The sequence below is a fragment of the Chiloscyllium plagiosum genome, unplaced genomic scaffold (genome assembly GCF_037043375.1).
Source record: "Chiloscyllium plagiosum isolate Xiang-an unplaced genomic scaffold, Cpla_swu_hap1 HiC_scaffold_22, whole genome shotgun sequence".
Classification (NCBI taxonomy): Eukaryota; Metazoa; Chordata; class Chondrichthyes; order Orectolobiformes; family Hemiscylliidae; genus Chiloscyllium; species Chiloscyllium plagiosum.
Window position 1 is genome coordinate 32,406,239 of NW_028270160.1, and position 72,089 is coordinate 32,478,327.

The following is a 72,089-nucleotide window of genomic DNA, read 5'->3' on the forward strand; positions in this document are numbered from 1 at the left end:
CTGATGTAGGACTAGTGCAGGTGGAATATTTTTGGAGTGTAAAGCCCCTTGGAAGTTCAAAGAGGCAAAATAGGATTGATAGTGTGGGAGGATGGAAAAGGGACAAGGAAGAGAGGGAATGGAAAGAAAGAGAGTGTCAAAAGGGATATTAAGTGGCAGAGTGGCAACATGGGTGAACGAAGTTAAGTGAGTGAGTGCGACTTTCCCTCTTTCTCCCTCTCAAACCTCCTATCCACAAAGCCAGCTGCGAAAGCCCACTTTCTTGTGAATTCTCCCCGAAGCCAGCTTGGAGAGTGCCCCTTCAAAGGCAACCAAAGGTCTGCTTTAGTTACACTTAACTCCTCAGCTCTGTCATCCAATCACCTTCTCCTCCACCCCACCCTTTTTCCTGGTGATCATAAATTAGGGCTGCCTCTTTTTCTCTCTCATGATCTGCTGCTTAATCAAAAATGCCAAAATAGACTTTATGATTAAACCTTACTGCTTGGCACGTTTTAATAGTCATTTCGATTAATTACTCATTAAAAAAGCCAAAAGCGACAAATTGATCATTTAAATGAGACAGTTCATGTTTACCATTGTGGAAACCCTTATTTTTCTGAAATTTGCACATGCCCCGCCAAGTAAAGAATAATTAAAATATGGCTCCCATGCAAAAAGATAGGGTAACCCTGTTGTAGAGAGAGTCAAATATTCCAGCAATAATTTTGTTTTTAGTGTTGTTGAAGGATGGTTACTCCACACTGTTCACTTCTCACTACAATCAATGCTCACTGTAGCAAACAAGTAAATATTCCTCATCATTTTACTCTGAAGTCTTGTCTCAGGAATGAACCAGCTGCATGATTGGCAAATGGAGGATTTGATCACATTCTCCAGTCAACAGTCTTTGATTTGTTTCTATAGCCTATAATCTCCTCAATGTCAGAGCTTGCTCTGTAGTTATTTCTTATGTTGGTAAGCTCACTTGATCATTATTTCTCTTTGTAGTTTTCCCTTTTATCATTGTGAGCACTAGTATTGATGAAATATTTGAACTGGACAAATCTTCTTTTGTTAGCAGGTTTTTTTATAATCCAAGCTAAGACATTTGCCTTTGTCCTTGCAAGCATCATTCTTATTGAAATGATGGTGCAGTTTCTGCCTGCTTTACTATTATGCAGTCCTGTATGTGTTCAATTTTATAAAGATGTAATGTCATGCTTATTTTCCCTTTTCTCCATTTCAGTCAGTTAGCATTGTTTTCTAAATGTCTAGCTTTTTCTCCATGTGGATGTGAAAATGCCTACAATTCCTCAGCCACATATATCTTCTCACTCACAGAATAACTGTGGTTCAATGGCAACACTCTTACATCTGAAGCAGAGGCTAGTGAAAATAAGCGTCACCACATAATCTTGCACTGGTTGAAATCTTCTCCTCCCCTCCAGAGTCCCAATGGTAAGATCAGGCATACGTGACACTTCCACTTAGAAGCAGAGCAATGACCATGGATAATAAATTGTGGCCAGTCAATTAGTAATGCAGAGAAGAGGACCCTGGCCAATCACGCAGTGAGGTCGGGAGGATTTTCCCAGCCCTTTCATTACCTCACAGGGTCAAAGGTCCAAGATTCTGGATTTACTTCTACTCTTTTTTTTATCCAGAAGATATTTGTGATAAATTTTGTGATCTTTGGAACTCCTTTCACCCATTCCCACTTTAAGATCAGTCACTCATTGTACGCTTGGAAAATCTGCCATTACCCTCAACATGGCATCCATCATTCTCAATCTTCCATCTGCCAAAAACTCACTGGCTGTTACCGTCAACTTTCAGGACTTCACCATTGATCTTTCTGTATAACTCTTGATCTCTCCACAATTATACTTCATCTAAGATCATTAGGCATTTTCCTTGCTATGTAGTGAAGCTTCCTCTGTTTGTTGTCCTGAGCCTTTGTAGGACTGCAACCTCCATCCCTCAATTACTCATGTCCCACTCACTTTCACAGCCTCCACCTTCCTTCCCACCATTAGTCCTGCCTGTTCTCCTTTTATACAGTCATCACGTAATCTCAGTGCATCAATGTCTCCTTTCCCCACTGTGTGCCTCATCGCCTTGCTTCTGGGAGATTCTCAATCATTGTGTTAGATACAGTCAATGCTGCTTGTCAGAAGTGCTGATTTTCAGTGAGCCATTAAACTAAGGCTCCATTCCTACTGAGGTGAACAGTAAAGATCCTATGGTACGATTCAAGGAATGGTAATGAAGTTACCCCATTGTTATAGAGTCATAGAGGTTTACAACACAGAAACAGATCCTTCAATCCAACTCATCCATGCTGACCAGATATCCTAAATTAATCTTGTCCCATTTGCCAGCATTTGGCCCATATCCCTCCAAACCCTTCCTATCCATGTACCTATCCAGATACCTTTTAACTGTTGTAATTGTAATTCATTCCTTTATTTATCAATGTTCAGTAACAGCAGCATGTATTGTCTAGATGATGCACTGCCGCAAGTCACTAAATCTTCCAAAACCACGACCACTTCCTTTCCTTTATTCATTCATGGGACAAGGGTGTTGCTGACGGAGCCAGCATTTATTATCCATCCCTGGATGCCCTTGAAGCAGAGGAGTTGAACTGTCTTCTCAAAACCACTGCAGTCCACGTGCTATAGGTAAATCCACAATGCCATTAGGAGAGAGCTCCAGGACTTTTAACCCAGTGACACTGAAGGAATGGTAACATCTTTCCAAGTCAGAATGACGCATGGTTCGAAGGGGACCATGCGTCACTGTCCTTGAGCTTCTATTTCACATTACATTGACTTCAATTTATTCATCTGTATCATTCTTATTAGTTAACACTTAGATAAAGAGCTAAATGGACTGGCCTGCCTCATGGTTGGTACACAATGATATGTGCAGAAGAGTTTCTTTACTGTAGAAGCAACAAGGTTCTGTTTTTGTGGTCACTATTGAATATCTACATTAGTCCTCCAGGGTCAGAGGGCGAAACAAGAACAAAGTGCCAAATGAACGTTCAATTACACAAAGCCTTTAAATGCAAATGTTCGTGGACTGGACAGCATAAGATTAAAAAAAATGGTTAAATGTCTTCTCTAAACTGGTGGATTGACTTTTTTTGTCTGCATCTAAAACCTCTCATATGTAAAATAAGGCACACTACAGAACGTATTTTTATATATTAAAATATCTTGTTTTAATTTATCTATTGTATTATCGTTTAAGACATAGATTAAAGTTTTGAGTTGAAAGCTTCAGCTTCTCACAGATCTTGAAACTCCTACATATCTGTGTTTTGCAATGATTTCCTGTAGCTTATAGCACTTTTATTCTTCCAATAACTTTCTATCAAGTACATTTGAAGACAATTTAATAATTGGGCGCAAATTTCACAAGTCTTTATAAGGTAAATATACAGATGGGCTAAAGATCTATAGTCATTTCAAAAGAGATCAACACAAACTATAGCAGGAATCTGTCAGCAACACACACACACACTCACACACACAGAATTACACCTTGAAAATCCACTGTCTCCATCATTGGTGCACCCACAGTAGAGGAGCACATCATGTACAAGATGCTACAGCAACTCAACAAGACACTTTTCATTGTGCCTTACAGCTGTGTCATATCTATTATAGCATCAAGGGCAGCATTAACAACTACTTGCAAGTTCCTGTCCGCCATGGGAGACTGATTAGCAAGGTTAGATCTCATGGAATACAGGGAGAACTAGCCATTTGGACACAGAACTGGGTCAAAGGTAGAAGACAGAGGGTGGTAGTGGAGGATTGTTTTTCAGACTGGAGGCCTGTGACCAGTAGAGTACCACAAGGATCGGTGCTGGGCCCTCCACTTTTTGTCATTTACATAAATGATTTGGATGCGAGCATAAGAGGTACAGTTGGTAAGTTTGCAGATGACACCAAAATTGGAGGTGTAGTGGACAGGGGTTACCTCAGATTACAACAGGATCTGGACCAGATGGGCCAATGAGCTGAGAAGTGGCAGATGGAGTTTAATTCAGATAAATGTGAGGTGCTGCATTTTGAGAAAGCAAATCTTAGCAGGACTTATACACTTAATGGTAAGGTCCTAGGGAGTGTTGCTGAACAAAGAGACCTTGGAGTGCAGGTTCATAGCTCCTTGAAAGTGGAGTCGCAGGTCGATAGGATAGTGAAAAGGCATTTGGTATGCTTTCCTTTATTGAGTACAGGGGTTGGGAGGTCATGTTGCGGCTGTACAGGGCATTGGTTAGGCCACTGTTGGAATATTGCATGCAATTCTGGTCTCCTTTCTATCAGAAAGATATTGTGAAACTTAAAAGGGTTCAGAAACGATTTACAAGGATGTTGTCAGGGTTAGAGGATCTGAGCTACATGGAGAGGCTGAACAGGCTGGGACTGTTTTCCCTGGAGCGTCGGAGGCTGAGGGGTGACCTTATAGAGGTTTACAAAATTATGAGGGGCATGGATAGAGTAAATAGACAAAGTCTTTTCCCTGGGGTCAGGGAGTCCAGAACTAGAGGGCATAGGTTTAGGGTGAGAGGGAAAAGATATAAAAGAGACCTAAGGGGCAACTTTTTCATGCAGAGGGTGGTACGTGTATGGAATGAGCTGCCAGAGGATGTGGGGAGGCTGGTATAATTGCAACATTTAAGAGGCATTTGGATGGTTATATGAATAGGTCGGGTTTGGAGGGATATGGGCCGGGTGCTGGCAGGTGGGACTATATTGAGTTGGGCTATCTGGTTGGCATGGACGGGTTGGACCGAAGGGTTTGTTTCCATGCTGTACATCTCTATGACTCTCTATGACTCACACATCATTCTGAACTTGAAATTATATCAAAACTGGAATTGCTGGTGAAACTCAGCAAGTCTGGCTGAATCCATGGGAAGAAAGCAAAGTTAGTTCATCAGTTCTGCTAAAAAGTTACCGGACTTGAAATGTTAACTCTGCTTTCTTCCCACAGGTACCTGTTGAATTTTGCCAGCAATTTCTGTTTTTATTTGAGATCAATAGCATCTGCAATAGTTTGTTTTATTTATTAAATCGGTTTATTTTCAGTTGGGTCAAAATACTCTCTTACAGTAGGTGTCTCTGTATCCTCTGGATGCAGTGGCTCAAGTAGCAAGGTCACTACAATCTTCTGAAGCGCAATCGGATAAAGCAATAATAGAAATTAGAAGATAGGAGTGGAAGGAGGCCATTCGGCCCTTCAGGAGCCTGCTCCACCATTCATCATGGTCATGGCCAATTGGCCAACTCAATAGCCTAATCGTGTTTTTTCCCCATAACCTTTGGTCCAGTTTTTCCCAAGTGTTATATCTAGCCACCCCTTGAAACATTCCATTTTTATCATCAACTACTACTTGTGGTGATGAATTCCATAGGCCCACCACTCTTTAGGTGAAGAAATGTCTCCTCATCTCCTTCCTAAATGATCTAATTTGAATCCTCAGGCTGTGACCCCTGGTCTGGACGCACCATCAGGAACATCCTCCCTGCATTTACCCTGTCCAATCCTGTCATAATTTTATAAGCCCTTATGAGATCCCCTCCCCCTCACTTGTCTGGACTCAAGTAAAAACAAGGTAAAAACAAGGACTGCAGATTTTGGAAACCCAAGTCTAGATTAGAGTGGTGCTGGAAAAGCACAGCAGGTCAGGCAGCATCTGAGGAGCAGGAAAATCGACGTTTCGGAGAAAAGCCCTTCATCAGCAATAGAGGCAAGGTGTCTGCAGAGTGGAGAGATAAATGAGAGGGCGTGGGGGTGGGGAGAAAGTAGCATGAAGTAAAATAGGTGAATGGGGGTGGGGATGGAGGTGATAGGTCAGAGAGTAGGGTGGGGGAAGGTGGCAAAGAGTACAATGGGTGAGTGGGGGTGGGGATGAAGGTGATAGGTCAGAAAGGAGGGTGGAGTGGATAGGTGGAAAGGAAGATAGGCAGGTAGGACAGGTCATGAGGGCAGTGCTGAGCTGGAATACTGGAGCTGGGGTGAGGTGGGGGAAGGGGAGATAAGGAAACTGGTGAAATCCACATTGATGCCATGGGGTTGAAGTGTTCCGAGGCGGAAGATGAGGCATTCTTTCTCCAGCCATCGGGTGGTGAGGGAGCAGCGGTGGAGGAGGCCCAGGACCTCGATGCCCTCGGTTGAGTGGGAGGGGGAGTTGAAATGTTGGGCCACAGGGCGGTGGGGTTGATTGGTGCGGGTGTCCCGGAGATGTCCCCTAAAGCGCTCTGCTAGGAGGCATCCAGTCTCCCCAATGTAGAGGAGACTGCATCGGGAGCAATGGATACAATAAATAATATTGGTGGATGTGCAGGTAAAACCTTAATGGATGTGGAAGGTTCCTTTGGGGCCTTGGATGGAGGTGAGGGAGGAGGTGTGGGTGCAGGTTTTACAATTCCTGCGGTGGCAGGGGAAGGTGCCAGGAGGGGAGTGTGGGTTGTTGGAGGGCGTGGACCTGACCAAGTAGTCACGGAGGGAACGGTCTTTGTGGAAAGCGAAAATGGATGGGGAGGGAAATTTTTCTCTGGTGGTAGGGTCCATTTGGAGGTGGTGGAAATGTCGTCAGATGATGTGGTTTATGCGAAGGTTGGTAGAGTGGAAGGTGAGCACTAGGGGGGTTCTGTCCTTGTTATGGTTGGAGGGGTGTGGTTTGAGGGGTGGGGTCTGATGTGGATGAGTTGCTTTGGAGGGCATCTTTAACAATGTGGGAAGGGAAATTGCGATCTCTAAAGAAGGAGGCCATCTGGTGTGTTCTGTGGTGGAACTGGTCCTTCTGGGAGCAGATACGGCGGAGATGGAGGAATTGGGAATACGGGATGGCATTTTTGCAAGAGGTAGGGTGGGAAGAGGTATAATCCAGGTAGCTGTGGGAGTCGGTGGGTTTGTAAAAAATGTCAGTGTCAAGTCTGTCGTCATTAAAGGAGATGGAGAGGTCGAGGAAGGGGAGGGAGGTGTCAGAGATGGTCCAGTTGAATTTAAGGTCGGGGTGGAGTGTGTTGGTGAAGTTGATGAATTGCTCAATCTCCTCGCGGGACCATGAGGTGGCGCCAATGCAGTCATCAATGTAGCGGAGGAAGAGGTGGGGAGTGGTGCCGGTGTAACTACGGAAGATGGACTGTACTGAGCTATCACCCCCATCCCCACCCCCATTCACCTATTGTACTCTATGCTACTTTCTCCCTATTCCCACCCCCAACCCCCTCTCATTTATCTCTCCACTCTGCAGGCACCCTGACTCTATTCCTGATGAAGGGCTTTTGCCCGAAACGTCAATTTTCCTCGGATGCTGCCTGACCTCAAGTGAAAACAATCCTAACCTAGTCAACCTCTCCTCATACGTCAGTCCCACCATCCTGGAATCAGCCTGGTAAACCTTCACCACATTCCCTTGGGAGCAAGAGCATCCTTCCTCAGAAAAGGAGACCAAAACTGCACACAATACTCTAGGTGTGGCCTCACCAAAGCCCTGTATAACTGCAACAACTCATCCCTGCTCCTGTACTTGAAACCTTTCACAATGAAGGCCTATACACCATTTGCTTTCTTTACTGCCTGCTGCAGCTGCATACCTCCAACGAGTGGTGCACAAAGACACTCAGGTCCCACTGAACACTCCCCTCTCCCAATTTATAGCCATTCAGGTAGTAATATGCCTTCTAGGTTTTGCTTCCAAAGTGAATAACCTTGCTTTATCCATAAGCTCCAGCTTTGCCTGCACGTCATAAGCAAATAAAAATTAACAATTAATCAGTTACTTTTCCATTCAGGTCATGACTTTTTATAATGTTAACTTTGTTACAGCACTCAAATGAGATACCCTTCTAAAGAAGGTGTCTCATCAGCTTATAAAGATTGGGATCCTAATCTATCAATCGGACTCCACTGAAATTTTATCCCGGACTTGAGTAGTAAAGATACAGACTCTTTCCTACTGACTTGATCTGCAGCTGATCAGCAGATTGAAGAGACCTTGGCAGTATGTCCCTTTTGGACTTCAAGAGGGATCGGGTAGCCTGGATCCAACAAGGAAAGGCACAGCCATTCCTGTCCACAATATCCCACCTCCCTCTTTCAAACCCCTCTCGACATTCCCTTCTCACTGAAGCCAGGAGATGACTCTTGATGGGAAACAAACTATCTGTTAAAATTTTGCCCCTCAAGTCAAAGATGATTCTTTTTGGAGAGGTATCTCATAGAGCCATCAGTATAACAAGCTGCTCGGCAGTCCTGGCTTCCATTTCATATAGAGTCGATCTACCTTATAGTGCAACCTACAAATCAACATGTGGGCAGACAAATGGAAAGATATCAGATGGCATGTCAAGGCATCAAGCTAAGGCTCACAAGATGCACACCAAAATAGTGCACCGCACAAAGAGATGGATGCTAAAGTTCTATTTCAATGAAAAGCTAAACCACAATGCTCAGATAAATGGTGCAGACAACAGCAAAACAACAGTGACCCATAATGCAAAATACAAATTAATCAAGCAGCTAAGGATATCAGATCAACACATTAGAATGCAAAATAAAGAAAACAAAAACGCCAAAACAACCAAATCCAAGTACCTCCAGCAGAGACACATTAAAAATGTTTTCTGCAGCAGGCTTATTGGATCAGCTGGTGTTTTCCAGCCTTTCAATTTGCTATGTTGGGCTAGATAAATAAGTAACTAGTCACATCTATCAATTGCAGGTGTGAAAACAATCCTAACCTAGTCAACCTCTCCTCATACGTCAGTCCCACCATCCTGGAATCAGCCTGGTAAACCTTCACCACATTCCCTTGAGATATCATGCACTAATACCATAGAGCACCAAATTCAGCACATACGAAGAGAAAAATGGACAAAAATACAAACTTCTCAAAACAATGAAAACTACACAAACGCAAATCACAAAATAAAGAAAACTTGCTATGTGATACACCCTAATAATTTTACAGGAAGAGAAGACTGACTGTTATGTAGACCTGTTCATATTAAATATTACTTTTAAAATCATTAACTAGAAACAATCATCTTGTTGAATGGCAGAGCAGGCTTGAGGGGCTGAATGGCCTATTCCTGCTTTGATTTCTTATACCATTAAATTGCCAGCTGTGGACCAAAGTCTATGGATGCTCACAGTGAGGCCAGATAGTCATCGACAGTGAGCTCTTATCTGTCTCTGTTTCTCCTTAAGCCTGAATTTGGCTCAGATTAATGTCCTCTGATTTGCAATTTGCACTTTTGCATGTTGGTTCAGCTGTGTTTTTGCATATGCATTTCAAATGTCATGCTTGCTTTTTACATTTTTTAATGTTCTACCAGGTTGTGTTTCAGCACAATAAAACCAATCCCTTACATGCTTAACCCAAGAAAGCTTGCCTGGCTAATTTCTGCATGTAACTACGTATATACACACAGAATTGGTAAATTGAATTGAATTTTGAATTGAATTTATTGTCACGTGTACCAAAGCACAGTGAAAAGCTTTGTGAGATACATCCCTTTTAAATTCAAAATTCTGTGACAATCAAGCCAGGAGCAGGAAAAGAAGGCAATCAATCCATTCTTTCTTACCTGTTATAACACTTGCATTTATGTAGCAAATTTTACAATCACATTAATTCCAATGCATTTTTACCACAGACCTCACACCTTGATGCATTGTCGAAGCTGAGATGGCACCTATCGTTAGAAAAGCTAGACCTTTCTTGAGAATGTAATTTAAAAGAAGTTCTGGGATTTACATAACAAAGAACAGAAGCCAACATATCCCATTTTAAAAGTTGAAAGCTTAGATCTAAAATTGTTTAATGTGTCATCACATTTCCATGACACTGTACTTATTTGGCTATAAATTCTGTGTCTTATGATCTTATTCACCACAACCACCTGAGGAAGAAGCAATGCTCCGAAAGCTAGTGTTTCCAAATAAACTTGTTGGACTATAACCTGGTGTTGTGTGATTTTTAACTTTGTCCACCCCAGTCCAACGCTGGCACCTCCAAGTCATGTCTACCATTAAAGTAGACAATGTTGTATTGCAGAAACTTTGGCATTACTCAGAATATAGCAAGCTCCTTCAAACAGCAATATGATAATAGATATATAAGCGGATTTTTGTTGACATGAAGAACTTATGCTTGAAACATCGACTGTCCTGCTCATCGGATGCTGCCTGACCGGCTGTGCTTTTCCAGCACCACACTTTTGACTCTGATCTCCAGCATCTGCAGTCCTCACTTTCTTCCACTACAAATATGCTGACTGGTGCATTGAGAAAACGGATAATGGACTTTCTCTTTGTATTGAAATTATGTAATACTCTTTTAACACAAATTGAGCACCTTTGTCTTACAAAATAACCATTAAGTAATGACGACTTCACTTCATACATTAAGTGTGTTTCTTCTTACAACAAAATGGTTTGAGACAATGGGCTGATTTGCCATATGGAAAATCACAACAACAGCATAAAGACTGTTGCTAAAAAGAGACACATTTCTGAAATTTATCATCTGGCTTTCATGAAGATAAACAAAAGAAAGATAAATTTGAAACAATCACACATCACTACTACTGATTGGTTGGCAAGATGACCCTGAACCATCATGGAAAAGGTAATGGTGAACTACAAGCTCTCCATATTTTTGGTTAATTTAAGAAAGCTACTTAAGCTTGAATTTTTGTTTGCAGAAAATGGGTTTCAGCTAATTTAAGATAATCAATCAATCTTATAAAATGGCTCAGTTATGCTTGTCAAAAGTGACATGCATTTTCACTCAAGGTAAACGAATATGAGGAATGATATGTCAGATTCATCCTTGTTATGCTGCTAATTATCCACTTACTGAAGCAGAAGTCAATCTTATTTCTACAACTGTTTTTTTCCCATTTTGTAGTTCAATACAAACTCTATCTGCTCCACTTACTTGTATAAACCTCCAATAGGCATCAGCTGTTCTTTCTATTAACCCTGGAACATGTCCTTGTTCACTTTTAAAGAGATAATGATTTCCAGCATTGTCAGGCAAAATAAGGAGGTGAAGCAACAGGTTGATGTAAAGATTTAATGTACATCCGTATTCACTGTTTCTGACTGACTGAAGCCATTAAAGCATTTCCTGGACTGCATCGAAGAGTATAGCACCACAGTTCTCCAGGTGACCACTATCACTTGCAGCACCGTAACACCTACTGTTACTGATTGGATACTGAGACCCATAAGTTAAATGACAACAAGGGCCTAGCTGTGCTAACAAGACATTGAGATGTGGTGATCCTATTTCTGCAATCTCCATGTGCTATTGAACTGTACTCCTCCTATGTTCCTAATATTTTAAACAATGTCTTGGCTGTTATGTAAGACAATGCTGCAGTTAATTTGTGCACAGCAAGACCACAATGTGAGACTGATGTCATCTGTTTTTGGAGGTTATAGCTGAAATATAAATGAGGGAAAAGCAGCATGAATACTCTACTGCACTTCTTTGAACAATGCTGCTTGATCTTTTACATCCATCTAGGAGAGGAGATGGGACCTTAGCTAAACACCTTATCCAAAAGACAGCCATGTTTGACAGTATATCACCATCTAGGTACCCAACAATCTGTCAATCTAGATTATGAAAAACATTGGGACAAGTGTAAAGTGGGTGGTGAATCTATTCCAGTCAGTTAGCTACCTACGGGGTGGGTTAGATTCAAATTACTCTCATCAGTTAAGACAAATGTGACTATTTCCTACGAATTACCAATACTCCATCATGAGCAGCAATGAACAGTCTTTATTGGAGTAACTAGCAGTGTGACTCAATTTTCATAATCAGCAGCAATTAATCACACAAAAGAAATGAAAAATGATACCAGCATTTGGACCCAAGCAGAAGCTGGCTGCAATTATTACGGATCTTTTAATGAGATGATGTCCTCAGGGACAACACCCACTATTTATAATCTCGGTGAAATCCTATTCTCAACATGCCCTCACAGCACCAATGTCTGAAAATTCAAAGACCCCGCTCTGAATCAGATGAGAATGAATTTGATTTCAAATAAGCTGCAACATTTCTTATATTTAAATGTAGATGGTAAGATTGAGATCTTCACTAGGATGAGTTTGGAGATGGGATTGTGAAGGATGGAGATGCTGGGTGCTGCAGGGCAAGGTTTACTGAGGCTGGCATTCTTCAGGGGAAATCTGTGAGTTGAAACATCACTATGTGTCTTTTAGCCCTGATAGCTTTCATCTCCTTATTCCACCTCCAGTAAACTGGGAGTTGAGTGAAATGGGGGCTGAGCATTTGAGTTTAAGATTTTAAAATTTAACTGAACTGAAGGGAATTTATATTTGCCAGGAATTGGTGTTGGAGAGACTGTTAAGTCTGAAGGTTGATAAGACCCTGGGGCCTGATGGTCTACATCCCAGGGTACTGAAGGAGGTGGCTCGAGAAATCGTGGATGCGTTGGTGATTATTTTCGAGAGTTTGATAGATTCGGGATCAGTTCCTGTGGATTAGAGGGTGGCTAATGTTGTACCACTTTTTAAGAAAGGTGGGAGAGAGAAAGCAGGAAATTATAGACCAATTATTCTGACCTCAGTGGTGGGAAGGATGCTAGAGTCTATTATAAAGGATGAAATTATGACACATCTGGATAGTAGTAACAGGATAGGTCAGAGTCAGCATGGATTTATGAAGGGGAAATCATGCTTGACTAATCTTCTTGAATTTTTTGAGTATGTAACTCTGAAGATGGATGAGGGAGATCCAGTAGATGTAGTGTACCTGGACTTTTAGAAAGCTTTTGATAAAGTCCCACATAGGAGGTTAGTGAGCAAAATTAGGGCGCATGGTATTGGGGGCAAAGTACTAACTTGGATTTAAAGTTGGTTGGCTGACAGGAAACAAAGAGTAGTGATAAACGGCTCCATTTCGGAATGGCAGGCAGTGACCAGTGGGGTACCGCAGGGATCAGTGCTGGGACCGCAGCTTTTTACAATATATATTAATGGTATAGAAGATAGCATTAGTAATAACATTAGCAAATTTGCTGATGATACTAAGCTGGTTGGCAGGGTGAAATGTGAGGAGGATGTTAGGAGATTACAGGGTGACCTGGACAGGTTAGGTGAATGGTCAGATGCATGGCAGATGCAGTTTAATGTGGATAAATGTATGGTGGCAAGAACAGGAAGGCAGATTACTACCTAAATGGAATCAATTTAGGTAAAGGGGCAGTACAGAGAGATCTGGGTGTTCTTGTAAACCAGAAAATGAAGGTAAGCATGCAGGTACAGCAGGTAGTGAAGAAGGCTAATAGCATGCTGGCCTTCATAACAAGAGGAATTGAGTATAGAAGCAAAGAGGTTCTTCTGCAGCTGTACAGTGCCCTGGTGAGACCACACCTGGAGTATTGTGTGCAGTTCTGGTCTCGAAACTTGAGCAAAGACATTCTGGCTATTGAGAGAGTGCAGCATAGGTTCACGAGGTCAATTCTTGGAATGGCGGGACTACCTTACGCTGAAAGACTGGAGTGACTGGGCTTACATACCCTTGAGTTTAGAAGACTGAGAGGGGATCTGATTGAGACATATAAGATTATTAAAGGATTGGACACTCTGGAGGCAGGAAACATGTTTCCGCTGATGGGTGAGTGCCAAACCAGAGGACACTGCTTAAAAATACGGGGTAGACCATTTAGGACAGAGATGAGGAGAAACTTCTTCACCCAGAGAGTCGGGGCTGTGTGGAATGCTCTGCCCCAGAGGGCAGTGGAGGCCCAGTCTCTGGATTCATTTAAGAAAGAGTTGGATAGAACTCTCAAAGATAGTGGAATCAAGGGTTATGGAGATAAGGCAGGAACAGGATACTGATTAAGGATGATCAGCCATGATCATATTGAATGGTGGTTCAGGCTTGAAGGGCAGAATGGCCTACTCCTGCACCTATTGTCTATTGTCTATCTGACACAAGCCTATTTTGATGTATTAAAATCTAGAGACCATAGCTGTTGGAGAGGAAGAAATGGGGAGTTACCAACTACATAGTGACACTAAGTTAAAGGTACGTCATGTTGGATGAATCACATTTAATAACAGCTGAATAACAATTACCTGCAGAACAATAAATTGCCAAATTCTTGTCTTACCATAATTTATTCATGTCTTTTCCTTCCACAGCTCCTTTTTCTCTGCACAAGTCCTCCTCAGGGTGTGACATCAGAGAACTACTGCAGGGCGTGTACCAGTTTAAATCCTCACACTTGGTGGAAGCAGTGATATAGATGTCTGGTTTTTGTCTGGTGACTCATACTTCCCAAATGAGTAAGAGCAGATGGTAGAGATATCGGCTGAAGTGAAGAGTCCAAAGCAGAGACTGTATCTCTCTACAACCCTACTCAAATGGACACAGATGTACAAATTAGCCTTACCACAATTGCAATAAGATTCGAGAATTCCACTCGAAGCATGAAGAATATGATCCTACAGGTCATTGAGATGATTAGATTCCCTACAGTGTGGAAACAGGCCCTTCGGCCCAACCAGTCCACACCGACCCTCTGAAGAGTAACCCACCCACACCCATTTCCCTCGGACTAGTGCACCTAACACTACGGGTAATTTAGCATGGCAAATTCACCTGACCTGCATATCTTTGGACTGTGGGAGGAAACTGGAGCACCCGGAGGAATGCAGACATGGGGAGAATGTGCAAATTTCATACAGACAGTTTGAGTCTGGAATTGAACCTGGGACCCTGGTACTGTGAGCTATTGACAGCAGTGCTAACCACTGAGACACCGTGCCACCCAGTGGTAGATATGGTGACGAGAACAATGGACTGTCAAGTGCTTCAACCAAATGTGTTGATACACACCTTCAACACCACAAAACTATCTGCATCAAATTAATCTCTTGCACACTGATAGAAAGGAAGGTTTTTTTTTAATTCCTGCCAATTCAGCATTCATTATTTCAAGTATTGTGCAGAGTATAACAAACTATAGCCATCAGAAGGTCCTGGCTAGCACTAAAGGGCACCTACAGGCCTGTAGAGGCACCTGAGTGCACCTTCAGCAGTCTTATGGCCTTTTCAATCAGACAGCTGGTAGTGATACTTGCATTCACTGTGGTGCTGCTGGGTTTCAGTGCTGGGGTTTCATATTGCTAACACGTAAACTGATTTGCCAGTTTGGTTTTGCCTTCAGCAGGGCATTTAAACCTGAAGCTGCAGTAAAGGTGTTATCCCATCCCAAACAAATGGGGTTGGAATATTCCACAGGCAGTTATTACTGCTCTGGCCTGCAAACTCAGAAGGAAGTGAATGAAATAGTACAAAAAAAATTGAATGCTAAGCAAAAGAGGATAAAGCCCAAATGTTCTTAATTAAAATATTCCCTTCAGGTGGGTATTACCTCTCAGTTAAAGTTGGGTCCTAGTTCTGAGCATTGACATATATTTGTCAAAAGAAATGAAATCATTTTGCCAGCTTCCTGGACAGTGGGTACACACTGGCAAGTATTTCTGTGTATGCTGATAAACAAGCTAGATGTTGAGGGATTGAGTACCCTTTCTGTTCAGGAATCTTGCTGGATGATGTTAGGGAGCTCTGAGATCGACATGTGGGCAGTTGACATTCCCTTGTATCTAAACAAATCCAGTTATGGGTTACAAATCTAATAGCTCTGGCAGTTTGTGATCCATGGTGAACTGGACAAGCTGATATACTTTCATGGATTGGGCATCCATGAGCTCACAAATGCACTTGGGGATGACCGATTGGGAGATGTCACACAGCTTCCCAGTTGAGGTTTGAATGGAGCAAATTGTGATAACATTCACTTCCTCAGAGATCCTCAGTATCACAGGAACAGCACTTCCTCCCAAGCCACATAGATGTCAATCTTCCTGTAGAAGGTGGTGGATGTAGGTGATGGCACCCCTAGCCTTGGAAAGGTACCCCAGACATTGGCATTCACTCATCTGTAGGAAACTGCAATTCCTTTTACAGTAGATTCCTCAACAGCGCTGACTACTTCGGTTCTCTCAGCAGCCCTGGGTCTCCGCTGCTGTTGCCGCTGAGTTTACTCGGCTTTGTCTCCTCCTCTTTCTTACTGAATGGCGAAGAAGCTTAAGATGCCAAATAGTGTTCTGAGACTCTACATTGATCAGACTGAGAAGAAGAATTGTATGTGCAAATTTGCCTCTCAATTCCTTCAACATCAATCTTTCCCATTCTAATGCGTACTTGTCTCCATAACTGTAGATGGTCTTATCCTTTCCTCTGGCTTCCACTCTGTCACACTTCAGTCTTCCACTTTCTCTGAGGGCCAATTCACCATTTCCCTTGATTCATCCCGAAATTACCCCAGAGCCAACACCCATCCAGCTCTCTATGCCCAGCCCAGCTTTGAAACTACCCTTTATCAATTTGCTTGAGGCTTTACCCTCACCAGCACACCTCATTACTTTATTCACTCTCAATATGCTACTCACTCTCTTCTTTGTCAACTCTCGCACTGTCATTGTTACTTGCCCTCTGCTTCCCTGAAGTCTGCCTTCATTCCCAAGGATCCTTCCACCACTTCAGCTGACAGCAACTTTGACGTTTTAGTACCTGCCCATTCCTTCCATAAGAATATCAGAAGTAGGAGCAGCAGTAGACCAGTCAGCCTCTCAACTCTGCCTCACCATTCTATAAGATCATTGCTGATCTGTTCCAGGTCTCAACTCCTCTTTCATCTCAGATCCTCATGGCCTCAACTCCTGAATATTTCAACACTCTATCTACCTCCTTGTTAAATATGTTCAGTGATCTAGCTTCAACAATTCTCTGGGGAGGTGTCACAAAGCTGGTCCCTTTTTTCTAAAACCTGTTCCTTTTCTCAAGGATACTGCGTCCTTGGTTTTTTTTTCAGAGGGGCTGTAAACGGGCCAGGCTCCGATTAGACTAGTTTGGTACAGAGATGAAAAGAATTTTGAGAGGTCTTTTGTTTATATGTAAACAGATGAGACTTCAGGCCAAAGTGGTCATGTTTTAGAAGTGATCTATATAATGGAAGAGGAGTGGTCAGCTCTCGAGCTGAGCAGTTCAGTCCAGAACTGGTTACAAGTTCAACAGTGAGCTGTGTGGAAACTCTCTCTCTCTATCTGCCCTTCTAACTTCAACCTGTAAGCATCTGCTCCATTTTTTAAAACTGTGTTTTAAGGAGTTTTCTTATTGGGACTGTTGTGTATATTCGGAACAGCATAATTAAATCTAGTTTGGATAGACTGAGTTCTGTGGAGGTTCTTTATTCTGTTCTTTGTGTTTCATTGTGTAATTTTGTGAATTAAGTTTTGTCTGTTTTAAAACTTGGTAGTCAACCTTGCTAACTTACTCCGGGTAATTTTCACTATACACTTAATCGGAACAAATTGCAAAGTTATAGTCTGGCCTGCCTGCTTAAGAATATTTTGAGTGGTCTGGCCTAGTGCATAACAGATTGGGGGCTCTTTGCGGGATTTTAAACAGTAAGTGGTAGATGCTAGTGTCTTTATTTTGTGTGTTGGTTTGGTTGAATTGACAAAGTTTGGGATAGTAATGGCTCTTTCAGTCACCAAAAGTTTTCTGGATGTGGATGCAGTGACATTGGAAGTTTTGCAAAAGGTGAATATGACCAAGCTGCAGGAATTAGCAGACCAACTGGAATTGGACCTATCTGCTTCTATGAGGAAAGGAGAGATAATTACAGCAGTAGCTCAGCATTTAAACTTGCTGCAGAAACCATCAGAATCTATAGAGATGATAAGAATTCAATTACAAATGAAGCAGCTTGTGTTAGAGGTGAGAGATAAGGAGAGGACAACAGAAACGAAACAGTTTGAGTTACAATTAAAAGCGGAACAGAGAGAAAAAGAGAGAACAGTAGAAGAGAAAGAAAAAGAGAGAGCTTTTGAACTTTAGAAACTGACACTTGAAAAGGAAAGTCAGCTGAAAAGGCTGGAGATAAAGGCTGAAGGTAACCTTAGAGAGGAAGTAGTGCAAAACTCCTGTGGAAGAGCAGAGAGTTAAACAGCAAGGTTAGCAGCTAAAGTGGCTGATGATTATGAGCTGGTCCATAAAGCACAGCTTGGCTTCCAGAATCTATTTCTGTCCATGAGGGATAGAAATTGGGGCAAAGAGAAATCCTCACGTGGAAAAGGAAAGGTGGATCTCAGTGAAGATCATAAGGAGAACTTACCACAGGGTAAAAAGGAAACCCTCGAGGGAAGACAAAGAAGTCAAAAAGCTCCGGTATTTTCATTGTAATAAAGTGGGCCACATGAAATCACAGTGTTGGTGGGCTAGGAGAAAGTCAGACGTAGGAAATCCAGACAAGCGGGGAAGTTTTGTTGGACTAGTAACAAAAAGCACAAGGGAAGTTAGACAACTGCCTCAGAGTGTACAAGATGATTAGAGGTTGATTAAGGCGGAAGTGCCAGATCTACTTAAACATATACATGCCACAGTAAAGTTTATTCCCACAGGCCAGGAGTAGCAGATAAAGTGGTTACAATATTAAGGGACACAGGATCATCTCAGTCTGTAATGCTGAAGGATAAGGAGGTATGCACTCCTGAGAGAATATTGCCAGAATAGGTACTGGTAACAGGAATTCATGGTGAGACAAAAAGTGCTCAATTATGTAAAGTGAGGCTAGAGAGTCCAGAGAAGAGTCGAGAATTTATGATAGGAGTACTGGACAAACTCTCAGCACCAGGAATAAAATTTGTACTTGCAAATGCTATAGCTGATTCACTGGTAGGTGTGCTGCCTACTCTAGCTGGAAAGCCAGTGGAGACACAGGCATCTGAAGAAATAAAGGAACTTTATTCAGGAATTTTCTGTGATTGTGTGGTTACAAGATCACAGAGGCACAAGCTGAAACAGGAGAGATCATAAGGCACAGATAAGGAAGCTGACATAGCTTTATCTGAGACTTTTTTTGATCAGATAACTGGGACAGAAAAGGAGCAACTAGGTAAACATGTAAGTATCTTTAGCGCTGCTACGCTTATTAAACTACAGCAGAAAGATGACAACTTAAAATAGTTGTGTCAAAAGGCATTTACAGAGAAGGAGAGTGAATGCATCCCTGCGTGTTATTATTTAACAAATGATATCTTAATGAGGAAATGGAGACCATTCAAGCAGATAAGAAATGGACAGAAATTCATCAAATTGTTTTGCCAGTAGGGTATAGAAAGGCAATGCTGAAAATGTGTTGCTGGAAAAGTGCAGCAGGTCAGGCAGCATCCAAGGAACCGGAGAATCGATGTTTCGGGTGTAAGCCCTTCTTCAGGAATCCTGCTGCGCTTTTCCAGCAACACATTTTCAGCTCTGATCTCCAGCATCTGCAGTCCTCACTTTCTCCTATAGAAAGGCAGTGCTATGAGTGGTGCATGAGCTACCACTTGGAGGTCATTCAGGGGTGAGGAAAACACAAGCTAAAATACAAAAACATTTTTACTGTCCTGGACTACACAAGTATTTGAATTTTGCCAGACGTGTCATAAATGTCAGCTAATCAGAAAACCTCAAGCAGTAATAAAACTTGCACCTTTAATAGCTATTCCAGCATTTGAGGAACCTTTCACAAGAGTCTTAATTGATTGTGTAGGTCCCCTACCTCAAATAAGAAGAGGAAATATGTATTTATTAACGATAATGGATGTGTTGATTAGATTTCCAGAGGCAATCCCGTTATGCAACATCACAGCTAAAAGGTTTGGAGAAGAACTACTTACTAGATATGGCCTACCAATAGAGATCCAGGATCAAACTTTACATCCCACTATTCAAGGAGGTTACGGACTATTTGGGAATAAAGCAATTCAAATCTACTGCATACTATCCCAAATTGCAGGGAGCGCTAGAGAGATGGCATCAAACACTAAAGACCATGTTGAGGGCTTATGGTCAGGATTATCCAGATGATTGGGATAAGGGAATTCCATTTGTACGTTTTGTGATCAGAGGTGCACTGAATGAATCGACCAAATTCAGTTCATTTCAATTAAGGTTTGGGCATGAAGTAAGAGGACCGTTAAAATTGATTAAGGAGAAATTAATGTCAGAATTCAGAGACGACCCATTTGGACTATGTGTCAAATTTTAGAGAACAATTAATAGAGCTGGAGAGTTGGCTAGACAGTATTTAAAAGTATCACAGCATACAATGAAACAGGAAGTGGATAAGAAATCACAAATTCACAATTTTATAATTAGGGATAAGATATTGGTGTTACTTCCAGTAACAGATGAGCCTTTAAAAGCAAGGTTTAGTGGACCTTATCAAATCGAGAAGAAATTGAGTGAGATGAACTACTTGATAAGGACTCCAGACAGGAAGAAATCTCCCAGAGTGTGTCATGTGAATATGCTCAATAGATATTCTGATAGGGAAGGAAAGCAAGAGGAGAAGTTGTTAATGATTACAGCACAGAAGGAAGAACCAAGTTCGGACGTTTCTGAATTGGACATTCATCATAACAAATTGGATAATGAGGAGCTTGTCAATAATTGGGATAAATTATTGAGTTACATTCCACAAGGAAATAAAAATGACCTGAAAGAGTTATTACTATCAAAGGGGGAGTTATGCGGAAATAAACTGGGAAATACTAACCTAATTGTGCATGATTAGATTAGATTAGATTCCCTACAGTGTGGAAACAGGCCCTTCAGCTCAACCAGTCCACACCGACCCTCCGAAGAGTAACCCACCCTGACCCATCTCCCTCTGACTAATGCACCTAACACTATGGGCAATTTAGCATGGCCAATTCACCTGACCTGCACATCTTTAGATTGTGGGAGGAAACTGGAGCACCCTGAGGAAACCCACACAGACACGGGGAGAATGTGCAAACTGCACACAGACAGTCGCCCAAGGCTGGTATCGAATCTGGGATCCTAGTGCTGTGAGGCTGCAATGCTAACTACTGAGCCACCATGCTGCCCCAAAATCCACTAGAGATAGGAGATGCTGTTCCAATTAAGAAACATCCTTATGGCCCTCTAAAGTTGACACAGGCTCAGAAGGAGATAGAGCGCATGCTCTGAGATGGCATAATCGAAGTGAGTTACAGTGACTGGAGCTCACCCATAGTCATGGCTCCAAAGCCAGATGGTACCCAGCGGTTATGTGTGGATTATTGCAAAGTCGACGTCATTAAAAAGACTGGTGCATACCCGATTCCATGGTTGGAGGATTGTATCAAACAAGTGGGACAAGCAACTTACATTTCTAAGTTGGACTTGCTCAGAAGCTCCTGGCAAGTACCTCTGTCAGAGAGAGCAAAGGCAATTTCAGCTTTCATAACGCCAAATGGACTATATCAGTTCAAAGTCATGCCATTTGGTATGAAAAATGCTGCAGCCACAGTTCAAAGACTGACTAATAAGGTCATTGCTGGATTACCAATTGTGTGATGTATATTGATGACCTGGTGATTTTTAGTCACTCATGGAAGAACATTTCCAGCATTTATCAGACTTGTTTGATCAACTTCGGAAGGCAGACTTGGTGGTAAACCAGCTAAATGTGTATTTACCAAAGCCCAAGTCACCTTCCTGGGCCATGTTATCGGACATGGACAAATGACCCCATGGGATGCGAGGAAGAAGGTAATTAGGGAATTTCCCACACCATCGATGGAAAAAGCAGTACTACAGTTCCTGGGATTGAGTGGATTTTATCGAAAGTTTACACTGAACTTTAGCAGTGTGGCTGCTCCACTCAGTGAGTTGTTAACAAAGGGCAAGAAGTTTCAGTGGACAGAGGACTGTCAAAAGGCATTTGACAGCCTAAAAACTGTATTAACCACAGCCCCAATATTAGCCACACCTTACACGAAGCCTTTCAAGGTGGCTATCGATGCCAGTGATGTGGGTGTCAGTGCAGTGCTCCTGCAGGAGGATAACGAGGGAATAGAAAAACCCATCGGGTATTTTTCCAGAAGGTTGAACGTTCATCAACAGAAATATTCAATGGCGGCGAAAGAGACTTTAAGCTTGGTGTTGGCATTACAACATTTCAGTGTTTATATTACCAGCAATGTATCTGAGACAATCGTATGCACTGATCATAACCCACTGACATTTGTGGAAACATTTAAGGACAAAAATGCCAGACTGTTTAGATGGAGCTTGTTAGTCAGTTTGACAATTGTGCATGGGGCAGGTCGCGAAAACATGATTGCTGATGCGTTTTCAAGACTCGAATGAGATATGGAGGTGCATGGTGGCATATGTGCCACTGCCTGAATTTGCATGTGGTTGTGCATGTTTGCATGTGTACAGTCAGTATAATATATAAGTGTGTTTAGACTACAAACTGGGTTTGTAGCCATCTTTGGGTATTGATGGTTCATTTATTTTTAGGGGGGCTGTCACAAAGCTGGTCCCTTTTTTCTAAACGTTGTTCCTTTTCTCAAGGATACTGTGTCCTTGGTTTTTGTAGGTGTGATCATAAATGGGCTGGGCTCTGATTAAACTAGTTTGGTACAGAGATGAAAAGGATTTTGAGAGGCCTTTGTTTATATGTAAACAGATGAGACTTCAGGCCAAAGAGGTCATGTTTTCGAAGTGACCTATGTCATGGAAGGGGTGTGGTCAGCTCTCTACCTGAACAGTTCAGTCCAGAACTAGTTATGAGTTCAACAGTGATCTATGTGAAAACTCTCTCTCTTTCTGCCCTTCTAATATCAACCTGTAAGTATCTATTCCTTTTTTTAAGGCAGTTTGTTTATTGGAATTGTTGTGTATATTCAGAACCGCATAATTAAGTTTAGTTTGGATAGACTGAGTTCTGTAGGGGTCTTTTATTCTGTACTTGTGTTACATTGTGTAATTTTGTGAATACATTTTTGTCTGTTTTAAAACCTGGTAGTCAACCTTGCTAATTTACTCTGGGTAATTTTCACTGTACACTTACCAAAACAAATTACAAAGTTATGGTCTGGGCTGCCTGTTTAAGAATGTTTTGAGTGGTCTGGCCTAGTCCATAACAATACAGAATTCCAAACAGTCACTACACTTTGGGAGAAGAAATTCCTTTTCATCTCGCTTTTAAATGAATGTCCCCTTATTCTGTAGCTAGCTCAAAACTTCCTCACTCGTCCCCAGCGTCTACCCTGCCAAGCCCTCTCAGAATCTTATATGTCTCAATAAGATCATTCCTCATTATTTTAAGCTCTAATGAATAAAGGCCTAACTTAGTTGGTCATTCTTGATAAATTGACCCTTTCATTCCAGGAATAAGCCAAGTGAATCTCTTTTGAACTACCACCAATACAGGGATGAAAACTTTACATAGTGCTCTGGGTGTAACCTCTCCAACATCTTGTTACAGTTTTAACAAGACTTCCATATTTATAAACACCAACCCCCAAGTGATTGAGGCCAGAATTCCATTTCCCTTCTTAATCACCTGCAGCATCTGCATGCCAACATTTTGTACTTCATGAACAAGAGCACATGGCTCCCTCCACGCTGAACTTTTCTTGGCGTCACCATTTAAGCAATCGTCTGCCTCTTAATTATTATTATCGAAGTGCAGGATCTCACGTTTCCCAACATTAAATATCATCAATCAGGTTTTTGCTCTTTCACTCAACCTATCAACATTCGCTTTGGAGCTTCCTTCTGTCTTTATCACAACGTGACCTCTGCCTAATTTTGTATTGTCAGCAAATTTGGACACTATATATTTTGTTCTTTCCCCAAAATCATTACTACTGGTAGTAAGTAATTTCAACTTTCTCACCTTTAGCTGGTGTGGTGTTTAACCCCTCGTGCCTGCCCTGGACTGAGGGTATTTTTTTTTTAAAGTTAATTAATTAATTAGGTACATGGTTGCCACTGTTGGAGGTCAGTCATTTCAGTTCCAGGACGTCTCCAGTTCAATGATCCAAAATGGCAGCAGAGTGGGATGCTTCACACAGAGCTCGGCCACTCGGTCCAATTTCTTTTCTTTCTTTTTCTCTTTTTCTTGCATCTCCTTTGTGCTTTTTTTTTCTTTTTTGCTCTCTTCTTCCTTCTCCTTGCCTCAGAACCCCAGTCATGGACTCTCAACCTCAGACTCAACACAGACCCAGTGAGGTAGCCTCCTGACCAAGCGTGGCAGCCTCCCGGCTCAGTGTGATTGTCTCCCGGCCCAGTGTGGCAGCCTCCCGGCCCAGCGTGGCAGCCTCCCGGTCCCGTGTGGCAGCCTCCCGGCCCAGAGTGGCAGCCTCCCGGCTCAGTGTGATTGTCTCCCGGCCCAGTGTGGCAGCCTCCCGGCCCAGCGTGGCAGCCTCCCGGCCCAGCGTGGCAGCCTCCCGGCCCAGCGTGGCAGCCTCCCGGCCCAGCGAGACAGCCTCCAGCCCAGTGTGGCAACCTCCCAGCCCAGAGTGGCAGTCTCCTGGCCTAGCGTTGCAGCCTCTCGACTCAGCGTGGCAGCCTCCCAGGCCAACGTGCCAAGCTCCAGGCCCAGCGTGGCAGCCTCCCAGCCCAGCGTGGCAGCCTCCCAGCCTAGCATGGCAGCCTCCAGGTCCAGTGTAGCAGCCTCCCGGTCCAGCGAGACAGCCTCCAGCCCAGAATGGCAGTCTCTTGGCCCCACATCGTGGTCTTTCAGTGTTACATAATGATTTCTTGACTTGGTATGGCCTCAGTATGGACATCCGGTCTAAAGGTGATTCCTCAAAGTGTGGTCCCATTGTATCTAGCACTTAAGAAAGACTAACATTTGAATGTTCAGCTTTATTTCTATATTTTGTACTTAAAATTAAGAAGGTGTCACTGTACTGCAGTGTTTAAGTTTTAGCATTGTTCTTTCCTTCTACTTTGTTCTTAAGATTCTGTCCCTAAATACTTGTACCTATGATGATGCCTTGTGTGGAGACATTATACACTTTTTTACTGTACTCCTATACTTTTGTACTTGAGCACATATGACAAAAAAAACTCAAAAAGAAAATCTGTGCAGCAGTTCCTCAGGGTGTGTCCTTGACCCAACCATCTTCTGCTGCTTCATCAATGATATTCCCTCCATCATAAGGTTAGAAGTGTGAATGTTTGCTGATGAACACACAATGTTCAGCACTATTCACGAGTCCTCAGATATTGAAGCAGTCATGTTCAAGTACAATGAGATTTGAATAACATCCAGGCTTGGGCTAACAAGTGACAAGTAACATTCACGCACACAAATGCCAGACTTTGACCATCTCCAGTAAGAGACGATCTAACCAATGTCCCTTGATATTCAATAGTGTTACCATCTCTGAATCCCACACTATCAACATCCTTGGGCTTACCGTTGATCACTCAACTGGTCTCACTATATAAACACAATGGCAACAAGAGCAGGTCAGAGGCTAGGAATACTGCAGCAAGTAACTCATTTCCTGACTCCCATCTACAAGGCACAAGTCAGTAGTGTGATGGAATACTCCTCAGTTATCTGAATGGTGCCGCTTCAGCAGCACTCAAGAAGCCTGACACCATCCAGAACAAAGCAACCCGCTTGATTGGCATCACATCTACAAACCTTATCTTGCCCCATCACGGATGTTCATTAGCAGCAGCGTGTACCATCTACAAGATGTGCTGCAGAAATTCACCAAAGATACTTAGACAGGCCCTTCCAAACCCATGACCACTTTCATCCAGAAGGACAAGGGAATGAGATATGTGGGAACACCATCACCTGGAAGTTCCCTTCCAAGTCACTTGGAGGTGTATAGCTGTTTCTTCACTGTTGCTGGGTCAAATTCTTAGAATTCCCTCTGTTAAGGCAAGTGGACTGCACTGGTTCAAAATGGTCTCTCACCACCACCTTTTCAAGGGTGATGAGAGATGAGGATAAATGTTGGCCATCCTATGAATGAATACAAAACAATTGCAAAAGCAAAGCAAACAAGTGAACACAGGATACAGATCAACCAAGATCTAATTGAAAAATGCAATTGTTTTGAGGAGTGGATGGGTATCTTCTGTTACCAAGTTTCTAGATGAAGCTACATTGTCAGCTGATTTGCCTCATTTTTTACTAATGCTACAACTGTTAAGATGCAGTTCAAAGGTTTAACGATATGAGTAGATTCCTACATTAAAGTTCAGCATCACTGATGCTTTCCATTCAGGTCAGCATAGACATCTATTTATTTAGATTTCAAATTGTTTCATATTTGTCCAGTGGCCCTTTGTTCCTTTATATATGGATTTGCAGTTAAGAAAGTGTTTCATCCAAGGATAATTTCACAATCTCTTTACTTCTGATCATGAACATTACCTTTACTTTGCAGCTGCGAAAATCCAAATATGTTGTGAGATTTGAGACATGCATAACAAAAATGTTTCCACTATCTTGGTTAGATTTTTGATTTAACGAATGAGATAAATGTCATCACATTCAAGGCTACGGGACTAGAGCAGGAAAGTCAAACTCGTGAAGGTAGCAGTATATTTTTGGCAATATAGACTTGATGGGCCAAAGAGCCTCTTCTGTACTGTGTGACTCTAAAGACCAGGTTTTAAAATGGAAGCTCACTTCAGTACAAGAGTGTGGGGTACTCAGACATTAGCTGACTGTAACAGAGTTGACACAATGAACTTTCTCTAGATTGATAAATCAGACTGAAACTTGAGAATGTGTTTGTCCCTTTGTCATTTTCTTAACGGTCAACTGTTTATTCAAATAATAATATGAAAGTAACATGAACCAAAAATGACAAAAATGCTTCATTTCAAAGATGGAATTTTTTTTTAATAATAACGTTCCAAGTGAAATACCAAACGATAACTGAAACTGAACTGTCAATACAATTCTAACACAGTCATGTGCAGAATACACAGCAGGAAGTGGTGTCTTACTGAAAAGTAAACCACTTAATGGCATCATGCCACATAACTCAGACGCCCATAGAAATGAGTAGGTTCTTCACAGGAAGTTTATTTATTTTGTGACCAACCATCTTTTCAAAGAAACTCCTCTTTATATGAAGGTGAGTGGAAATGTTATCAGCCATTTTGTTGTAAGACTGAATTGAATGTCCAAAATATCTAGTATTGGGCAATATCTCTCCATCATGCTGCTTTCCTGGAAAATATTTTAATTGGCTGCATGGATTGGAATTTCCCCATTTGTTTTTTTCTCTTTGAGTTGGTTTTGGGAATTATTTTTGCTATTTGTTTTTTTGCTCTTGCATTTCCCACAAATGTTACTTGGCAGTCTGTTGGGTAGGGATTGAGTAGGAGTTAAGCCCCTTGATGTTCACTTCCAAGATACAGGGGCTCAACTGGTCTTTTCCAATCCAGCATTTTCAGGCATGGACCATTTCTGGCAGATAGTTTGTATTATATTCTAAAAGATAGCTATATTTTGACTGAATCCAAATCTATACTTTTAGTAAGAGCTTTTCCAATTAGCCATACTCGATAAAACTCAGCTTCTATTGATTATTTGATCATGATATTTACGCAACCAATTTAAATATCTTCACAGATACAACCATCACCAGTTCCCTTATTCCATTGGCTCAAAGATATTCCTTCATTTTATTTTAGATGATACACGTTTACTTGCAGAATATGTGGAAATAAGAAGCAACTGGTCTGTTTTAATAATTACTGAACAGTCTATTATTTGTATTGAATTTTTTTTCTCTTTTCTAAATATCATGGATTTTTCAATCCCATTGGCTCATAATTCCTTGCTGATGTACAATTCAATTAGCCAATCTCCCTCTCTGTAGATCATCGAGGTGTCCATTATTCAGTTCTGGGTTTGGACAAAAGCGCCAATTTCACTATCCTTTATAACTTTTCAATATTTATTAATTTTCTGATGTTATACATAGTGATCCTTAAAAGCTTACAAATGTGAGTCTCATTGGTCAGTTCTTCAACATATTCACCCTTGTAACTCAAGTTTTATTGAAAAAAGACATAAATTTAAATTTACTTCTTGCCCTATTTTGTTCATAAAATAAGAGTTCAATCTGCTTGAGTGAAGTGTTGGTCCCTTTATCTGCAAATAATGAGACTTCCTTCTCTTCTTAACCTTTGGTTATTATATAAAGTAAGGACTGCAGATGCTGGAGATCAGAGTCACTTACATGAACACCAGGAGATCTTCACCAAATGGGTCATTGTGCTGAAAAATGGTGGATGGAATTCAAATTGGTTAAAAGCTTGGTATTGCATTTGGTACAACAAACAAGGGTAGGGCTTACCCAATTAATGATAGGGCCTGGGTAGTGTTGTGGAGCAAAGGGACCTAGGAATGTGGGTACAGAATTCTTTGAAGTTTGTGTCACATACAGACAGGGTGGTTAAAATAGTGTTAATTTCATTGCTCATTCTTTTGAGTACAAGAGTTGGGAAGTCATGTTGAGGTTGTACAGGATATTGAAGAGGAACATTGTCCAGAAACCATCTGAAATATTATGTTCAGTTCTGGTCACCCAGTTATAGGAGAAATACCATCAAGCTGGAGGGGGTTCAGAAGAGATTTACCAGGATGTTGTCTGCTATGGTAGGTTTGAGTTATAAAGAAAGGCTGAATTGGTTGGGATGTTTCTCACTGGAGCATAGAAGGTTGAGAGCGACCTGATAAAAGTTTATAAAATAATAAGATGTATAGATATAGTTAATGGTAGTTGTCTTTTCCCTAGGATGGGGAATTTCAAGACCAAGTGACACATTTTTAAGGTGAGAGGAGAGAGATTTAAAAATGACATGAAGAGCAATTTTTTTACACAAAGGGTGGTTTGCATGTGGAACTACAATATTGAAGGTGCACAGTCTAACCATCCTTATCACTGCACAATGCTCGATAGCCCAAGGTGTGACATGAGCAGGTCCTGCATCTTGTGCAAGTTATTGGTAAATAACAGGTGATTATTGCTACTTTGGTGACTAGGATCAATCGCTCCAGTAAGCAAAACATTGCTAGTGCATAACAGCCATTTCTGAGATTGATGTGTTATGTTGCATGATGTGGTCAAGAGACTTTGGGGAAGGATTTGGACTGCACACAGTACATTAATGCCTAAGGTTCATGCAGCATGCAGTGCATACAGCAGGGTGTCAGCTTCAGTGTATTTGTGTCTGTGTAATGCTGTTGACTTTTGAAATGGTCTCACTTTGCTTGAAACTGCATTCCTCTCCCTCAGAATGAAACACTTACCCCACCAACTCCAGTTGTGGTGCCAGCCATGATCATCTCCATTGTGCACTTGTTGTTTACAATGGATGGGAGGAAACAGCAGTCGCTCTTCAGAGTCTCAGGCTCTTCCTCTCCACCTTGGTGACCCCCAAATGTAAGTATCCACGGCTTAATGGCCCTTCCTGTCAACCCCACTAGTTTTGTATTTCCCTAAGTCCCCAGGCAATCCATCTTCATCTGCTCACTTTACCCAGTCAGATCAGGAACAGATGCCAGATCTAGTAGACTAATGCCTCTCCGATGAAGGCAGACTCCTGCTTGCAGCTGATAATGCCACCCGCCTGCATGAACCCTTTGTCTTCCATGCTCTATCATTTCTCACTCTTAAAAATTGAGTTGCCCCCCCATCACTATTGCAGTCCCCTCTGCATCCCTACATTCTGACTCCAATCTCAACAATAAAGTTCCACAGCCTCAGTCCTGCAGCAGTAGCCCCTTTTAACCCAATCATGTTAATACCACTTTTAATGAATGGACCCCAGGACTGACCTAGGCCCAACCCCTTGAATGAATTAGTTGTTCAGTCCGAGATAAGAAGTGACCAGCTTCTGATTGATATCAAGGCAAGGCAAGGTATGGCGGTTGTGTGCATCAAAACTTTGGCACAAAGCGAGTGAGTGCTGAGAGAGGGGGTGAGCTACCCTGAGGTGTGGCCTGGTCCAGTCCATGCATTGTGTCTGACCCCCCTGTACAACTGTCCTTGAAGCATATTAAATGAGTGGTTCCAGTGCACTACAAAGTGCAACATTGGAGTGCAGGAACATACTGTGAATGGACTGGAGATGTGCTCTGATTATGGGAAGAGGCTGGTATCTGACAGATGCCAATATCTGTGGACATGAGGTGTGTGACATTGTTGCTCATGGAGCTTGCCCTGAGATGTTGATGCTGGATGTCTAAGACCCATGTCTGAAAAAGTTGCCTGGAAATCATGATTTTTATGTTGGGAATTCTCTGCATCCAATTTCTGTACAGCGTATATTAGAATGGAAGACTGCACATTAATTAAGCAGATTTAGTAATAATACTGAACCGTGACCCATTATAATGGGTCTCAGACTGCTCACTAGTAAGAATACTCATCTCAACATTCAGCACTTAGTTGGAAAATGCAACTTTTTGGTCTCATATTGAAGAAGGGCCTTCTTTGATATCACATTTCACTTTCTCATACTCACATTGTTCAGGGGCTCTGTCCTAAAACTCAAGGCCATAACTCTACATTAAACATATCAGGACAGGAATCTCTCCTACCTGCCTCAGGCACATTGGAAGGATTGACAGGTTCATAATCTGGTTGGCCATTTTAGGAACATTCCTTCCCTGGTCAACAAGTCCTGGAATGAGTGTTGACCTCTGGTTTAGAGGCAGGAACATGATCCAATATCCCATAAGATCTTCCTCAGTTAATATTCCTGCACAGTAATTCATCAAACCTTGATTTCTGAACAGAATGATATATTAAAAATTCCCAATTTTGTTAATTTAAATATGATAATAAACTGTTGTGTATCATGCTGAAAGCATTTAGCAATTAAATATTTGGTGTAGACACACTATAACCAAGGTCAAAAGTGTGGCGCAGGTCAGGCAGCATCCGAGAAGCAGGAGAATCGATGTTTTGAGTATGAACTCTTCATCAGGAATATGGGAGGGGCCCAAGTGAGGTGTGAGATAAGTGGTGTCGGAGTGGGGCTGGGGGGAAGATAGATAGAAATGCGATAGGTAGATGAAGATAGCGGAGGGTGAAGTGGATATGTGGGAAGGAGGACGCACAGATAGCACAGTGATTCCATGTGGTCGAAATGTCAATTTCACCAGATTCCTCATTTCCCCTCCCCTCCCCACCTTATCCCAGATCCAACCCTCCAACTCAGCACCACTCTCTTGAACTGTCCTACCTGTCCATCTTCCAAACCACCAATCCAATCCACCCTCCACTCTGACCTATCATCATCACCCCCAACCTTCATCTACCTATCACATTCCTAGCTACCTTTCCCCCCCCCCCCCCGCACAACCCCACTCCCTTCCCATTTATCTGTCATCCCCCTTCGGCCACCCACCTGATGAAGAGCTTATGCTTAAAACAACGACTCTCCTACCCCTCCGATGCTGCCTGACCAGCGCCACACTTTTTGTGTGGTTTCTGGTATAAGTCAGACCACAGTATCTGGTGACCAATGAGAGACCTGATCCAGGAAAAGCACTAGCTATAGAAACAGGTGTAAATATGTGCTTTATATCTGTGTCATATGTCTCCAGATGCAAGGAAGAGAATCAAGAAAAATAATACCAACAATCCAAGTGATTAACATGGAGTCACAGCTTACTGAACAGGAGGTGAACCTTGCAAATGAATGATTAAAGTCAGTCTGTTTTGAGACCAGTATCATCAGATAGAATATCATCAGATAGAATATCATCAGATAGAATTGGAAACAAGTCATGAGTAAAATTCAAAAGTAACATGCCTGATTTCAAAGATTTCCCAGCTTTTGGGATACTGGCAGAGGTGGGATCAGCACAACAGCACCTACTTGCACAATGTCCATATCGGTCAATTGAAGGAACAACTGCAGCCAAATGGCTGATACCAGTGGGTCTTTACAATGTTGGACAGCTTTTTGGCTGTTCAGTTGTGCGTGGCACCCAGCCTAGTACCTGCAGACAGGAGGGCCATTGGGTCTTGTTTCAGTACCCTCATCACATAGTGGCTGGGATGGCCACAAATTTTCCTGTAAAAGGGGTTTCCTCTTTCATAATTGTGGCCTGACAGCCACAGCTGGGTGTTTGTATTTTTAAATTGTGAAGAAGTTTCATTTCAATGAATCCTTGTTGTATCCTGCATTCCTTGGTAGCACACACACTGTCCAGTGGGACTGCTGGACAATCTGAGCTTTGAACCCTCTAATCAGGCTTTCCGTTTCAGGATCCTAGCCTCATAAGATTCCCCCTCAGGTGATTGCAATCCCACGTGGCTAACCAATACCAGCAGGGTCAAGCCTCACTTTCAGGTCCATTCACAGAAAAATGTCATAGCCCAAGTTTTTAACCTGAATACATGACATTGTTTGAGAAAGGAAACCTTAGTTGTTGGACATTTAAAGCATTGTAATTGGACATAAAAGATATATATGAAAGAAACATCTTTTCTGAAATAAATTTATGTTGGATAAAGCTGAGAACTATAAAGGATAAAGGTCCTGGTGCCTTTGCTGAGAACAAGTTAGAGGAAGTTGGGGAGAAATACTGGAATGTGACATCCTTCAATTGTCTAAATCTCTTTCAATGTTATATTTTACAAAACATGTTACCCATAACATAAAATGTTTAAAAGGTTGGTCTGGATTTTGTGTTGATAATTATGATTTAGCAATTTGCACAAAACGTCAATGTTCTTGCTAAGTTGCACACGTGTGTAACCACATTGTATCACAAGGCATGAATCACGAGCTGATGTAAGCTATTTTCCTCCTCAAATCAGCTCCATCATTTGATAAGATGTATAATCTGCTTATGTCTACCTCCATATTCTTTGACTCCCTTGTCAATGATAAACACTGTGTGTGTTCAACCAAATAAAAGAAATTTAAGAGGATCATAAACTAAGAAAACTGACTGTGTGTACAACTAAGTTTTAAAAGAGAGCATCACTCACTGTTGTTATGGAATAAATCAGACAGAAACTTCAGCATCTGTGCATATACATTGAAATCTAAAAACCTAGATATTGATGTGAGGCATACTCCATTTCTCCCCACAGACTTCCCTTCTTCAACAGCAAAAGGCTAGGCATAGAAAGACATGTAATGGCATGAACTTGTATTTGCCTACTGGTTCCAAATTAAAAACCCAGTAAAATATTAAGGCTGGTGCATGAAAAGTGAATTTAAGACTCTATTTGGATGGTGATAACTGTCTATTCTGGACTATGCTTAAGCATTCTGATACCATCATGGTCAAGTTAAATACATTTGTTGCAAACTCAGTTCATTGCTTGCAAGTCACATTTGAGTTCTGCACGGCAATAGAGTTGTTTGTGCAGGCTGGTTTGTAGTGTTGTGTCACTATTGGTTACCCCATAAAAGTGTGAGAAAAGCAATCTGAATTGCTTACTGGTTTTGCTCGCTCAACAGATAGACCACTCTGACCTATAAATTTGCTGCACAATGTTTTTCACCATAAAGTCACAGTCATAGAGTCAGCTTTCTAAGTCTGTAGGAAGACGAACAGGAAATGTGTTTGCATTTTCAGCCACAGGCATGCTGCCCAACATAATGACAAAGGGAAAGATAACGTCAGGCAGTGCCTATGCCTAATCAAACCTTAATTTCTTTCCATCCAGACATAAAGAGCCATTCACTAGTTTGGTGCCCCAGTGTAAGGTTTGCTTGCTCTCATTAAAACCCTATCACCACTTGCCATAAAGAGAGAGGTTTCTCGGAAACGACTTTGTTGTGCAGTGAGCAAATACCATTCCACACTTAATAACTGTGGGTTACTGCACTCTATCCCTTAACCAAATTGCTGCTGTTTCCTCCATCCCAAAGTCTAATTTTGCCCACCACCCAGCCTCTACTTCCCGTTCCTGGCCTCAAAAGCGTTCTCCCAAGCTTCTCCCACCACGCATGTGCTGACATCCCAACCCAATCTCTGAGTCCATTTCACTAGCATAGTCACCTCTGATCTCCCAATGCTTGCCTCCCATTCTACCTCCTGACCTCCTATTTTCAAGTCCCTTATCCTATGATCACCTTTCCCAAACTATGACCCCTTTCCCAATCTCCTATGTCTAGACCTCCATCTTCCACTCTCCATCTGCAGCCTTTAGTGTATCTCTTCCTGACCTAGCCTGTTTACTGCAACCCTCCAACTTTTACTTATCCGAGGGGTTTTGTTCTATTAGCAGTGGCCTTATCTTGGTATGCTCTTCACTGATACATTGTTTGTTCTCAGCCCATTTCAATGAGAGATACTTGGCCATAGCTACCGATTCCAAAAATCTGCAGCAAGTAGTTTTATTAATTGATTGTTTTAATTAGTAGTAGGCATGGATGATGATCAATATTAGTGTGAAGAAAACTAATGGAAACTTGTGGATGGATGGATAAATAGATAGATGGATAAATGAACTAACGGATGGACTTTCAAATAGTTACAATGCCAACCTCCAAAGAAGTGATGCAAATTGTCAATTCAGCAATACAGTTATGATATTGTCATAATTGATTTATACAGTGATTGTCACAAGCATTCATTTCTTCAGCCCTCCACTCAAATATGAGAATCATTCTTCTCTCTCTGAGAATCCCTGCAGAGGAGATCATGGCCAGTGGCAGGATTTCAATAAAGGATGTCTAATTCACAACCTCTCCATCCCCATTTTGGGTGGATCTGCTCCTCCAGCCGTAGCATGGCAACAACAACAAAACTTATAGCACTGTTGGCCTTTCGGAACATGAAAGGGCACAAGCCCAGGTACAGTATACATCGTGAGTCAGCGCACATACCTCATGCAGTGGCCATAGTAAATTCAGAAATGTCAGCAAGTGCAATCAACTTTGTGAAAAATGTGAAAAACAATTTTATTATATTTTATCTAAGGGTGACCACGCCATCCAGTTTCTATCTTCACAGCCTACCCATCAGGTTGTACACTGGGTCCAACTGCAAACAGATAAAGGCAACTCAAGATGAACTGATGCCAGATTCTCGGTGGAGATTTCCAGCTGTTTACCAGATGGAGGGGTGACGCGCGATCATTGGGAGAGAATGAAGTGTTCTGTCTGCCTCATGTGTCTCTGGATGTGGGAATGATTAAGTCTAAATTCTAAAGGTTGATTTCACAACCTTCCATGCTTCTAGTATGGAGAACAACTGGGAAAGGGTGATTTTGTCATGTGTGAACTTGCATTCAATTAAACTGAAACATTTAGCATGCATACCCGCAAACTGTTGGCTAACATTTTACAAATGCCATTCCTTGCCAGAAAGCACCTGCCACAGAAATTAATCCAATACAGAAAATCAGTGGGGAACTAGTAGATTTAAGAAGATAATGTCAGTATATGCAAACTTTTTTTATCAGGTTAGTAATTCAGGCAATATCATAGCAGCTTCTTCATGTCAGTTGCACAAATATTGGCCATATTTACAATAAATAAGACTACTGTTGTGTCATTTTTGTTGGTGGTCTGTGGAGTCTTACAATGGTCAGAACCCTGTGGTTTATGGTGCGAGTTGTGATAAAATCAGGTGAGAAGTCTAACAAGCCCAAACTGACATCAGGAGCAATTTGTTGCACCTTTTATGCATCTGTTGAGTGGTGAACTAAGTTTCTTGATAGGGAGAGATGGGCTGCCAATTAAGGGGGATTATTGTTTGCTAAATGTCTTATAATGGGGTAACATACCTTATTATTAATCACCTTCCATCTTATCAAATGCGCCAAACAAGTTAGACGTCACACATTCTCAATGTGGAGTTCGGAGCGGCTTACTGGCAACATCTGCTCACCATTGGCTATCTGGAGCCTCCATATTGCTCAGCACCAAACAGCATCTCAGGGCATGCTCCATGGACACCGACTACACACACTCCTCAACAATGCCTTGTGGTACCTCTCTAATCCAATTGCAGACCACTCAGGAAACGTGGAGTTACATTATGGAGCACACCAGGAGCTAGCATGAAAAGGCTGCTGCAAGGTCACTTTGTGTATGCTCAGTTCCTGCTCCTTTGCCATCATGGAACTTACTCACTTTGCACTTACCTACATCCCTGGTCTTGATTTGCCTTGCTATGCCATACCAGTTTGCACATTATAACTTCATCTAGAGCTAAAGGAAGACCAGAGTTTTATGCCAGATTCCCTTGCCTGTGGATGAGCAAGGACGACCATATCAATGCAGGCTCCATATGTTCTGGGATATGGTGATGGATCAATGCTAGATGCTGCAGTGGGACCTGAAGCCTGCAGGAGTGGGAGGCTGTCCTCTCCAGGGGAGGCTGTAATGGTCACAGCCACTTTGAACTTCTCTGTGACTGGCTGCTTCCAGGGAATGATGGGTGACCTGTGAGGGATCTCTCCGTCATGCCCCAAGAATACATCAGGGTGGTGACTGATGCTATCTGTACAGGATCACACTGGTTTATTTCATTTTTCAAAGACTAGGTCAATGCTGCAATCTGGGCGGCAGGATTCAGTAGCTAGCTGGGTTCCTCTATATATGTTGTGCCAATGGCTACACACACATGGAACTGACAGAGCTCAATCACAAAGCTATGGAATTCATCCAAAGGTAGGAGTTCCTTTGATTAATGGCCAGATGAACTTTTATTACTGTTACCTCTTCCTGAAGGTGTGTGCCCACTCCCCTGGCAACCCCTATATTCTGGAGCACTCTCATGTATCTTGCATGTTTGAAGATCCAGGGGTCTTACCAAGCTGTTTACTGGAGGATAAGGGATATCTGTCGGAATAATGACACCATTGCACAATCCCCTGACTAATGGGAGTATGGATACAATACTGCTCGACCATGCCATGCCGGAGCAAACACTAGGGCTGCTGAAGATGCAGTTCCAGTGCTTGAACCCGTCTGGATGGGTTCTCTAATGTCATCCAGATCGAGTGTGTCATATCATCCTGGTGTGCTGTGCTCTGCAGGCAACAAGCCAACATCATAGATACTGAGAAACTGGGGCAACAGCAGCAGTCTTCCGATGTGGAGGACAAGGACACTGGGGAAGAGGAAGCTCTCCTTGTGTGTGACAGAGCTCAACTACATTTGGTGCTCCAAACCAGACAGGACCTGAGTGACGCCTGGTTTGCAGTGAATGAGAACTGGCTGCAGCAGCCAGTTGTGGACTGCAGAGTAGACATTCGCCCTGATGGTTTGCATTGCAGGAACAAACTGCAGCCTCTACTCAGTTTGTTTGTATTCACACTTGCTGTCTGTAAATAAGAGTTCACATTTGGAATTGTCCGACTGCTTGCCTACATGTGATGTTCCCCAACTGGACAATGTAGCAGTCTCCTGGCTGCTAAAACAGATAGATTGCTAACTTGGCCATACAGCAAGGGATGCTGGGTACTTTGGCCAAGTCACAAAACTCACATGCCAGACATAGTGCAAACACAGCAGCCATTACATGACATTAGCATAATGTAAAAAGCAACAGTTATCCTGGACAGACATACCCTCAGCAGTTTATCCACTAGACAAAGCAGGGGTCCAGACAGAAAGGAACTGGGTCCTGCTACACAAAGAAACAAACAGTAGTATATGCGATACAAATGTTTGATACTGTTTCACACAATTAAGTATGTCTAACTGATTAGCCAGAATTAGAGAAAGTTCCAGAAAACAATCTAAAGAGGTAAACAGGGCTCGCCTGCAGACAGCACACTTGAATCTTCTAGAGACCTTCAGAGGAGACCAGCCCTGGCAAGAGGCAGATACCAACTGACCATCCAGACAGAGAGAAAGAGATAGGAAGAGCAAAAGTGACTTTGCAGACCCATAGACAGAGCCAGAGAGAGAATAACTGCGTAAATCTATAAGAGATTCTGGAAGTATTGTAAACTTAAGCGGCCAATAGGAATAGAGATAGTATATTTAGTATTGAAGTATTTTAACTTGTTTCCTAATAAAGTTGGGACTGTTTTGCATTGGTACTGGCCTTTGTTTGTAGTGATTTGACTGCTTCAGTATTGTGGGATACCTGGCCAAACTAATTCATAACTTTTGTAAGGAGGAACTAGACAACAACAATAACAAGATGCTGTGTCAGTGGGCATTGTGGACAGAGTGGTGGTGACATAGAGAGGGTATTTAAAAGAGATGTATTAAAGACAAGTAAAGTGTATTATCTGGTGGTTAAACAATGACAAGGATGAGAAAGTAGGGTTGCAAGTGTAAGTAAGTGGCAACCATTTTGGCTATCTGCTGTGGACACTGTGACAATGTGCCTCCTTGCCAGTGAGGGGCAATGCCAGATCATCAACTCTTGTCCAGCTGCACAACAGCCTTACAGAGGTGATGAGCTTGCAAAGGGTCCCAGTCTTTCGGCAGATAACTGCTGATGTTTTTCCAGGAACACCATGTGGTGAGATGGGACTTGAATTGGACATAAGAGATGCTGTCGGGGTTGATTAGATCGGTAGCTAAAGAGATGGGTTTGATAATACATGACAAGAAATCATGGCAAGAATCCCTCCAAAAATCCTCAATGAAACTCACACAGCCAAAAAATTGTAAGATTGAATCCACAGAATTATCTTTTCTTCTGAGTTTCAAACATTTATTCATTTCTTTAAACAGGTTCATGGAATGTGGGTGTCACCGGCCAGGCCTACATTTATTAACCACCCCTAACTGCCCAGAAGGTAATTAAGTGTCAACCACATTGCTGTGGGTTGTTATGATGAGGCCAGACCCCCTCAAGACATTTTTAGAAGGTAGCCCAGAACCTAACTTGTCTAGTTTTTTAAGTAGATGTGAGGTGGATATTCCAGGAGTGATGCAGTTGGTCAAACCATTCAGTTTTTAACAAACCAGAATTTATTTACAGACTACGGGATGACATGGTGGCTCAGTGGTTAGAATTGCTGCCCACCTTGGGCGACTGTCTGTATGGAGTTTGCACATTCTACCCATGTCTGCATGGGTTTCTTCCAAGTGCTCTGGTTTCCTCCCACAATCCAAAGATGTGCAGGTTAGGTGATTTGGCCATGCTAAATTGCCCATAGCATTCAAGGCTGTATAGGTTAGGTGCATTAGTTAGGGGTAAATGTAGAGTAATAGGGTAGGGGACTGGGTCTGGGTGGGATACTCTTTGGAGGGTTGATGTGGACTCGTTGGGCCTAATGGCCTGTTTCCACACTGCAGGGATTCTATGAATTCTATGAATCCTACTGAATGAAACGCAAACAAAAGAGAACAAAATATAGAAAAACTTAACCTATCTGAAAAATCAAAGACAAAATAGCCTTTGTTAAAGGGTAGCATTATCACAGGGTCTGGAGTCACATGCAGGCCAGACCAGATAACGATGGCAGTTTCCTTCCCGAAAGGACATTTGTAAATCAGATCATTTCTTCCTGATAATCAACAATGGATTCATGGTCACTATTAGACTCTTAACTGCAGATATTTATTGAATTCAAATTCTACCAACTGCAATGGCAGGATCTGAACCTAGGTCTCCAGATCATTACCTGGGTCTCTGGATTAATAACTAGCAATTATACCACTAGACAATTACCGAACTGTCATCTTTAGTTGTTTTTGAGCTTCATGACATAGTTACTATAGATGATTCCTTTATTAAACTGGTGATGTATCATCTTCCAATTTAATCGTCTCCTATTGTCCCAGCATTGTTTTCGATGTACAGTACATCACAGCCGTTAAAACCCAATTACAAACAGTCATGGGTTTATAGTGTGGGCATTCAAAGCAAATTCAACCTCTAAACACTGTTGGCTACAATTTGACCACTTCATCCACTACAATAGAGTTTGAAACTAGGTGGTTTCTGTATCAATACCAGTTTTATGCCTGGATACTAAATTTGATAATCTACTGCTGCAAGTCTGTACAAGGGACTCAGGCATCATCCTATTCCCATGAACAGGTTATCTGTGCTCAGAATGGGTGAATGAAGGTACCTCAGCTATGACTACCATGTCCCATTGACATCAAACTGGTCATTCATCATAATGGAGGTAAGAAAATCTGGAAACAGCCCAATGAATGATACCTACTTTATTTAATCTTCCACTCTCATTAGAGCCAGGTAGGCACTGTTTCTGAATGTCTTTTAATAAGATGAATATTCAGATTTTCTTGGGCCACAGCAAACCTCAGGTCAGAGCTGGTTGGGTTTTCTTTTCTTCATTAATAGGATGTGAACATCACTAGCTGGGTAAGCATTTATTATTCATCTCAGTTACCCTTGAGAAGGTGATGGTGAAAGTGGCCTTCTTAAACTGCTGCAGACCACATCACGTAGGTAAACCCACAATGCTGTGAGGGAGGGAATTCCAGATTTTGACCTAGCTTCACTGAAGGAACAATGATATATTTCCAAGTCAGGATTGCGAGTAGCTTGGAGGGAGCTTGCAGCTGGTGGTGATTTTATGCATCTCTGCCTTCGAGGTGGTCATGGGGTTGGAAGGTGCAGCCTAAAGAATGTTTCTGTTCACTGCTCATGGTTTTAAGCCAGACATTGGGAAGAATTCCAAGGGAACTCAGGAACTTGTCTTGTCACCCCATTTGATGTTGATGGAGGGAAACAGATCCTTTACGCTGCCAGCACCCCCACGAAAATTTCCTCGAAAGAGCACACATGGGACAGGATCTTGGTAAATTAAATTTCCATGTGATTTCCACTCCCTTCACTTGAGAAGGTTTGTACTAAACCATGGGTCCAATTGCAATTTTAAGCCTTGTGTGTTTAGTTTTGTTTCATTCAACATTCATCAAACATCCCAAACTGTCCTTACCTCTATGACTTGCTTTGCCATTTCAAAGGGTAGCTTAGAGTTAAACATGGACAATGGGTCTAGAGACAGATTGAAGTCAGACCTGATCAGGATGGCAGATCTCCTTCCATAAAGGACATCAGATTGAAGATGACTTTTTAGCAAGAATCTTGTCCTCTTATTGTCACATTTACTGATTCTAGCTTTATTTTACAGATTTATTTAATAACTAAATTTGAATGTTCCAGCCACTGCACTGGTATTTGAATTCATGATCTCGAGTTTAAGTTATTAGTCTAACCTTCTGATTACTCGTCCAATAACGGCTCAGCTACTGTGCTCCATGTGTTTTGTTGAACTAGAATTGGCTTTTAAATCAATATAAATCAATATAATGCTGTCAGGATCCCAACTCAAAACTGTTATTTAGCACCAGCTGCGCAGAAGACAAACAGGAAGCATCAATGTAAATCAGGTCTGTGTGTACGACATCTCTATAAACAGTGAGAAAATATCACTCTTTTCTGTGTTTCAAACATGAAGGAATGCTAATAGACCAATACTTGCAAGCTCTGTTAGATTCTCAAATGATACTCCCACTCACTGTAATGGTCTGACTTTGGCAGGAATCTTTGTCTAACATTTTGTTTCAAAATATTTGTTCACCATTGACAGTCAGGTTCCAGTGGCATTTATGATCATAAGGCAATTCTTCAATCAGATCAGTTTGGAATCAAAATTATAATCACAGTTCTCTCTCTGTGATCATGTTGAACACTGGTTTGGAATTGACAGTTGAAATCGTCCAATATGATAGCAGCTTCACAACAACACAATCTGCTCACACTACCGGTAGCAGATAGACAGCTTCATGTATACAATGGATTAAATCTGGTCGCACATGAAAGAGGTGGGTGAAGCAGGCTATGTTGGTACTTATTTGTTGGATGGCACAGACTCCCTTGTTAACACCAAGCATTAGCTTTTGATATGCATATACACACAACTCTAAGAGTAGCCAGTGACTGATATTTATGGAGGCAAATTTTATTGGCTTTTTCAGCACACTATCTTGGTGTATGAAAGCTGCCAAGAGAATAAGAAGAAGAACCCAAAGGTTTTCAGATCTGATTGACCTCTTGTTTTGCTATTTATCTGATATGACAATGTTATCTCCTGTGACATAAGAAATCAGGCATAGTCATTGTGATATTGATAAAGCAAACAGACTGCTATCATAGTTAACTCTTGTGGACAATCATTACATTCACAGGCACACAAGTATCTGGGTAGATAATAGACTATTGTACTACACAGAGTGGTTTGCCTCATGAAGCATGTGATGCTTCAAATCATCTTGGGTAAGATGGAGTATGGCACCTTTATGCGGTAAAGCTATCATAAGCAGATATTTTAACGATATGCCCACATACTGACCATGAGGCAAAATATACCATTCTCCTTTGCCAAAAAAGGAAAACATATCTCAAGAGGCTTATTTTAAAAGTGAGAGGAGGAAGATTTAAAAAGGACATGAGGGGCAACTTTTTTACAAAGAGAGCAGTTCGTATGTGGAATGACTTCCAGAGGAAGTGGTGGATGTGGGTATAGTGACAACATTTAAAAGACATTTAGATTAGGAGATGAATAAGAAATGTTTGGAGGGATTTGAGCAAAGTGCAGGCAGGTGGGACTGGCTTAGTTTAGAATGATGGTCGCCATGGACTGTTTGGACCGAAGGGTCTGTTTCCATGCTGTATGACTTTATGACACTATATACTGTTATATAATTCAATAATTATATAAACTGGTGATCAGAGTTTACAAGACTAACATTTCAAATTTCACTTTGGAAGTTTAACAACTCATCCTGATCTGCCAATCACATACCAGCCTGGACAGCTATGTGCATTGCTCTGTTGCATTTGTCTGGCAGCTTGACTGTCATTCAACATCATTGTTGGAGTGATCTTCCTTATAGCTGAAAATGTGTTGCTGGAAAAGCGCAGCAGGTCAGGCAGCATCCAGGGAACAGGAGAATCGACGTTTCGGGCATAAGCCCTTCTTCAGGAATGAGGAAAGTTTGTCCAGCAGGCTAAGATAAAAGGTAGGGAGGAGGGACTTGGGGGAGGGGCGTTGGAAATGTGATAGGTGGAAAGAGGTCAAGGTGAGGGTGATAGGTCAGACTGGGGTGGGGGCGGAGAGGTCGGGAAGAAGATTGCAGGTTAGGAAGGCGGTGCTGAATTCGATGGATTTGACTGAGACAGGGTGGGGGGAGGGGAAATGAGGAAACTGGTGAAATCCGAGTTCATCCCTTGTGGTTGGAGGGTTCCTAGGCGGAAGATGAGGCGTTCTTCCTCCAACCGTCGTTTTGTTGTGGTCTGACGATGGAGGAGTCCAAAGACCTGCATATCCTTGGTGGAGTGGGAGGGGGAATTGAAATGTTGAGCCACCGGGTGGTTGGGTTGGTTGGTCCGGGTGTCCTAGAGGTGTTCTCTGAAACGCTCCGCAAGTAGCCGGCCTGTCTCCCCAATATAGAGGAGGCCACATCGGGTGCAGAGGATGCAATAGATAATGTGTGTGGAGGTGCAGGTGAATCTGTGGCGGATATGGAAGTTTCCTTTGGGGCCTTGGAGGGAGGTGAGGGGGGAGGTGAGGGGGGAGGTGTGGGTGCAAGTCTTGCACCTCCTGCGGTTGCAGGGGAAGGTGCCGGGAGTGGAGGTTGGGTTGGTGGGGGATGTGGATCTGACAGGGGGGCACGGAGGGAGTGCTCTTTACGGAATGCTGATAGGGGAGGGGAGGGAAATATATCCTTGGTGGTGGGGTCCGTTTGGAGATGGCGGAAATGACGGCGGATGATGCGCTGTACATGGAGATTGGTGGGGTGGTAGGTGAGGACCAGTGGGGTTCTGTCCTGGTGGCGGTTGGAGGGGCGGGGTTCAAGGGTGGAGGAGCGGGAAGTGGAAGAGATGCGGTGGAGGGCATCGTCGACCACGTCGGGGGGGAAATTGCGGTCCTTGAAGAGAGGCCATCTGGGTTGTGCGTTTTTGGAACTGGTCCTCCTGGGAGCAGATGCGGCGGAGTCGAAGGAATTGGGAGAATGGGATGGTGTTTTTACAGGGGGCAGGATGGGAGGAGGTGTAGTCCAGGTAGCTGTGGGAGTCGGTCAGTTTGTAGTAGATGTCCGTGTTGAGTCGGTCGCCTGAGATAGAAATAGAAAGGTCGAGGAAGGGGAGGGAGGAATCTGAGACTGTCCAGGTGAATTTGAGGTCGGGGTGGAAGGTGTTGGTGAAGTGGATGAACTGTTCAACCTCCTCGTGGGAGCACGAGGCGGCGCCGATACAGTCATTGATGTAGCGGAGGAAAAGGTGGGGGGTGGGGCCAGCGTAGTTGCGGAAGATGGATTGTTCCACATATCCTACGAAGAGGCAGGCATAGCTGGGGCCCATGCGGGTGCCCATGGCTACTCCTTTCGTTTGGAGGAAATGGGAGGATTGGAAAGAGAAGTTGTTCAGGGTGAGGACCAGTTCAGTCAGTTGAAGGAGGGTGTCAGTGGAAGGGTACCGGTCGGTACGGCGGGAAAGAAAGAAGCGGAGGGCTTTGAGTCCTTCGTGATGGAGGATGGAGGTGTACAGGGACTGGATGTCCATGGTGAAAATAAGGCGTTGGGGACCGGGGAAGCGAAAATCATGAAGCAGGTGGAGGGCATGGGTGGTGTCCCGAACGTAGGTGGGGAGTTCTTGGACTAAGGGAGACAGGACGGTGTCAAGGTATGCGGAGATGAGGTAGGTGGGGCAGGAGCAGGCGGAGACAATGGGTCGGCCGGGGCAGTCAGGTTTGTGGATTCTTTATACATGAGTAGCATTCATGTATTAAATTGAGCTGACTTCTGTTCTTCATAGCATAGAATCATGATCAGTGATGACTTTGTATCATCTGGATTGGTTGCATATTTTAGAAACTCTTGCATGTATCCAACTACTTGCCTATGGATTTCTATCACTCTTTTCCCAGCACACAGTTTTGATAATTCTGTCCTTACTCATTCATCGTATATGTCTTCCGTTCAGCTCTGTCTTTATAAATCATTGTAATACAGCTGAAGGCAGGCTGTAAGAGTGAGACAGTCTTCTGGTCCGTTACCCTGCAGATGGCAATGGTAAACCATGGCAGTAGTTTGCCTAAAGTGTGGAATGATTCAATAGAAATATACCTGGCACATTTCCACTTTTCCACACTCACACACTGGCCTGCATTTCTTTCAAACTGGGTCAACAGATGTCAGGACTGTTTCCCGGTGTTCATGGCGTAGTAAGGACCATGCAGGGAGACAGTAAATCAGCTGTGATTTTACACCATCAGACTTTAATGGCAAGGTGAACATCTATGATAAGGATAGTTGGGTGTGCTCTAGAAGCTGAAGAGCCACTGCTCTACTGCAGTTGTTCCCTTCTCATCAACACTCATCTTCGTCTGAGCCCCTCTTCAATTTGAGGTCCAGGCTAGCTGTAGTATTGGCAGAAGCTAGCTGAGTGTAACTTGGTGTTTTAAAAAATTCTCAAGGTCAGGTTCGTAGGAGAGTAGTCTGACACAGAACAAACGACCAAGAGGCGAGTCTGCTAGAATATGAGCATTTTATTCCCCGCAGCGTCGCCACAACCAGGTCTCATACTTACAACGGGTCTGGCTTATACTCACTCTACATGTTACCGGAACTGGGAGCCATCAGTTCTCGTAGAGCGGTTGCCAACAACCCACGCTCGGCGGTTAAACGTAACCCCGGAGCAGACTCCCGGGTCTGGCTTATACTCACTCTACATGTTACCGGAACTGGGAGCCGTCAGTTCTCGTAGAGCGGTTGCCAACAACCCACGCTCGGCGGTTAAAACGTAACCCCGGAGCAGACTCCCCGAACTGGAGACTTTTCCAGTTGATCTCATACTTACAACGGGTCTGGCTTATACTCACTCTACATGTTACCGGAACTGGGAGCCGTCAGTTCTCGTAGAGCGGTTGCCAACAACCCACGCTCGGCGGTTAAACGTAACCCCGGAGCAGACTCCCGGGTCTGGCTTATACTCACTCTACATGTTACCGGAACTGGGAGCCGTCAGTTCTCATAGAGCGGTTGCCAACAACCCACGCTCGGCGGTTAAACGTAACCCCGGAGCAGACTCACCGAACTGGAGACTTTTCCAGCTGATATACTCTTTTCCAGATATAAACATTCATGTGAACAGCAGAGCAAGGCTAAAAAACACATTCCATTCTGGTTACATACAGATAAGAAGATTCACACGGGGAGGTGTGTAATAAGATTCACACGGGACTAAGCAACACCTCCATTCCGGTTAGATTCACACATGTATTGGGACATAATTTTTAACCGTTTCACCACATTCCACTGCTTGGCCCAATACATGTGTTACATTATGATTCACACATGTATTGGGACATAAGTTTACACCACATTCCACTGCTTGGCCCAATACATGTGTTACATTATGCTTAATTCAGTTCAATTCGTTTCAGTTAATTTCAGTTCAGTCAATTCAGTGTAGTTCAATTCAGTTCCGTCCATTTCAATTCAATTTAGCTCAGTTCCATTTTGTTCCGTTCAATTTGATTCACTTCAGTTCCACTCAGTTCAGTTCAGTTCAATCCCATTCAATTCTGTTAACTCCGCTTCAGCTTTTTGGACATGCCCACATCCTCCGCTGTACCCCAGGCAAGGGGTTCTTCGGCAGGACTGGGATCCTCTCAAGGGTGGACAGCAGCGACCCTGGGGTTCCTCCGGTCGCCCCCCACCATTTCTCAAACAAACTGCCACGTCATGCCACGGTCCATGCCATCCCGGGACGGTCGGGACCTCCACAGTTTGTTCTTCTGGTTTCTTAGTCTTTTTCCAAAACATTGTTCTGTATCAAAATCTCTCCTCAATTGCGATTGACCCTGCTCGCAGCTCCAAATGTTTTAAAAAATTCTCAAGGTCAGGTTCGTAGGAGAGTAGTCTGACACAGAACAAACGACCAAGAGGCGAGTCTGCTAGAATATGAGCATTTTATTCCCCGCAGCGTCGCCACAACCAGGTCTCATACTTACAACGGGTCTGGCTTATACTCACTCTACATGTTACCGGAACTGGGAGCCGTCAGTTCTCGTAGAGCGGTTGCCAACAACCCACGCTCGGCGGTTAAACGTAACCCCGGAGCAGACTCCCGGGTCTGGCTTATACTCACTCTACGTGTTACCGGAACTGGGAGCCGTCAGTTCTCGTAGAGCGGTTGCCAACAACCCACGCTCGGCGGTTAAACGTAACCCCGGAGCAGACTCACCGAACTGGAGACTTTTCCAGCTGATATACTCTTTTCCAGATATAAACATTCATGTGAACAGCAGAGCAAGGCTCAAAAACACATTCCATTCTGGTTACATACAGATAAGAAGATTCACACGGGGAGGTGTGTAATAAGATTCACACGGGACTAAGCAACACCTCCATTCCGGTTAGATTCACACATGTATTGGGACATAAATTTTAACCGTTTCACCACACTTGGTGGGTGGGCTCTCCTCTTGGGTCCCTGAACTTAGGGCAGCAGTCTTGATGGTGGGCCTTGAAAATATGGGGGGGTGTGCTTTTTCAAAAGTGTAATATGGGTCTTTTGACAGCTCTCCAGCTAAAACCCCCAGTGTCCACCACAGGCTTCCAACCTCAGTCAAACATTGCCTGATGTCCAGGGCAGTCAATTCCACCTTCCCTTTACCTGTCCATCATAAATGGCGACTTGTGACAACCTGAATTTTTCCCTCCTTCTTGGTCATTTTACAACAGTCACTTCTGGTTAGTTTTGTTGCATTGCCTCCAAATCCTTCCTAATTGTAAGCTTTGCTTAAATTTCTTTTCACTAAATCCTGCTTAAAAGGGCCAACTTAAAGTGAATGTCCTTGAAAATGCCAACATACAATCTGAGAGCTGATCCTAAGCCTCAATGATTTACGATGTTCAGATGTTGAACATAGCTGGATATAGGCAGCGTATTAACGCTCAGAAAACAAGTCTTTAATTAGTGCAATGAATCACATAGCAAACAGCATTCAGACTAAACAATAGACATATTTTGGCTTGTTTCAGCATGTTCTGCAGATGTCCAAGCAATTAAGACAACCTACAAAAATATTTATTTTCACCAACAGCTAATTTCTAAGTTGCTGTCTAGAATAAGGCTTGTTTCAGCAGCTAAACCTGGCATCACTTCGCCTGTTTAAGAATAAAGCAATGATAGTTTCTTCATCCAGTTTAAGGATAAAAAGACTGAGGCGTCCTTGCACCCTACATATTTCCTATATCTTAGCTAAACTGCAATGAACTTGTTTCTTCCCAAATTTACATCTACCTTCTCCAGAACTCTTTATGTGAACCTCTGAGTTGAGGTTTTCATTTCTCATCACCTTAAGAACCAAAACATCCCAAATCAGTGTCATACCAGGCATCCTCTGGGTATGGAACTATGGTGCACAATCCCTCTTCGCTCTTTGCAATTATACGTCTGAAGATAATACTCCTCCTTCCCTGCACCTCTGTCAGCAAAACCACCTCTCAATGGCAAACACTGTCTTGCCTGCGGCCTAAAAATTATCAAACTTCCTAACTCCTTTTCCAATACATTCTTCAAACCTGCCATGTAAAACAATCATTACCTACTCCACAGGAAGTGCATCTTTATGATTCTGTACTTGCACTTTTAAATCATTGCTCTAATTTGGAAATCCTGCTGGCTCTCCGCTCTCCAACCTGTGGGTGTCCAATGTACTGTACAGAGCCTCCAGCAGCTAACAAAGAGATTTAACACAATACGGAGAGGTTGCTTCAGCTTGCCGAAGATGCAAAGTACATTCTACACCTGTCCTGACATACCCAAAACATAATATCATCTGATGCAACCTTGGAAAGAGATAGCAGAATTTCTGGCTACAGTGTTTTAAAATTCTGTGGAAATGGAAATTGCACCAGAGGAGGGATGAGTGGTAAATGTGAAACCTATCTTCAGAAAGGAAGACATGCCAGGAAAGAATGAGACAAGTAATAAGGGCAGACAGTCCAATGATACAACAGCTTATTTTACCTCAGAGCCTGGATTATTGGCTCCTACTGGATGTCTAAATCTGATCGCAAAAATCTGAAACTTTGTTTTGCTGCAGAAACAATTTTCTTCTGTCCACCTGAATGCACATAGTTTTTCGGGGCCTTTTGGTACTTTGCTAAGTGGCAGCACAACTAAGTAGAAATGGCAGATCATTTGTTTTTATGTTTAGAAAAATAAGTGGGAGTTTTTCAAATGCTTTAGGAATCCTCCCACTTGGATCAAAAGGGAGTCAATCTGCCATCCAAATTAGAAAATATTAGTGATGTAAGAGGTAAGTACAGAGATAGAGAAAGGAGGAAGGAAGAGTGAACAAAAATAAAGTTCTGTGACAAAATTAGAAAAAGGAGAGATTAACTGACAACATAAATGATGATGCAGAACAAACAAAAATGTAATAAAACAAGAACTATGTATCTAGAGAGGCGGAATTGAGAACAACAGAATCATCACCAGGAACTGCTAGCCATATAAATGGAGGCAGAGGCTATGGTCTGAAATTTCCTGATGAAGGGCTTTTGTCCAAAACGTCAATTTTCCTGCTCCTCAGATGCTGCCTAACCTGCTGTGCTTTTCCAGCACAACTCTAATCTAAACTCTGGTTTCCAGCATCTGCGGTCCCCACTTCTGCCCTATGGTCTGAAATTGTTCAACTCAATGTTGAGCCTGGAAGACTTAGTGACATCGCATTGCATGGAAATTGCAGATAATGATCCATTGAACATGGAACCCAGGTATTGCGAAAGAAAAGTCTTATCATGAGATCCCAAACTCCTGATTTCCTAACCTTCTAATTCTCAGCCCTACGTTCACTCTAAGCTCTCCATCCTCAGTATTTTCTATTGTTGTTTTGAAGCCCAGTATGTGTTCTAGAAACAGCATCACATCTCAGCTAGCAGCATGATTATATCAACAGTTATCAAAGATGGTTTTGAGTGCCTTCTTCCACCATTCATAAGCTTTGTGTTTATCCATTACTTTGCTGCTTATATCTGAAATGGTGTGACATTCCATTTATCCATCACTCTCTCTAATATACATATTACTAGCTGCCTTCATTTTAAAATTTTCATCCTTGTTTTAAAATTCCTTCATATTACAATTTTGTCCTATTTCTGTAACCTCTTCCAACCCCATAACCCTCCTAGATCTTTACGTTCTTCTGACTCTGGATTCTGGTGTGTCCCTTGTTTTAATCACCCCACCGCTGATGATCATGCTTTTAGCTGCCTGGGCCTAAATGCTGCTAGTGCCTCCTTAATCTCTTTGGTTCTTGACTCTTTTTGCTCCTTTTAAAGACCCCTATAAATCTAACTCATTGACCAATTTCTTGATCACCTGTCCTTTGACTTGATGTCAGATTTTGTTCAATATTTTGTTTCATTTGAGACATTTCACCACATTAAACACACTGGATTAATTCTAGAATTTGTATTTAATTAAACACCGTTTTGAAACTGTCTAAAGCTTTCAGAACATTTTTGTAACTTTTTTTGTGTAAATACCTTCCAGTAATCATTCAAGAAGCATTTTCATCTTCACAGATGTATTTTAGTTTTCACATGCATAAACTGCTCAGAATTTCAAAGTGTATAATGATGATCCCAAACTCCTTGCCTACTGTGCTAAATTACATGGATTAGAATGAAACAGAAAGTGCTTTGGTTGAACTGACAGCCTTAGATGTGGCATGTAGACATTTCCTGTTGAAAATTTATGTTTTATGAAGCTTGACAGAAATAGGATCATGAATTGATTTTTTTTAATAATGCAGAAAATCTTACTTATATTTTCTCCACTCCGCTTAGTTCCACTTCTACGACAAATAATGTCTGGCTTAACGGACTAATACTATTCTTTTAGCAAAGGAAGAGACCACATTGTACAGTTTTTTTTCGTATTCATGCACAGGATGAGGGCATTGCTGGCTAGGCCAACATTTACTGATCATTTTTAATTGCCCAAAATTAAGAATCAACCACATAACTGTGGATCTGGAGTTACATGTAGGCAGACCAGATAAGGATAGAACATAGAACATAGAAGAATACAGCGCAGTACAGGCCCTTTGGCCCTCGATGTTGCACCGATCCAAGCCCACCTAACCTACACTAGCCCACTATTCTCCATATGCCTATCCAATGCCCGCTTAAATGCCCATAAAGAGGGAGAGTCCACCACTGCTACTGGCAGGGCATTCCATGAACTCACGACTCGCTGAGTAAAGAATCTACCCCTAACATCTGTCCTATACCTACCACTCCTTAATTTAAAGCTATGCCCCCTCATAATAGCTGACTCCATACATGGAAAAAGGTTCTCATGGTCAACCCTATCATCTTGTACCCCTAATCATCTTGTACACCTCTATCAAGTCACCCCTAAACCTTCTTTTCTCCAATGAAAACAGCCCCAAGTGCCTCAGCCTTTCCTCATACGATCTTCCTACCATACCAGGCAATATCCTGGTAAACCTCCTCTGCACCCGTTCCAGTGCCTCCACATCCTTCCTATAGTATGGCAACCAAAACTGCACACAATACTCCAGATGCGGCCGCACCTCAGGACTCCGGAACTCAATTCCTCTATCAATAAAAGCCAGTACGCCATATGCCTTCTTCACCGCACTATTTACCTGGGTGGCAACTTTCAGAGATCTGTGTACATGGACACCAAGATCCCTCTGCTCATCCACACTACCAAGTATCCGTCCATTAGCCCAGTACCCCGATGGCAGTTTCCTTCCCTAAGCGAAATCAGTGAACTGGATGGGTTTTCTTTTCCCCCAAAAATAGATTCATGGTCATCATTAGACACTTAATTCCAGAATTCCATTGAATTCAAATTCCATCAAGGGCTGTGACCTCCCCCCGCCTGTTTATTTCAGGACTCCTTGGCTATCAGCAACATTCTCCTTACATTTACCCTGCCTAATCCTTTTTCAGATTTTGGAGATTCTCCCCTGAGTTTTCTAAACTCCAGTTAATATAGTTTGAACCGATCCAGTCTCTCTTCATGTATCAGTCCTGCCATCCTGAGAATCAGCGTGGTAAGCACTCCCTGCATACCCAGAACATCCTTCATCAGAAACTTAACTAAAACTGCAGATAATACGCCAGGTGTGGTCTCCAAGGCCCTGCATGCTCCTCCTAAGTGCATGTTGTGCCATATGACTGGAAAATGATGAACTCCAGCACTGTTACACAACCAAGATCAAAGGTGAGTCTCAAGCTTGGACAGACAGACAAGGGGACCATGCGCTGCATTATATCAGTGGCAGCCCCTTGCTGACCAAGTCATTGATCCCACTGCCTATCACCCAGGCCCATCATTTGGGCCAAATGGTTGACCAGCAACGACTACCCTCTTAATGCTGGAGGGAGAAGTGGGGTTATTTCCAGTAAGGTGGTGGTGAAGTAGAACCTCTGAGCCAAGGGCTCAGCCCTCCATCTGCTTTTCTTTTCTCTTTCTGTCTTTTGTTGTTTGTTTGTCATTTCTCCTGTTTTATTTTATTTACTGCTTGTTAAAGAATACAGCAATGCCATTGGTAGCAGCAAATAGGCCCAGTGTGGACTCATGGAGATCAGTGAGTGGGCCTAGTGTGGACTCATGGAAGTCGGGGAGTGGGCCCAGTATGGACTCATGGAGATCGGGGAGTGGGCCCAGTGCGGACCTGTGGAGATCGGGGAGTGGTCCAGTGCAGAATTGTGGAGATCGGGGAGCGGGCCCAGTATGGTCTCATGGCAATCAGAGAGTGGGCCCAATGTGGTCTCATGGAGATTGGGGATTGGCCCAGTGCAGACTTGTGGAGTTCGGGGAGTGGGCCTAGTGCAGACTTGTGGAGATCAGGGAGTGGGCCTAGTGCAGACTAATGGAGATTGAGGAGTGGTTCAGTGCAGACTCATGGAGATCAGGAAGTGGGCCCAGTGCGGACTAATGGAGATCAGGAAGTGGGCCCAGTGCGGACTCATGGAGATCAGGGAGTGGCCCAGTGCAGACTTGTGGAGATTGGGGAGTGGGCCCAGTGCGGAATTGTAGAGATCGGAGAGCGGGCCCAGTGTGGTCTCATGGTGATCAGGGAGTGGGCCCAGTGTAGTCTCATGGAGATCAGGGAGTGGGCCCAGTGCGGACTAATGGAGATCAGGAAGTGAGCCCAGTGCAGAGTAATGGAGATTGAGGAGTGGTCCAGTGCGGACTCATGGAGATCAGGGAATGGGTCCAGTGCAGACTTGTGGAGATCGGGGAGCGGGCCCAGTGTGGTCTCATGGAGATCGGGGAGTGGGCCCAGTGTGGTCTCATGGAAATCGGGGAGTGGGCCCAGTGTGGTCTCATGGAGATCGGGAAGTGGGCCCAGTGTGGTCTCATGGAGATCGGGGAGTGAGCCCAGTGTGGTCTCGTGGAGACCGGTGAGTGGGCCCAGTGAGGTCTCATGGAGATCGGGGAGTGGGCCCAGTGTGGTCTCATGGAGATCGGGGAGTGGGCCCAGTGTGGTCTCATGGAGATCGGGGAGTGGGCCCAGTGTGGTCTCATGGAGATCGGGGAGTGGGCCCAGTGAGGTCTCATGGAGATCGGGGAGTGGGCCCAGTGAGGTCTCATGGTGATCGAGGAGTGGGCCCAGTGAGGTCTCATGGAGATCGAGGAGTGGGCCCAGTGCAGACTAATGGAGATTGAGGAGTGGGCCCAGTGCAGACTAATGGAGATCGAGGAGTGGTCCAGAGTGGACTCATGGAGATCGGGGAGTGGGCCCAGTGAGGTCTCATGGAGACCGGTGAGTGGGCCCAGTGAGGTCTCATGGAGACCAGTGAGTGGGCCCAGTGTGGTCTCATGGAGATCGGGGAGTGGGCCCAGTGTGGTCTCATGGAGATCGGTGAGTGGGCCCAGTGAGGTCTCATGGAGATCGGGGAGTGGGCCCAGTGAGGTCTCATGGGGATTGGGGAGTGGGCACAGTCTAGACCAGTGGTAGCGATGGAGAGAGTTTGGGTTTCGGCACTTCTACATTGACCCGGTGATCCTACCACCAGGTTATGGCTGCCTTGGTGGAGGTGAGTTTGGGTTCCCTGCAGCTTCTGCACCCAGTGCAGTTTCATAGTGGCAGCAGCGGAGGAGAGTCTGGGCTCAGTATGAGACCTTGCAGCATCGGCAGTAGTTGCATCAGCAAGATGGGCCCGAAGCAGAATCGAGTGTGAGACAGTGCAGAACTCAGCACCATTGGTGTCATCTGTATTGCCGAGGCCCAGCGAGGGACTCATAGTGATGAGGTCATCAGTGGAGGTGATGTGGCACCAAAGAGTGGACGACTTTCATTCCAACTTAGCAAAGGGATGTGTTTCATGCAAAAAGGCCCATGACCCGTGGTCAAGCACTTGACAAGAAGGAATGTTAAGATGAACTCTCTCTCTTTATTTCTTCATTCTTCTGGTTTTTCATTCTATGTTTTAGCCCATTTTTCTGTGTTTTCAAATGGCACCTGTAGGGGTTGCAATGAGGTCAGACAGGTGGATCTCTGTGAATATGAGTTCCCTGATTGGATTGTTAATCTGCTCCAATAAGGGAGTCCTGGCTGACAGATATAAACAGGGGTGTCTCCCTCCAACTTTATTTTGATTTAGTCCCTACCCTCCCCTTCACTGTTTTGATCACGCAGCACTGCCCCTTAAAAAAAAATAAACAGGGGTGTCAAAGGTTTGGTTCCCTCTGAGAGTGGGCTCTGAGGGAGCTGGATCAGTGTAAAGGCTCTCCTTGTGTGAGTAAAGGGTGACTTGGTGATGGGACATCAGCCTCTGTGGGGTTATTTCAGTGCCAGGGAATGGAGACACTGAACAACACTTTTCACTGTATTATGTAAAATAAAAATGTGTGACAGTAAATAAATAAAATAAAATCAAATCCAGAGGGTGCCTCCAGATTGAGACCAGATAATGTTTTTTAATTAAACAGGGCCATGTAAGTGAGGCTTCCGCACTTGGAGAGCTGCAATGGGCCATGAAGCAGCCAAAAACAAAAGGCTCCCCTGCCAACCCAGCTACTGGAATAATGTCAATAATGCAGTGGGCCCCATTCCCATGCCAGTACATGCCACACAGGTTCAGAAGAGGCCGATGGATTAATTTAATTGGCCGATGGATTAATTTAATTGACTGACCACTTCAAATCTTGAGGCACCCATGCCATTTCTACCATTGACAATATTCTGTACAGTTGGAAAATGGTAGAATCCACTTCCAACATATCCTGCCACTATTTTATGACCACTCCCTCTTGCCAGTCTGTCTCCAGAGTGCTCACCATAAAATTGAAAATAATGAAATGGTTCCCTTTCAAGGCAAAATTAATTACAGGCAGTATTAAGAAACCTAATTTTGAATTAGTAGTTGATTTTGAATAAAGAGGTGATCTGGATCTGTGACCAAATGCACAGGATTGTGGTATTTTCCCAAACGATCACTCCTGATAACTTTAATTATTTGCAGCCTCCAACAGTATGTGGTATTGGTTAAAGGTTGTTTGAGGTAGATCACTGCCACCAACCAAGGAACTCATTATTGATTTTTGGCAGGGTATTACTCATGCCCCCCCCCCCCCCCCCCACACACACACACACACACACATTAACAGCACAGATGTGGAACGAGTGGAAAGTGTCAAGCTCCTGGGAGTGGTCATCCACAATAAGCTGTCTTGGACTGTTCATATGGACGCATGGTTACAAAGGCCCAACAATGTCTCTTCTTCCTCAGGCAGCTGAGGAAATTTGGAATGACCGCGAATACTCTTGCCAACTTTTATAGGTGCACCACCGAGAGCATTCTGTCTGGATGTATCACTACCTGGTATGGCAACTGGACCATTCAAGATTGGAGGCGGTTACAGAGAGTGGTGAACTCGGCCTGGACAATCACAAAGGCCAACCTCCCATCTATAGAATCCATCTACCAGGCCCACTGTCAAGGAAAGGCCTCTAACATTCTCAAAAATCCATCCCAACAGCCACTCTCAGACAACAACTCACCAGGACAAAGGACCCGATACCCAGCATGAGCAAAACCAACGTAGTGTACAAAATCCCATGCAAGGACTGCACAAAACACTACATAGGACAAACAGGAAGACAGCTAACGATCCGTATCCATGAACACCAACTAGCCACGAAACAACACGACCAGCTATCCTTCGTAGCCACACAAGCAGATGACAGGCAACATGAGTTTGACTGGGCCAACACTACTATGATAGGACAAGCCAAACAGAGAACAGCCAGGGAATTCCTAGAGGCATTGCACTCATCCAGAGATTCTATCAACAAACACATCGACCTGGACCCAATATACCGACCACTGCAGCGGACAGCTGGAACTGACAACCGGAAGCAGCAGAGATAAACCACTATAAATGCCGAAGGAAACAACACAGAAGTGCTTCACAGGAGGCTCCCAAGCACTGAGGATGTCACCTAGACAAGGGACGAAACGTCTGCAACACAAATTCCCAGTGATAAATGATAAAAGACTCGCCACCATTGAAGCTCTGTCGAAGAGTCAATGTTTTTGGATACAAAGTTCTATTGCCTATTAGAATAGGTATAATTCCGTTAGGTGAGGAATATTTACTAAACCCTGATGGAGCTGGTACAGATACATCTGCTCCCTCCAAAACCGAGTGCAGATCTCTTTGTCTCCACCCATAGACTGTGTGTGACATCAGTTGAATGCTGGAGTCAGTGTAACATACTGACATTAAACCCTTCAGTACTATTACATTATACAATAATGATCAGTTCAGCGGAATTAATTTTGGGAATTGAAGCAGGTTCCTTTCAAAAACTAATATTCTGACCACTATGATACTCATTAAGCATAGAAGATCCAGTGTAACTGGGCAGAGACCAAGGAAAAGCTCTTGTTTGATAATTCTATGCCTCCTGCAGTTTTCAAAGCAACAGATATTTTCTTGGGGGCAAGTGAGACTTGAACTCAGGCCTCTTTGTCCAGAGATAAGGGCATTAGCACTGTGCCACAATAGCCCTTTCTTTGCAGCAACATAAATGTGACTTTATTCCACATTTAATTTGACTAGTTCAATCACATTCCATATGTTTAAATCTGTTTGATCTTGTAACCATAACTTTACTTGGATGTTAGGTTACAGTCCATTAAATATTGACAATCTATTGCTTCCACTTTTAATCTCTTACAGAAATTTAAACCATGTTTGTTTAGAGAACCTGACATTTATTTGCACTGAGTGGTAGAATTGTTTACATTGTGACCTGTCTTAAAATGTCAACAAAGAATCAATTAATGGGTGTTTCCTTTTACATTTAATATTTCAATTCACTAAAGTAATGGTCTTGCTTCTCTAAAAGAGTATGGTAATGGTAAAGGTAGGGATAGTCCAAATCATTTATTAAACTTGATTTTCACAAACGTTTACAAATCTGTTAAGGGTTGATATATTGATTCAAACCGAATTCTTCCAAAATTTTAGGCCCACCTCACAAAATTTCTGAATGTTTTCATACCAAAAATTGAATGGTCTCAGGACCCTGTCTGACTCAGAGCTGAATGTTAAACCCAGAATCTTAAAAGTCAGGCAAGAGACTTGTCAAGAATTATTTATCTCTAACCATTCTCACATCTGGCATTAATGAACTGTAGGTTGACAGTTTAATTACCTCAGTACTTGTTTCTCCAATCCCTTTCTCACCAGTTTCCCAAGATTTATCCTTCATAGTGTCAAATTGTCCAAAATTCTGTACCCCACCTCCTTTTTCATATGATGCTCCTCTCATCCATCAGGCTTTCCTTAACCGTCTCTAACGTATCATCACATTGAATTCGAAATCCTTTATCTTGTTCACAAATCCTTTCATTACCACAACCCATGCAACCTCTCTCTACCCTTATATCTCAGCCAAGTTTAGGATCCTCTGGCTTTACTCTTTTCCACATCCTGACCCCTGTGTTGATCATTCATCAGTGGCTGAGTCTTCAGCTAACTCTGCTAGTCCAGGAAACTTCATTGCTAAATTTGTGTTTTGCACTCAGTTGAATTCTCCTACTAACTAACTGGTAATTGTTTAACTATTCCTGGACATGTTTATTATGTTAAAAAAAATACCACATACATATAAATTACCTCCCCATTCTCCAATCAGAGAGGTGTTCTGTTAGTATGAATGTGCTGATTCATCAGAGTATGGGAATTTACCTGGCTCGACTAGCTCAATGTTTTCAGCATGAACTATGTGATTCATGGAAACTTTAACCCAGAGAGCAAAGTAAACTTCTAAATGCTGGCAATGAGCCTAGCACAAGAAAACCATGTTCACCAAAAAATTGAGATAAGCTGGTCAGAATGTACTCAAACAGACCTTGCTGCTCTCCAATTGGAAGATATAAACAAGAGTCCAGGAAATACAGTTGCAGCTGCTTCGTGGAGACAGTAGCCACCAGTCCTGGTGACGTTTTCCTGCCCTTCTTGTGTTGGGAAATTGTGCAGAGCAAATGATTTCTCAACATAAGTAAATGCATGTTGTTTTCATCAGCATTATAAAAATCAAACAAAAGGTTGTGTGTAGTAAATCACCTTCACAGCATTATTCACTGACTGACAGTCTCATTTCTGCATATTGTATAAGATTAGTTTCGAGATTTAGTGTCTATTGAATACTTGTACATTGATACTTCGCACTATCATGCTAAGCAATGATTGTAGAAAAACATAGTATTTTAAGTAAAGATTAAATTGATAATATCAGCTGTTGTGGACAGAGAAAGGAATTGTAATGAAGGGAATGCTAAGCATGGCAGTACCAAGAAGGAACAGAGGACAGTTTAAGAATGAAAAGATGTAGAATTTAGTTTAAGAAACGTAAATGCAAAGGAATTGGAAGAGGAATTGGTGATTGACAGAGGAGTGTGATAAATGAATAGGGACCAACCCAACTAAAACAGAATCTGAAAGATGATGAAGAAGATAAAATGTCAAAATTACTGAAAATATCTCTCTGGAATACTCTAAAATGATCCCTAGAGATCTTCAAGAATTAAATAATTATTCAGACCTGTTGCATGCCATTTATGTAAAGTGCCTTTCTTGGTAACGTAGTTAGAAATAGTACCTCCTGTGATCAATTTCAGTGTCTCTATTTATTTGTGCAAGATTAAGAACTTTGAGGTGTTGGAAATATGGCTTATTGATAAGTTAATAGCCTGTCTATATGACATTTTTATTAGGTGATAGGAACATTAGAGTTTTTCTTTTCTGAGTAGTTTCATGCATGCTATTGTTACTACATTGCTCATTGCCTGTATATATTATGGACTGGATGAATATGTATGGAGGGGCCATAGGTTACCATAAGTTAACACAGGGATACAATCAGATGTTTCAGTAGCAGGGCTGGAAATCTGCTACACAGAAACATAGAGCCATAGAGTCAAACTCTTCGCTCCAACTCATCCATGCCGACCAGATATCCTAACCAATGTAGTCCCATTTGCCAGCACTTGGCCCATATCCCTCTAAAAACTTCCTATTCATGTACCCATTTTAAATGCTGCCTTTTAAATGCTGCAATTGTACCAGCCTCCACCACTTCATTTGCCAGCTGATTCCATACAGGTAACACCCTCTGCATGAAAATGTTGCCCCTTAGGGTCCCTTTTATATTTTTCCCCTCTCACCTATGCCCTCTAGTTCTGGACTCCCCCACCCCATGGAAAAGACTTTGTCTATTTATCCTATCCATGCCTCTCATGATTTTATAAACCTCTAAAAGGACACCCCACAGTCTCTGACGTTCCAGGGAAATCAGCCCCAGCCTACCCAACCTCTCCCCATAACTCAAATCCTCCAACCCTGGCAACATCCTTGTAAATCTTTTCTGAACCCTTTCAAGTTTCACAACATCTTTCCAATAGGAAGGAGACCAGAACTGCACACAATATTCCAAAAGTGGTCTAACCATTGTCCTGTACAGGTGCAACATGACCTCCCAACTCCTGTACTCAATGCTCTGACCAATAAATGAAAGCATACCAAATGCCTTCTTCACTATCCTATCTACCTGCGACTCTACTTTCAAGGAACCATGAACCTGTACTCCAAGGTCTCTTTGTTCAGCAACACTACCAAGGACCTTATCATTCAGTGTATAAGTCCTGCCCTGATCTGCTTTTCCAAAATGCAGCACCTCGCATTTATCTAAATTAAACTCCATCTGCCACTTCTCTGCCCATTGGCCCATCTGATCAAGATCCCATTGTTATCTGAGGCAACGTCCTTCATTGTCCACTACACCTCCAATTTTGGTGTCACCTGCAAACGTACTAACTATACCTCCTATGTTCACATCTAAATCATTTATATAAATGATGAAAAGCAGAGGACCCAGCACCACTGGTCACAGGCCTTCAGTCTGAAAAACAATGCTCCACCATCACCCTCTGTCTTCTACCTTCAAGCGAGTTGTGTATCCAAAAGGCTAGTTCTCCCTGTATTCCATGAGATCTAGCCTTGCTAATCAGTCTCCCATGGGGAACCTTGTCGAACGCCTTACTGAAATCCATATAGATCACATCTACTGCTCTGCCCTCATCAATCCTCTTTGTTACTACTTCAAAAAACTCAATCAAGTTTGTGAGACATGATTTCCCACGTACAAAGCCATGTTGACCATCCCTAATCGGTCCTTGCCTTTTCAAATACATGTACATCCTGTCCCTCAGGATTCCCTCTAACAACTTGCCTACTACTGATGTCAGGCTCACTGGTCTATAGTTCCCTCGCTTTTCCTTACCACCTTTCTGAAATAGCGAGACCATGTTCCAACTCCCAGTTTTCTGGTACCTCACCTGTGACTATCGATGATACAAATATCTCAGCAAGGGGCCCAGCAACCACTTCCCTAGCTTCCCACAGAGTTTGAGGGTATACATGATCAGGTCCTGGGGATTTATTCGCTTGCATGCATTTCAAGGCATCCAGCACCTCCTCCTCTGTAATATGGACATTTTTCAAGAAGTCACCATCTATTTAGGGGCAGCACACTGGCTCAGTGGTTAGCACTGCTGCCTCATAGCACCAGAAACCCAGGTTCGATTCCAACCTCGGGTGAATGTCTGTGTGGAGTTTGCACATTCTCCCTGTGTCTGCGTGGGTTTCCTCCGGGCGCTCCAGTTTCCTCCCACAATCCAAAAAATGTGCACTTTAGGTGAATTGGCCATGCTAACTTGCCCATAGAGTTAGATGTATTAGCCAGGGGTAAATGTAGGGAAATGAGTCTGGGTGGGTTACTCTTCAGAGCGTCAGTGTGGACTTGTTGGGCCGAAGGGTCTGTTTCCACAATGTAGGGAATCTAATCTAAAATTTATCCGCTTTAATACCTTCCATGTCCACCTCCACAGTAAACACTGATGCAAAAAACTCATTTAGTATCACCCCCATCTCCTGTGGCTCCACACATAGGCTGCCTTGCTGATCTTTGAGGGGCCCTATTCTCTCCTTAGTTACCCTTTTGTTCTTAACGTATTTATAAAAACCTTTTGGATTCTCCTGAACTCTATTTGCCAAAGCTATCTCATGTCCCCTTTTTGCCCTCCTGATTTCCCTCCTGAGTATACTCTTACTGCCTTTATACTCTTCTAAGATTCACTCAATCTATCCTGTCTATACCTGTCATATGCTTCCTTCTTCATCTTAACCATAAACTCAATTTCTCTCATCATCCAGTATTCCCTATGACTACCAGCCTTTCCTTTCAGGCTGACAGGAATATACTGCCTCTGATCTCTCGTCATCTCATTTTTGAAAGCTTCCCATTTTCCAGCCGTCCCTTTACCTGTGAACATCTGCCTCAAATCAGCTTTTGAAAGTTCTTGCCTAATACCATGAAAATTAGCCTTCCTCCAATGTAGAACCTCAACTTTTACATCTGGTCTATCCTTTTCCATCACTATTTTTAATCTAATAGAATTATGGTCGCTGGCCCCAAAGTGCTCCCCCACTGACACCTCAGTCACCTATCCTGCTTTATTTCCCAAGAGTAGGTCAAGTTTTGCACCTTCTCTAGTAGGTACATCCACATACTGAATCAGAAAATTTTCTTGGGCACAAATTCCTCTCCAACTAAACCCTTAACACTATGGCAGTCCAAATCTATGTTTGGAAAGTTAAAATCTCCTACCATAATCACCCTATTATTCTTACAGATAACTGAGATCTCCTTACAAATTTGTTTCTTAATTTCCTGCTGACTATTAGCGGGTCTACAATACAATCCCAATAAGGTGATCATCCCTTTCTTATTTCTCAGTTCTACCCAAAAAACTTCCCTGGATGTATCCCAGGAATATCCTCTCTAAATACAGCAGTAATACTGTCCATTATCAAAATGCCATTCCCCCTCCTCTGTTGCCCCCCCCCCCTTTCTATCCTTCCAATAGCACTCATGTCCTGGAATATTAAGCTGCCAGTTCTGTCCAATTCTGAGCTTTGTTTCTGTAATTGCTCTGATATCCCAGTCCCATGTTCCTAACTGTGCTCTGAGTTCATCTGCCTTCCCTGTTAGGCCTCTTACATTGAAATAAACACAGTTTAATTTATCAATCCTCCCTTGTTCTCTGCTTTGTTCCTGCCTGCCCTGATTTTTTGATTTGCTCATTTTCCCAACTGTACCAGTCTCAGACTGATCTCTTTCCTGACAATTCCCTGGGTCCCACGTTACTTTAAATGCTCCTGAGCAGCTGTAGTTAATCTGCCTGCCAGTATATTAGTCCCCTTCCTATTGAGGTGCAATCTGTCCTTCTTGTTCAGGTCACTTCTAACCCAGAACAATTTCAATGATCCAAAAGTGTGAACCCTTTTCCCCTGCACCAGCTCCTCAGCAACACATTCCTGTGCTCTATCTACCATCTCATAACACCGGGAGTACTGCAGATATTATTACCCTCAAGGACCTCCTTTTTAAATTCCTGCCTAACTTCCTATATTCTCCCTTCAAAATCTCATCCTGTCTCCTTCCTATGTTGTTGGTTCCAATCTGTACAATGACCTCCTGCCAGTCCTCTCCTTTTTGAGAACATCCTGCACCCTCTATGAAATAGCCTTGATCCTTGCACCAGGAAGGCAACACACCATTCTGATTTTTCACTGCTGGCCACAGAAATGTCTGTCTGTGCCTCTGACCAGAGAGTCCCCTTTCACAATCGATCGCTTGGAACCCGATGCACACCTCATTACAGTAGAGCCTGTCTCAATGCCAGAAACTTGGCTGTTTGTACTAAATTCCCCAGAGAACACATCACCCCCTACATTTTACAAAACAGCATACTTGTTTGAAATGGGGATAGCCACAGGACAGTCCTACACTATCTGCCTACTTCTCCTACCTTTCCTGGAGTTAACCCATCTCCCTGACTGTATCTTTGGCTTTTCTCCCTTCCTATAATACCCCATAACTCTTGTAAATTTCTCATTGCTCTATCTGTCACACCGACCGATCCATGTGATCTGATAGAATTTGCGACCAAAGACACTTGCTGCAGACAGAGTCAAAAGTAACGCTCCCTTAACTCCCACATCTGACAGGAAGCGCATATCACTCTACTAAAGGCCATCTTTGCTCCTTTACAGTCTACAGACTCAGAAAATAGCATCATCTTTCTGCCCTAAAAACGTGTTCCAGTCTAACTTTGTACTTATGGTTTAAATTTTTAAAATTTTAATCAAGAGACAAATTTCAATAAAACATATAATCAAGAATGAACGCACCCTATTCACTACTGCAGACTTACAACAAGGTTACTCAATAAAAACTATGCACTTATCGGTTCCTTTGCTGTAAGCTCTCCCACACAGGTTCCTCCAAGGACGGCTATGAATTTTGCTGTTTGTTCATTTTTCTTAGAGACACTCCGATGTCCAGGGATACATGAACTCAAACAACAAAGGCAGTAATTGTGCAGATTCACTGCTGTGTCAGTTAGCAGCGTAAGTTTCTTTCTCTTCCTCCTGACCATGTGCTCGATGCCTTTGTCTGTCTTTCGTCCTTTTAAAAGTGTCATTGTTTTGACTGTTTTTTAAACCCAAAGATCCAAAACAATGCAACAGCATATAAAACCTTAATTGCTGCTCCTGCAATTTGAGGAAATCACCTCCAACACCTAAAATACCTCAAAAAAGGAGCAGTTCTTACATCCACAATTTTTCCCATCCTCCATCTTGGATTACCCAGAATTCAATCCCAATCAAGAATAATTTCTCCCACCATGATGCATCCGAAGATAATATCTGTTTCTGTGGTAAGAGGCATGACAATGTAAGCATAAAAATCTTTTTTATTATTTTACTTGTTACTTTATTTTGGATGTCTATTGGGTCTGCAGATTCCTCTTGTGTGGATTTGGCAACATCTCCTTATTAGTCTCCTCGTGGAACCTGTGCACATTTTCTCCAATCAGTATTGCCAGACCTCTGGGTTAGCCTGAGGGAAGTGGGATCAGGTTTATAGTTTCAAATGTGCAGTTCAGAAAAGTATTACGCACAATGTTGAAACCATAATGAAGCATAGATGTTTTCTCTCCAGTAACTCATTAGATCGTAGGCTAGCCAAGTAGGAACTTGCATACATTCAATGTGCCAATTCAAATATTTAGGAATGGCTAAAATTAGAGATCTTGCAGTTCTGCTTAGTGTTTTTTTATTATGTGATCATGTAAAGTGGGTGTACCTTGAAAGGCCAGCATTTATTGCCCAACTTTCATTCCCCCTGAGAAGGAGGTGGTGAGCTATCTTCTTGAACTGTTGCAGAGTGTGTAGTGAACATGCCATCAGTGTGCTGTCAATCAGCAAGTTCCAGGATTTTGCCCTAACGATGATGAAGAAATATTGATACATTTCCAAGTTAGGGTGGTGTGTAATTTGGAGTGTAGCTTGCAGGTCATGACATTCCCATTCATTTGCTGTCCTTAGCCTTCTCAGTGGTAGAGGTTGCAGCTGTCAAAGAAATTGGCAAATTGTAGCTGCCGCACCTCTTGCAGAGCCAGAGTAAGGGGAGTCGATGTTTAAACGTGGTAGATTAAATGCTGATTAAACGGACGTTTTTTTCTTGGACAATGTTTAGACTTTTAGGCGATATCGTAGCTGCATTTACTGAGGGAAGTGAGGACCACATCATAACTCTCCTGACTTGTGTCTTCTAAACGGTGGAGAAAGTGAGACTGCAGATGCTGGAGACCAGAGTTGAAAAGTGTGGTGCTGGAAAAGTGCAGCAGGCCAGGCAGCATCCGAGAAGCCGGGGAATCGACGTTTCGAGCATAAGCCCTTCTTCAGGAATGAGGCTGGTGTGCCAAGCTGACTAAGATAAAAAGTGGGGGGGGGGGGGGAATTTGGGGGAGGCGCTCTGGGAATACGATAGGTGGAAGGAGGTGAGGGTGAGGGTGAGGGTGATAGGCTGGAGAGGGGGTGGGGGCGAACAGGTCGGGAAGAAGATTGCAGGTCAAGAGGGCGGTGCTGAATCCAGGGGTTGGGACTGAGATAAGGTGGGGGGAGGGGAAATGAGGAAGCTGGAGAAATCTACATTCATCCCATGTGGTTGGAGGGTTCCTAGGCGGAAGATGAGGTGCTCTTCCTCCAGGAGTCATGTGGCTATGGTCTGGCAATGGAGGAGGCCAAGGACCTGCATGTCCTTGCCAGAGTGTGAGGGGGAGTTAAAGTGTTCAGCCACGGGGCGGTTGGGTTGGTTGGTGCGGGTGTCCCAGAGGTGTTCTCTGAAATGTTCCGCAAGTAAGCGGCTTGTCCCCCCAATGTAGAGGAGACCACATCGGGTGCAGCAGATACAGTAAATGATGTGTGTGGAGGTGCAGGTGAATTTGCGACGGATATGGAAGGATCCCTTGGGGTCTTGGAGGGAGGTGAGGGGGGAAGGTGTGGATGCAAGTTTTGCACTTCTTCTAAACGGTGGCAAGATTTGCCAAGTCAGAAGATGAGTTGTTTGCTGCAAAACTCCCAGTCCCTCAGCTACTCCTGCAGTTATCTGGCTGACAGATTAAGTGTTTGGTCAGAATATTGAAAGTGGGATATTTGGCAAAAATAGCATAATCTCCACATTATGCTCCTCCACCAAGGTCACAGGCAAAGACCAGAAAGCTTCTGTATGCAGGAGCCTGTGCCAAACTGCCCATCCACAACAAGGAAGACATCCAAGTACTTTGTGAATGATGCCAAAAGCTTTGGTCCCTAAACCAGTGTTTGGGGTTATTTTCAGACTGAGGTTATTTTCAGCTACCACTTGGCCCACACTGTGTAGCACCAAACATAACATTGATGGCACCAGTCTCAAGATTCTTGAAAAATATCACTGCAATGACAGTGTGCTCACAGTCTATGAATATATAACTTGGGAGTTGGTCATTCAACCCTTCTAGCTTGCTCCACCAATGAATAAGATCATGACTGATCTTATTCACATTTCTGCCCTGTACATGCTAACCATTGACACCCTTGTTAATCTGGGGTTGCTACTATTGGTGAAGATATTTGCCCATGGCCATCGCCATAAGCTGGCCTGGAAGCAACATGCATTAAGTCATTGTCCATACTGCCTTGCTGTAAGGTGCAGGATCCTGGATTTGTTATAGGATTCACATCAAAGCTCTGGAACTTTTCGCCAAGGACAATTACAATCCATCATGAGAATTCAATGGTAGGACAAACTCACAAACACTATGGTCCTTTTTCAACTTGGAGACCTCCATCCAGTGCATTCAATTTACTACAATGTTTCAAAAATCCTTCATGGATTTTTATTTAATCTTCAATAAGATTCTGTCTGAAAGTAAACATCAAAATGGCCATAACAAACAATACAAGGACATAGAGTCATAGAGTCATAGAGATGTACAGCATGGAATCAGACCCTTCAGTCCAACCCGTCCATGCCGACTAGATATCCTAACCCAATCTAGTCCCACATGACATCTTAAAAAAGGGCATCTTATAAATTTATGCACTGCAGATCTCCTCTCTTGGGTAAACACAGCAGCCGACTGGCCCACGTGGAGCAAGCACTGAAACATGTGTTCAGCATCTTCCATGTACCAAATGTGCTAAATTTGCAAAATTCTGCACAGCATGAGGAAGTAGCAGAGTTGCAGAAGTTCCCTCAGCACCAACCATAACATGGACGCTCATCTCTGCAGGTGCTCATACTGATGCCTGGAATACTCCTGAGAGGATGCATGGAAGACAATGAAGTCACTTGTGTCTTAAAAGTACACAAATAAGGAAGAGTCTACTATCATTGACAAAGAACGGCCAAATGATTAAACAACGGACCATTCATTTTGTAACCAGTTAAACCAATGATGAAAGATTTTCACAAACTAAATTAACATTGATCAACACATGGGACTGATGTCAATGTTGGGCAGTCAGTAATGTCCATTTTGCTTCCTTGTTCAAAAGCTGTCATGATCTTCCCATCATGGATTTGTGCCTGTTCTGTATCAGGGAGTAATGATCCCAGCTACAGCTTACTGGGTCTTTCTTTATATTTGCATATTTGCTCATAACAACTTCACTGCCAATAAAATTGAAGCCTGATCTTGGAAACCTTCAGGTGAAAGCAAATCAGGTTTTACCAGACAGGAGAAGAAACATTTTGAGGCCAAGGAGAAATAAGAATGCTCTTCTGGTCTCTAGATGGAAAGTTCAGGCCTTCTCTGTCTCAAAGACCACCACAACCATGCCCCCACCAACACAAGTATATCTCCATGGGATCACCCCAGAAGTTAATCATGCACCATCTTTATGTCAGTGGGTAGACAACTGACTGCACCATTTTCCATCATAGCAAATCGAATTCCAGCTCTTCTCTGGCAGTAAGTGCACAATAGTGATCTAAATGCTGTCCATCGTTGAAAACAACCCAGGACTCATCTCTGGTCCACCTCATCTCTCTAATCAACTACCGACATTCCACCCCAGATTTTAGCCCACCTTGGGTAACGGAGCTTAACAGATCACATCAAAATTTGATCTGAATTCACTTTTCATACAATTGTACTGTGCTCTGTGTCATTGACTGGAACAAATATCGTTTACCGTCCATTCCAACAATCACTTGCTATCACAGCACAGGCCATACTCGAAATGTGCAGATTAATGTTAGTACTAACATTGAAGGCTGGCTGCTATTCCTTTACATGTCTTAGAATGAAAAATCAAAATGACGTTTTGACTAGCATCTGAAAAGTATTTAAAGAACGGCACACTAGAAAGCATCTACCACTTTCAGTTTTGCATTTCTTGTCTGTGACACACTGTTGCAGCAAGATGTTGAATGAATACCAATAATTTCCGAACAAAAATGATGAAAAGTTGAATCATTCCTCAGGGGAATGGAGGTGGCTTTTATATCGTACATCATCCAGACGCTGTCAGCTGTCAAGGATTGAGCCAAGGTTACCCAATCACTCTTTCTGTTGAATTGGGAAAAAGGAATCAGTGGAACAAAGAACAAAAAGAACTTTTCTCTATTTATTGTCTTCTACCTTCTTTAATTGAAAATTCTTTCTGTTCTTCCAGGTGGATTAAGGTCAGTGTGAAATTATCACCCTGTTTATGTAACAGGAAAGAGGATTTGAATTTTTGTTTCTAAAAATAGTAAACTGTACTTTATGTGCAGACTAGTTAGTTTATCCAGACACCACAGAACCGCACCTCTGGAATTCTTTCCTGTGAACTCTCCTGTAAGATTCCCACACTAGTTAGGCACACTGTTCATGTATCTGACTTTGCAAGAATGTGGGCTTAAAAATGTGTTGCTGGAAAAGCGCAGCAGGTCAGGCAGCATCAAAGGAGCAGGAGAATCGACGTTTCGGGCATAAGCCCTTCTTCAGGAATGAGGAGGATGTGCCAAGCAGGCTAAGATAAAAGGTAGGGAGAAGGGACTTGGGGGAGGGGCGTTGGGAATACAATAGGTGGAAGGAGGTTAAGGTGAGGGTGATAGGCCAGAGAGAGGGTGGGGGCGGAGAGGTCGGGAAGAAGATTGCAGTCAAGAAGGCGGTGCTGAGTCTGAGGGTTGGGACTGAGAAAAGGTGGGGGGAGGGAAAATGAGAAATCTGGAGAAATCTGCATTCATCCCTTGTGGTTGGAAGGTTCCTAGGCGGAAGATGAGGCGCTCTTCCTCCAGGCGTCGTGTTGCTATGGTCTGGCGATGGAGGAGGCCAAGGACCTGCATGTCCTTGGCGGAGTGGGAGGGGGAGTTAAGGTGTTCAGCTACGGGGCTCTTTCCAATCCTCCCACTTCCTCCAAACCAAAGGAGAAGCCATGGGCATCCGCATGGGCCCCAGCTATGCCTGCCTCTTCGTTGGATATATGGAACAGTCCATCTTCCGCAGCTACACTGGCACCACATCCCATCTTTTCCTCCGCTACATCGATGACTGTATCGGCGCTACCTCATGCTCCCACGAAGAGGTTGAACAGTTCATCCACTTTACAAACATCTTCCACCTTGACCTCAAATTTACCTGGACCGTCTCAGACTCCTCCCTCCCCTTCCTAGACCTCTCCATTTCCAACTCGGTTGACCGACTCAATACGGACGTTTACTATAAACCGACTGACTCCCACAGCTACCTAGATTACACCTCCTCCCACCCTGCCCCCTGTAAAAAACGCCATCCCATATTCCCAATTCCTTCGCCTTCACCGCATCTGCTCCCAGGAGGATCAATTCCAATACTGAACAACCCAGATGGCCTCCTTCTTCAAAGACCACAATTTCCCCTCAGACGTAGTTGACGATGCTCTCCACATCATCTCCTCCACTTCCCGCTCCTCCGTCCTTGAACCCGCCCCTCCGTCCTTGAACCCGCCCCTCCAATCGCCACCAGGACCTACCACCCCACCAACCTCCAGATACATCATATCATCCTTCGTCATTTCCGCCACCTCCAAACAGACCCCACTACCAAGGATATATTTCCCTCCCCACCCCTATCAGCGTTCCGGAAAGACCACTCCCTTCGCGACTCCCTCGTCAGATCCACACCCCCCACCAACCCAACCTCCACTCCTGGCACCTTCCCCTGCAACTGCAAGAAATGCAAAACTTGCGCCCACACCTCCCCCCTTACTTCCCTCCAAGGCCCCAAGGGATCCTTCCATATCCGTCAGAAATTCACCTGCACCTCCACACACATCATTTACTGCATCCGCTGCACCCGATGTGGCCTCCTATACATTGGGGAGACAGGCCGCCTACTTGCGGAATGTTTCAGAGAACACCTGTGGGACACCTGCACCAACCAACCCAACCGCCCCGTGGCGGAACACTTTAACTCCCCCTCCCAGTCCACCAAGGACATGCAGGTCCTTGGCCTCCTCCATCGCCAGACCATAGCAATACGACTCCTGGAGGAAGAGCACCTTCTGCCTAGGAACTCTCCAACCACAAGGGATGAATGCAGATTTCTCCAGCTTTCTCATTTCCCCTCCCCCCACCTCTTCTCAGTCCCAACCTTCCAGCATCTGCAGTCCTCACTTTCTCCTTTGCAGGAATGTGGCCAGTATATGTCATTAAGAGATGTTGTTCCATCATTCCATGTCTTTTTGCAAAAGATCATTAATCAATGAATGAACTTTAGGTCAAATTTGCCATGCTTGACAACCACAGCCACCAAAAGTTTGTTAGCTTAGCACATATTCGGTAGATAATAATCTCTATGGTTTTGCTTTGTAATGGGGATCATTTCTCTTTATCTATTTCAAATCATCACTTAGCTAAAATTGAAATGCAGAAGTATAACTACCAACACCCATTTCCCCTTCACACACCCTCCTTCCCATCAGATCAATCCAGCTGCATCAGAAGCCATGGAGAGCCCAGAGATCAAACAGATAGAAACAGAAAGATGGACGTACAGTTTCATCAAGACAAATTAGATTAGATTAGATTACATTATGGTCCATAAGTGCTGAGGAAGAAAGGATCACTCCATGTGAAGACATGGGTGCGAAATGAGCTCACGTGTCAATTACTCTAGTTGCAGCTTAAGCTCAAAATCGTGGAGTTCAAGCTTATTCAATGATAACATTCCTGCACATAGGCTCATCTAGGTCACAAGAAGAGACAAGTCTCCCCACATGCCACAGGATTGGCATTCCACTTAGCTGAGTTGACCTGGACTTCCTTTACTTACACTTTTAAAGTTCCTGATATAGGAAGGATATTGTTAAACTGGAGAGGGTCCAATAAAGATTTATCAGGATGTTGCTGGGAATGGAGGGTTTGACTTATATAAATAGGTTGGATAGGCTGGGACTGTTTTCACTGGAGCGTAGGAGGTTGAGGGGTGAATTTATGTAAGTTTAGAAAGTCATGAGGGGTATAGATAAGGTGAATAGCAAAGGACTTTTCCCTGAGGCACAGGAGTTCAAAATCTGGGGGCATGTTTCTGAGATGAGCAGAGAAAGATTTAAAAAGGACATGAGGGTAACTTTTTTACACAGAGTGGTTAGCATTTGGAATGAACCACCAGGGGAAGTGATGGACACAGGTACAGTTACATTTAAAAGACATTTGGAAAAGTACATGAATACGAAAGGTTTGGAATGATATGAGTCCAACACAGGTAGGGTGGACTAGTTTAGTTTGGGAACATGGTCAGCGTGGAGTGGTAGAACCCAAGATTCTGTTTCCATGCTGAATGACTCTATGACTGTGGATGGGCAAGGTTTTGGTTTTGAGTCAGTAGGGGAAACTATCACATCTCTCCATTTAATAATAACAGAACGAGCTCCGATGGGTGCCCTGACCGCCTGCAATTTAAAGTTGGAAGGACTCAGATTGGGGGCAAGGCAGGAGGGATTATGTCCTTCATCCATTAAAACGCATCCCTCGCCAGTATCTACCAGACATGGAGGTTGCAGGAGAAAGGGAAGACAGTTAAAATTAAGGCTCATGTGTGAACTTCTAAATTTAAAATTAAAGGAAAGAAATTTATATTCACATATTTAGAGGGAAGATACTGAACAATGAAGAACAACCACAGCCTAATATATTAAATATAGTGATTGAACTCCCAAAAATAGGAGTGAAGAGACTGAGCTATTAAAATGTTTAAAAGAAAAGTCTTAAACCCAAACCCAACCTGTCCCACTTTCAAGGCACATAGTCGGGCAACTTCC

At 43.1% G+C, this 72,089-nt stretch overlaps 1 long non-coding RNA gene across 1 annotated transcript; it reads left to right on the forward strand.

The window, feature by feature from the left end:
- Window positions 1–26,988: 26,988 nt before the first annotated feature.
- Window positions 26,989–35,162, forward strand: LOC122560964 (uncharacterized). Its single transcript, XR_006314865.2, has 3 exons — window positions 26,989–27,030; window positions 29,203–29,349; window positions 34,863–35,162. It is a non-coding gene; the product is annotated as an uncharacterized LOC122560964 (long non-coding RNA).
- Window positions 35,163–72,089: the final 36,927 nt, after the last annotated feature.